This window comes from Silene latifolia, chromosome 1, assembly GCF_048544455.1.
Source record: "Silene latifolia isolate original U9 population chromosome 1, ASM4854445v1, whole genome shotgun sequence".
Classification (NCBI taxonomy): domain Eukaryota; kingdom Viridiplantae; phylum Streptophyta; class Magnoliopsida; order Caryophyllales; family Caryophyllaceae; genus Silene; species Silene latifolia.
In genome coordinates, this window is record NC_133526.1 from 184,368,693 (window position 1) to 184,440,781 (window position 72,089).

General features: G+C 37.4%; 5 protein-coding genes across 6 annotated transcripts; 4 read left to right on the forward strand and 1 right to left on the reverse strand.

The window, feature by feature from the left end:
* Positions 1-10,121: 10,121 nt before the first annotated feature.
* On the reverse strand, positions 10,122-13,657 carry LOC141614549 (uncharacterized). Its single transcript, XM_074433314.1, has 3 exons — positions 13,600-13,657; positions 10,931-11,308; positions 10,122-10,816 (listed from the first exon to the last, which is right to left on the reverse strand). Exons 2-3 carry the CDS (start codon positions 11,270-11,272, stop codon positions 10,250-10,252), a joined length of 909 nt encoding a protein of 302 aa, XP_074289415.1. The 5' UTR covers positions 11,273-11,308; positions 13,600-13,657; the 3' UTR covers positions 10,122-10,249.
* A 1,026-nt stretch (positions 13,658-14,683) lies between these two features.
* Positions 14,684-17,274, forward strand: LOC141613222 (GDP-mannose transporter GONST3). 2 transcript variants are annotated; one of them, XM_074431964.1, is made up of 2 exons: positions 14,684-14,871; positions 15,695-17,274. In XM_074431964.1, the coding sequence occupies exon 2, from the start codon at positions 15,695-15,697 to the stop codon at positions 16,826-16,828; it is 1,134 nt and encodes a 377-aa protein (XP_074288065.1). In that variant the 5' UTR covers positions 14,684-14,871; the 3' UTR covers positions 16,829-17,274. The 2 variants fall into 2 exon arrangements, with proteins under 2 accessions (XP_074288065.1, XP_074288068.1); XM_074431967.1 differs by lacking the exon at positions 14,684-14,871 and adding an exon at positions 14,923-15,154.
* Positions 17,275-21,819: 4,545 nt separating this feature from the next.
* LOC141613229 (calcium-transporting ATPase 9, plasma membrane-type) lies at positions 21,820-31,619 on the forward strand. Its single transcript, XM_074431972.1, has 33 exons — positions 21,820-22,511; positions 23,216-23,332; positions 23,431-23,470; positions 23,765-23,883; positions 23,968-24,099; positions 24,204-24,293; positions 24,621-24,690; positions 24,787-24,857; positions 24,959-25,042; positions 25,127-25,204; positions 25,508-25,579; positions 25,694-25,777; positions 25,864-25,946; positions 26,035-26,143; positions 26,215-26,270; positions 26,391-26,433; positions 26,742-26,825; positions 26,934-27,071; positions 27,252-27,317; positions 27,414-27,512; positions 27,631-27,741; positions 28,076-28,246; positions 28,332-28,391; positions 28,898-29,062; positions 29,181-29,297; positions 29,541-29,639; positions 29,778-29,915; positions 29,995-30,095; positions 30,312-30,357; positions 30,456-30,590; positions 30,722-30,829; positions 31,074-31,165; positions 31,261-31,619. Exons 1-33 carry the CDS (start codon positions 22,293-22,295, stop codon positions 31,367-31,369), a joined length of 3,306 nt encoding a protein of 1,101 aa, XP_074288073.1. The 5' UTR covers positions 21,820-22,292; the 3' UTR covers positions 31,370-31,619.
* Positions 31,620-32,255: 636 nt separating this feature from the next.
* Positions 32,256-38,359, forward strand: LOC141613235 (coatomer subunit beta-1-like). Its single transcript, XM_074431978.1, has 5 exons — positions 32,256-32,413; positions 33,451-35,523; positions 36,239-36,748; positions 37,650-37,735; positions 37,863-38,359. Exons 2-5 carry the CDS (start codon positions 33,475-33,477, stop codon positions 38,065-38,067), a joined length of 2,850 nt encoding a protein of 949 aa, XP_074288079.1. The 5' UTR covers positions 32,256-32,413; positions 33,451-33,474; the 3' UTR covers positions 38,068-38,359.
* Positions 38,360-39,469: 1,110 nt separating this feature from the next.
* On the forward strand, positions 39,470-41,977 carry LOC141614608 (exocyst complex component EXO70A1-like). Its single transcript, XM_074433371.1, has one exon. It carries the CDS (start codon positions 39,836-39,838, stop codon positions 41,807-41,809), a length of 1,974 nt encoding a protein of 657 aa, XP_074289472.1. The 5' UTR covers positions 39,470-39,835; the 3' UTR covers positions 41,810-41,977.
* Positions 41,978-72,089: the final 30,112 nt, after the last annotated feature.

Below are 72,089 nucleotides of genomic sequence, written 5' to 3' on the forward strand. Positions count from 1 at the left end.
AATGTCCGTGCGATGCACGGGCCTATGTGTAGGATTCTGTCGAGTATGTGCCTAGCTTATATAGCTCATAATTGTTCTAGCAAAGTTCTAGTAGTGTTGTGATTGCCTCAGTGTCAATTAATTTATCTTTGATTATTTCGAGGGTTTTTTTAAATCAAAAGGAAATAAATGATTGCATCAAAGGAAGTGAATGACATATTATGATAGCAGTCTGCTAACGTTATCGCAGTTATAAATTTACTTCCACCGGTTAGGACTGAGTACTGTAGTAATTTACCAACCTCTTCCAAATATATATTTAATATATTTTTAAAATACTCGTTAGTGTTTTCAGATTAGAAAACCATAATATTTTGGACAAATTCAATACCATGTTAAATTCAACAATGGGTCTAGGCCACACCCGAGCGGAGGAGAAATAGTCCACAACGCAGGTTCGAGAGAGTTTCGCTCTAAAACCAATTGACAATAGAGAAGGTAGCCCCTTACCTTATAAAGTGGTAATTCATCTCCTCTTTTATCAATGTGGGACAACCCTCACCGGTGAAATTTTTGGGTTTCTTCATTATGCGTAGTTTCACAAATTTATACGTATCTTGACGTTAGTATGGAACTTTGGATTAGCCAAAGATGGTAGCGAGTTAAAAAAAAAAAATCATTCAACCTTTGTGTATTATTGTAATTGTAATTTAGCTTAGCTTACTTTGTATTGTTTGTAATGATGTTATAATTAGCTTTACGTTTTTTTGGTCTTTTAGGTTTACGAATCTACGAAAAGGAAACAGTTGGATAGAATATTTGACTAAATCCACATATTGTGGACTATGCTAGCTTTATCTAAATTTGAAACATCAACGGTGTAGCTGTCATTAAAATCACCATCATTAGTAAACTTGAATCAACTCAAACAATACAATCCTGTCTCAAAACAACCAATGTTATAAGATAAATAACATACAAGTAACAATTATGCAAAGATATAGATTGCATACTGATATAAAATGAAACAAACTAAAACTACAATGAAATACTCGTATTTAATAACTATATCTACATACTACAAATCCGTTCTTGGTCAATTGTTCAAATGACCATAAAACAGTAAATAAAAATCCAGCAGCATTTATACATGTGCAACAAAAAATAAACTATGACGCCACAGTTTAAACAATCTTACACACTCGATACACCTCTTTACGGACATGATAACAACTAAGTACGAAAAATGATCATAAAACAATATAAATTTAGAAGCTAAGATGTTTACCTATGTAATTTTTCCTTATGTAATCATATATCATGTATGTAATATTGTCTTTACAAATTCTACCATCTCCAATAGCCTTGCACATCAATATGATCCTGGCACAATGTAAGAGAAATAGAAAATATAAGATATACAATTTCTGAAATTAGCAAGACTATAATAATCAACCTCAAAACAAATTATAAAAATAAAAAACATGAAAAGTGAGTCGTAGACAAACGTTGAGATGGTAATATACTGGCATATATAGGTAACTCCTAAAGGCTAAATCATACTGCGTCACTGCAATACACTCCACAATACTATATAGTAGTTTATGAGAGATGGACTCTCTATAATCGCTTGAAAAAATCCTTTAATAATATAGATAGATAGATATTGATTAACAAATTAAATAAGCTATTCTTTCTACCAAACGGAAAACGGCCTAAACCATTAAAATATCACTTACTTTCATCTTGACATTAATAATAAGGCAAGCTAAAGTCAAGAAGACACAACTAACAAATATCCATACACTAAATAAGACGAATAAGACGAAGATTCGAAATCGATGAAAATCTCTTGATCAAAATAAATATAGAAAGCACTATAATGGAAGAAAGTTCCAATGCGAATTAGAGTACATACAACTAATTCCTCTCGGAAGCAATTAATTATTGTCTTTGTAAAATAATCAATAATTAACGTCATTGTTATATAAACAATAAAACAAATCCATAATTTGACGAAGTAAATAAGTTAACTATGGAGTAAGAAACACGCATACTTAAACTTACACTATTAAATTACCCTTGGTTTAAACCATTCTTTACGGGAGTAATAGATGAGACTAAATTGTTTGATCGTATAAAAAAGTAACAAATTTAAAGCATAAGGTGTTTATCTTACCAGAATTTCTTTGTATCTTCAACTTTTAACAAGGTATTTTTCTTAGCCCAATTTATCATTAACCTGTATCATATATAAATTACCAATGTCAGTAAAAACAACTAAAATCATACGGTTGAAAAAATATAGAACAAAGCAAACACAGTAGAAGGAAAAGATTTGAATTAGGAGACGATGCAAGCTAATATAATGTAAAGCTTAAATAGTTAACAATATAATACGTAAAACGTTCTAGTTGTATTGTAGTTGGTATCTTCCACTTATAATTTCATAACCAAAATCACGTATAATAGTTGTATTGTAGTTGGTCTTATCTTCCACTTATAATCTCCTAATCACACACATCCCCACTAAACTAAAAGAATAAGGAAGCTCTAATATTTTCCCGCCTAAATGAATATTCCATATTTGAGCTTCATTATATTCTATTTACAATTCTATTTACAATTGGGCCAAACCGCTTAGTTCCATATAATTCTATTTCATTTACACATTTATATACCTACAACTGGGTCAATACTGATTAATTACATACAATAACTAACCTACTAATAAAAGCATTCATATATTCTTTTTACTTCTAAAACGAAAAAATTGTCAATAATATATATTTTTCTCACACTTTAATTTAATATCTATTTCTACCCTATACAACGTGAGCATTTAAATTTTGGTTAATTTTTTAATTTTTTTGATTTAATATATACATAAGTATATTTATTACAACACATATACACACAAAATAGTTTCAAAGAACTTTATATAGAAATAATGATGTTGAACCTTCTTTTTTTTCTATCTCTTAATACAAAACATTACTAATATTAAGTTTTATTCTATACTGAAATTTCAAATGGAGTTAAAATAAGTTTAATATAATTAAATAATTGTTAAAATCTCTAATGTCCCTATCTAAAAACCGCGTGTGCGCGGGATTTATACTAGTATAATAACTATAACTATATATATTAATCTTATTTTATTTAAGGGTAGTTTATAAAAGTTATTTAAGGGTAGTTTATAAAAGTTGGACTCTCTGTAATCGCTCGAAAAAAGCTTCCTTTATTAATATAGATAGATATTGATTATGATGTTCATTGTTAACACCACTCACGGCACTAAGAATGCCACGAATCAAAAAAGACTCGTGAATTTCACGGGCAATCGAACTAGTTTCAACTAATATGTAAGATATGAATATTAAACAATGTATACATCCATGTTTCGTATTAAATAGCTTTAAATTTTATGAATAATGTCAATTAAGTTATTAAAGTTTTATTGAATAAGTTTTTGACGTATTAAACGCAAATGACGATAATAAAATAATTCTACATGTTACCTGCAATTAATGTTAACTAACAATAATAATTAGCATGAAGAGTAATAATGTTACAAATAAGCATTTAGCAAAAGTATTGTGGCAATCTGTCTCATCCATAAAAGCAATGCAATGTAATCCATTTATATGTAGAAAAAATACATAATAGTCTTCTTAATCTTGGCCTATTTATAGGAGTTAAACATTGTGTATTTGTTGAGGCGAGCAAAATATCCAATTATCTGGACCAATTCGATAACTGATCTGAAAATAATTCCGAATCGAATATCCATAATTTTCGGATACGGATATTGGTTTTCGAAAAATCGAATATACATATCCGATCCAAAATATTGTTAATATAGTATACGTAGTTTTGAGTATTTCTAATCTTTGGGCCACTGTCAGCCCACACCATATAGACCAAGCAAGTCATATATAATAATATAATCCAATTTTTCATCAAAAACCTAAACTTACCCAGCTATGCTTACTTCTGCAGCCTTCCATCTTTCATCCCTGTTTTTTTTTATCTCTCTTGTCTCATAAGTCATATCAAAGGTCATAAATTCCTCTTCATATTTTTTTTTTATTTTCAATTCCACCATTTTAAAGTTCATCTTCTCCACTTTACAACTTTTAGCTTCACCGTTTTTCATAGTCTGATCTTACCTTTTAAATTTGAACGCGTGAAAATAGTTGTTATTACTATAATTAGTTTCAATTGAAAGAGAAAAAGAAAGAAGCAAATAATAAGATTAAATTTGTGCATGGTACATTAGAGAGAAAACTCTTATGTAACAAATTTAAATTTTGATTAATTTACGGTAGTTTTAAAATAAGTTTTATGACGTTATTTCATCTACAATTACTCTTTTATGATGTTATTTTTCTGTTTATATATTTTTTTATAAATGTTTCTTTCATATCTATGTGTTAGAATATGAGTATCAATTATCTATGTGCCTTGTTTTGGGAACCTTTTATTTGAGGTAAATATTTTTATTTTTGCCAAATTCAATGTATAACCTTTTTTTTTACATTTTTAAAATTTGTGGTCTTATTTTTTTCCTTTTTACGATTTTTTGTCAAGGAATATGATTTTTTTTATTATGTTATCTACTAATTTTATCAACGAAAAAACAAAAATGATTTTCGGACTTTCTTATTTTATTTTATGTTTTCTCAAATATAGATCTAGCAACCAAAAAATATTCGGAGTATAATTCATACGGAGTAGTTCATACTTCATATTGTTCATCTCACTGAGTTTATTGATAAAAAATGTTATTCTACATATTTAATTTATTATTTTGTAATTATTTAGTATTTTGTTTTGTATTCTTAATTCATGTTTTTTTTGGGGTAATTTTTCAACTTTTTAATGCTCACAATTATTTCTTTCGAGGTGATTTGTGTATGTATTGAATTGCAGATTGAGAGGACATAGAAAAGAAATTAAATCACCTAGAAACCCATGTTTGATAGGGGGCCCACCTTTTAAAATCTTTTTTTTTTCCTGAATTTTATGAACCAATAAGAAAGTTTGAAATAACCTAGCTTTTATACTAGGTAGATACTTGGTAGTTAGGACTTAGGAGCCTGGACCACACAAGAAACAGACTTATTTTATCTAGCAAGTCTTCTTGTTTAAAACGGAGTACCGTCTCAAATTTAAAACGTGTCGGATACTACCACATAGTGTTAATGAAGATAAAACTTTTGACATTTCATAAACAACTTGGCATGTTAAAATATATTTGACCCGTCTTCAGCTTAAGACGGATAATAGTTGTCTTAAAAATGAGAATTTGTATTATCCTAAAATCGAATACAACCATTCCCAAAATTTCTGAATAAATGTATAGACAAGCGTACAAGTCGAGTTGAATAATAAATAACGAAGTATTCAAATTGTATAGTTTGAAGTCGACATTGCCGACAACGCATTCCAACTTCCAAGCTTGAGTTACTTGACGGTCTTCTACAATGACGTAGCAGAATGAGAACAACCAAACGGTTCGACAATCTGGAAAAATACAAGTACTGTCATTGTATGGATTTTTATAGTGCGTGTTCGCGGAGGGTCACTCATTCGTTTGTTAACTCTTTCCTTTGTTGTAATGGAATTACCGTACTCAAATGATATATACGGTATTACGTAGTAGACTGTGAAATTAACTGTACTAGTAAGCCGTCTGCCATCAATGGTGAATGATGAGTCATAATTATATGGCTAAATCATCAATTACTCCCTTTTATAGTACACTTTTTCAAAATTACTCCCTTTTATAAAAAATTTTAAAAATTACACCCAAAAAATTGCTGAAATTTTTAAATTGCTCCCAAATCCCTATTTTTGTACATTTAGGACGAAAATGCCCTTGATTCGCAGAATTGGGTCATTTTGTTTGCTTCATATCTGGAGTTTTACATAGACAAAAATTACGTTCTTTATACGGATAGAATCTTGAAGAAGTCTACTTTCCAATGGCGTTGGAATCAATAAGTTTTACCGTGTGAATTTTGCCCAACAAGCCTTCAAAGACTGATACGATTTTAAGACAGATTTGCGTCTTTCCACGAGAATTGCGATTCCCGACAAACTACAAATCACCCAGAAGTCTACCTTACCAATTCGGAAACTAGACTCAAAGGGCTACAACCATGTGAAAGGGCGTTTACATTAAATCAAAATAACACCTTGGAAATGGCTCCTCAATATCGATACGAATAACGGAAAACAGGAATTTCGGTCTTAAAATCGTATCGTCTTTGAAGGCTTGTTGGGCAAAATTCACACGGTAAAACTTATTGATTCCAACGCCATTGGAAAGTAGACTTCTTCAAGATTCTATCCGTATAAAGAACGTAATTTTTGTCTATGTAAAACTCCAGATATGAAGCAAACAAAATGACCCAATTTTGCGAATCAAGGGCATTTTCGTCCTAAATGTACAAAAATAGGGATTTGGGAGCAATTTAAAAATTTCAGCAATTTTTTGGGTGTAATTTTTAATTTTTTTTGTAAAAGGGAGTAATTTTGAAAAAGTGTACTATAAAAGGGAGTAATTGATAATTTAGCCTAATTATATACATATTTATGCCTCCCCTTAATTGCTTTTGATACGGTTTTCGTGCTAAATTATATTAATTACATGCCTTTTATGTTAGAACGTTGATACTTCCGCTATTTGATGTTTAATGCAGGAATGACGCATTTGAGGAGCAAATGAAGGAAATGGGCATCGCAGAGTAGGCATGAAAGAATACACGAAGCACGGCACGGAAATCCATAAGAATGAAGGAAGAGAAGTTAAGAAGAAAACACGAAGAAAAGAGCTGAGGAAAGTGGTGCCTCGATCAACTTGACCCAGGCTCGATCGAGGAAGTGGTGACTCGATCGAGTAGCCCTAGGCTCGATCGAGGAACCAAGTGTTTCCATAATTTCCGCAAATTTCCTTAAGTCGGATATGTTTTATTATAAATATTTAAACTCGTGCCCTAGGTTATTTACGTCTTATTTTTCCGTAGGTTTAGTATAATTTCTCTAAAAACTCTCTTAGAATACTTTAGATTAGTTTACATTAATTTAGCATTCGGATCTATTGCCTTTAATTACGGTATTGTTCTAATCTATCAATAATTATTATTTCAATTACTTGTTCATCTTTTATGTTCTTAATCATGCTTTCTATTATTACTATTGTTGTTATTATAATTAGTATGAGTAGCTAAGTTTATTATCTAGGGAGAAAGGGGAATCTAGGTTGTTAGAAGGGGATTAAACCAATGAATTGATAGTTAAAATTGTTTATTTGTTGTTGTTCATGTTATTGTTCTTCATCTAGTAAATTAATTACTGGCCAGGGTTAATTGATTAGTATAGCAAATTGAGACTTTCACCGCCTGGGTTAGAATCAATATAGGCCACGATAATTGGATAGAGATAATTTAATGATAGCGATTGCATGTTAAATTAGATCTAAAGGAATATTGAATTGAGCGATCATATAACCTTAAACAACATAATTAGCTCTATCAATGAATTAAATCACACCCCGTATGACTACCTAGTGAACCCGAATCCCTAGACTCTTTAATATTATTGTTATTCATCCGTATTTTACATTGTTATTAGTTGCTAGAAAACAAACAATCAAAACCCCCATAATTTGTTACTTTAAGACGATCTAAATATAAACAAACTAGAATAATTACCTCGTCTCTCTCTGGATTCGACCCTTCTTACCGCTAGCTATTAGTTAGTAGTAATTTAGGTTTATTTTTTTTTTAATTTTTTTTTTTTTGAAATCCCTCCGTAGAGGTTAAGCCTTCACTAATAAATCATCAGAAGCATAAGCAATCATGTTTCCCGGGAAGCCATTCGACCATTCCCGCTTTCCTACAACCCAAGGTGCCAACCGAGCAATTTCATGAGCAACCTTGTTCGACTCCCTACCGACAAACGACCATTGTACTGAACTAAATGAATAACAAACATAAAAAATATCGTCTAAAATGAGATGGAAATCGCTTCGACCGTGTTCCCTTGTCCTCAACGCCTTGATCAAGACTTGGCAATCGCTCTCCATTATGACATCTCGAAGACCTCGTTTAGCAGCTTCCTTCACACCCATTAGCACCGCCTCCGCTTCCGCTTCCTTAGGCTCCCTGTCCCGTCTTCATTGGTCCACCATCAGCCATTTTACCTCCCCTCTATCATCCCTACACACGATCCCGAGCCCAACCCCCACACCCTCTTTGACAAAAGCATCGACATTGATCTTAGCCACACCTCTACGCGGTTTGTCCATCCCTCACCCCTCCCTTCTTTACCCCCCTGTGCTACCTGCCCTTTCCCCCCCACCATTCTCACCGTCCTCCATCTCCTTACACATATCCACCGTCCTCCTCACGACCTCACCAATACCCATATGCTCGTCCTCAAAGACCCATTTATTGCGCCTCTCCCACACCGCCCAACATCCCACCATGAACGTGACTCTCTCCCTCATGTCTAGCTCTTGCATAACCTTCCATACCCACTCCCTCACCCACTCAATCCCTCCGTCCTTCGCACTGCCAATCGCCAACCGTTCCCATAACCCTCCCAAACCCCCACAATCCCGTATCATATGAATATGAGTTTCAACCTCCACAAGGCATACCGGGCATCTGTCCCCCGAACTCGAAATCCGCCTAGCAATATTGCTCTTAGTCGCCAAAGCCTCGTTGCATAGCTGCCACATAAAAGATTTAATGCGCGGCAACACCGGGGTACTCCAGATCATGTTCCAAAACCTTCGCTCCTCATCGCTCGAGGACACTGATGACAGTTCCAATTCCTCTCTTGTAAGCAATCGGTATGCGGATTTAACGGAGTAACATCCATCCTTTTCCGGGTCCCAACACCAGCTATCCATCGGCCTATTCTCACTAATTCTAATCTCCATTATTCGCTCCTGCTCGAATGGGAGAAACAGCCTTCTTAGCCGATGCAAGTTCCATCCCCTACCACTAACCTCCATCAGTTCCGCCACCACCTGTAGATACCTCATTTCTGCACCTCCCGCAAATCACCCGGTGATGATTGGGCCACATGTTTGGTACGCGGAACGATTTGTGACAGTTCGTAAGTTTATCGTCAGGTGATCGCTCAAACACTTGTGTCTACCTCTTAATTGTCATCTACGTGCCGATACGGTCGTTTTGGCAGTAACTAGAATACAATTGGAGTCTGGGTCAAAAAACCGTCTTCATTTTCTAAAACCGAGTTAGAATGTTCTGGAATGTTCCGGATATTTCTATTCCATATTTTGCAATCTTTTAATCTTTGGTAAAGTATTTCCCGCAATATTCACACAAGATATTAAGGAAAACAAGATTAATCCGTCATTCCATAACCAAAACACGGAAATCTTTCTTCCGCAGGAGGAAACCACTTGGGAAAGGACGCAGCAAGTGTTGCGCCTCTTCCAAGAGACGCAGATGTTCGCCGCGCCTCTTCCCAAGTCCTTTTCTGCGTATTTTTCGTATCTTTTCATATCTTTTCGAGATTCACTTCCAAAGTTTCTCCGAAAACCCTATTTCCTCCGTGTGATTAATATAAATAGAGACCTTCGGTCTCACATATTTCTCACGCGAGTGTCCGTCCTTCTCTTCTCCCTTTGCATTCTAAGACCACGTTCTTACTTTTTGGCGTCTACGTGCTTGAACTTTCGACCACGTAAGCTCGGATCTTTCTGAGTACCAGCCTCGTTTTGCATGACCTACCAATTTGACCAACTCCACCATAATCAACTTTAATCAATCTTGTTCGTTTTCCTCTTACGAGGGCACTTTCGTCTACATTCGAGTCGAGTATCACTAAACGTTAACTTAGTTCATCTCGTTTCGTCAAACATGTAAGTCTGATGGCTTGCCTGGTATACCCATAATAATTGAGGGGGAGATTTGTATGGGGGAGATAATTACCCTTGGGATGATTACAGATGAAATTGTTCCTGGTCGTTGGGTTTGGTAATACTAGGTAACAATTACTGGCTTAATATGTCACCAAGTTTGGTATAGCAGTAAAAGTTCCAGCCATCATCAGTAATACAGGACATTGCACAAAACAAGTACACACTACTGTGAAGATTAACATAGAAACAATTCAACTCTCTCAAGTTTTCTAGCTTATTACATTGCAAAAAGTGGCTAACTTTAAAAACCAAAAATAAAATAAAAACTCATTGTTTGTCAGCCATAATTACCAATGAAACAAGCTAAGCCCTGTTCAAAACCATAGCTAAGAAATCATATTTCTCGTCCTCGTCGGTCAAGTCACGGAAAACGGCAACATCACTCTCAGTCATTATCGAGCACAAAGTTAGAATGTTGACCCTCGGAATACCTTGAACCTTGCCCAACTCTTCACGCAAACCAACCTTATAATTCTTTGGTGCTTCTAGCATGGCGGTCAATTGAGCAATTTGATCATTACTATTTTGAAGCATGGTACCCATTAGATTTTCGAAACTCTTTTGCATATTACCAATTTCTTTGTTCTTTTGCAACTTTTTCTTACTTGGTTGCTCCGAACTTCCATCTCCACTTCTTTTACTCGTTCCTGATCCTTGCGTTGACACTTCGCCAATTTGAACATCTTGTTGAATATCTTGTTGAACATCTTGTTGCGCATCTTCACTTGTCTCATTAATGACATCTTGATCATCTCTATCAAGAGCCGTATTACCTTTAATACCGGTTGCCCTATCTTTAGAATATATTTCCTCCATTGCATCAAATAATGGGAAGGATTTCCGATACATGCCTCTAGCATCTTTGTGGCTCTATCAAATGAAAAATCACAAAACAACATGTCAAGCATGTCAAAATAAAAAATAATCTCAAGTAATGCAAAATATCAATTACAAGAATGAAAGAAAATTTAAAAATAACCTTACCTTACACCATTCATCAAATATCTTACGGTCACCGGTTACCATCTTGAGACTATCATCCCATCCGAATCCACTTCCCTTTTGCTTTATCTCAAGCAATGCATTAAATCGTTTTCTGAGATAACCCAATCTTGACTCGATGTTAGTTGCTTTAAGTCCAGCATCTGGCATTTTTTCTAAGATTAACTTCTCCAAGTGCACTAAATAACCAGATTTGAACCCCCCTTCAGCCTTCCATTTTCCCTCCACATGCAAAGCTAACAACAAATCCACCAACAAAGTATCCTCCTCCACAGTCCACCTTCTCGGACCAACTTTTTCGCTATTAGCTTCCGTTTCGGCCATCGCGTGGACACTTGCAGAGACTCAAAGGGAGCTACTCTAACAAAAGGGATTATATAACAAATTTAATAACAAATTTAAGAGCAAACATTGACATTAAAAATTCATTTCATTGAAATTGTTTCGTCGCACAAATTTCATAGCCAAACAAACATAAGCCTAATACAAACCAAAGATAATCTACCATAAACAAGCAGAACATATTAATTAAGAAGAGTGTCAAACATATGTGACATGCCTAAAAGGCCTACGTAGACGCCAACTATCGTACATCTCCTTAGCTAGTTTATCTCTCCATTTTGTCCAAGAGTTAGATGTATCAATTACATTAATATAGTCTTCATTATCTTGCATAAACTGTCTACCATACTCCGTATCTAATAGAGACTCCATTGGATCGGAACTCATTTCTCGACGAATAAGGTTATGAATAAGACAGCAAGCACTTATAATGTCAGTATGAGTATCAGCATTATAAAAACTGTAGTTCCTGAGAATTGCCCAACGCATTTTCAACAGCCCAAAACTTCTCTCAATGACATTTCGTGCCGACGAATGTTTCATATTATAAAATTCCATGTGGTTAGCTGGTTGTCGACCATCTTTCCATTCATTGAGATGGTACCTTTGCCCTCTATATGGAGCAAGAAAGCCTTCGCCGTTTGTAAAACCAGCATCAACTAGGTAATAACTACCTATCAAGTTAAAATATAAACATGTTTAAATAATTTTATCTACTTCCAGCATTTGTTTTAACCAAAAAACAGTGCAGACATTCCTCACCATAGGGAACTTTAAGCGGGTGTCGTCTACTAATAGCGTCTTTGAGAACTCTACCATCGGCTGCTGAACCTTCCCAGCCGGGTAAAACATAGGTAAATTGCATATCCTTAGTACAAGCCGCTAAAACATTTGTAGCTATTTCTCCTTTTCTTGTACGATATTTAGGTTTCTCAGTGATCGGAACGTTTAACTTGATATGTGTCCCATCTAAAGCTCCAAGACAATTCTACATACCAATGAAAGACAAAAAATGAATGAAAAAACCTTGAACCTTCGAAAAGTGACTTAAGATGACTAACTTTTACCTTAAACCATTTCCACCTTGAGTCACCGCAATCCTCTTCAATAGGTTGTGGAGTCTTTATCAAGTATTTATATAAGCGTAAAACAGCCCTTAGAATCTGACGGAAGTTTCTACTCACAGTTTCTTTTGACCTTTTCAAACGTTGCACAAGCATTCGTTGTTTCTGATCATGAGCTAGTATATTCAAAAATATAGCTACCCTTTCTTCTAAAAACATATTTTTTGACTCTCTAAGAAGACCATGAGACCTAATTAAACCACATAACACTTCAAATGCATATCTATCCATACGAAGTTGATCTACGCAACTTAGATCAGAGCTAAGGAACTCAGAAATATTTTTTAATCCTTGACTCATGGTTCGTTTAGCAGTGTGAGAAGTTTTTTTACGAGATTTTTTCATAGACTCTAATATACATATCAAGTAATAACAAAAGCACATCAATATCATTGATCTCATTCTAATATACCAAATAAGACCAACTATGTTTTTTTGCTTCCGTGACAATATTCTACGCGCCATTGCTGCATAAAAGATTATATAAAAATTATGTAAGCAAATCAGTGCAACAAAGTTGACAAATAATGAGACCAACTATGATTTTGGTTTCTCTACCAGTGAACTATATCAATTCACTACATACAATATCCTAATGATTAAGCAACCTAGTATGATAATTTCAACAACAAAAATTATCAAGCAACTCCTAGATACAAGTATGTCTGCAAAATCAGACATGATTATTCAACCCATATCAAACTTTACGAAAAAATTAAATACCCAAAACCTAATATCAACAACAAAACTAACACAAATTCTCATTATAGACGGACACTATCCGTTTATACGTATAGACGGATACCATTTCCCCTCACAAAATACCCATTTGCCATAAAGTGGGAAGCACATAGGGGTGCCCCACCTTGTCCCCCCTACCCATTTTATTAGAGGTCTTTAGCCGTCTGTTCGCCCCACCCGTCTATAACAAGACCTATTGCAAAACTAATACCATGAAATCTCAACAAAAATTAAACTTATGAACAACAAAAACAAAGATTCTACAACTTAAATTGGAGACTTATCAATTAATGTCATGTCAATTGATTCTACATGGGTATTTGATGATAATAAAATTGTCGTAAACAATTATCACAATCAATTACTCGCATAAATCTCAAACAATAAATTAAATTTCAAAGAATAATTAGATTGAGATGAAGAGAGGTAAAGAAGAAAAGATACCTATTCTGATGAGAGAGAAGGAAGAACGCAGGAAACGTTTTACTCCAGTAATTGTTTCAGAAGAATAAGGTAAGTAATCTATTACCTCTTGTTGGGAGTAATAATTACTGGGCCTGAATCGTTAGTCTTATACCAAACTTCTGAAAATGAGACGTAATATTTGCACCTCACTTTTTCAGGCCCATTACGTCTATCCCAGGCAACCCCTTATTTGTTTCCTTAATTAAGGAAGTGCTTTTGGAGGGAATACATTTCATAATGCTTATTCTTTTAGTATAAGGGCGATTATAGTTGTGACTTGTGAGTTGTCACGAGAGAGATCGACCCAAAATGGTAAAATGTAAGCATCTCCTAATAAAATGTTACCATCAGTTTTTTTTTTTTTTTTTGTTAAAAAGTGACAACTTTATTTATAACATTTTATCATGAAATGGTTAACTTTCATTAAAAAATGTTGACATTTTCTGATTTTAAGATAAAATCGTCGGGAGACCTAATCAAACCCTAGGTAGCAACAAAAGTGACACGGACACGCGACACGACATCCCTTGAAATTTAGGACACGCTATTTAAATTTAATAAAATATATATGTTATTGTTATATTAACATAGCATTTTATTTTTATAAATGTATTTGATATTAAATTGAAATAACTGAAGGTAAAATTTGACTTTGAGTATAACTAATTCTCATTTCTTACTCAAATCCGTCTTCTAATCAATCTCTTTCCGTCTCTCGACATCTCATTCGTCGTTTATAGGTATCCGACACATTTAGACGTGTTTGCATATGTCCGACGAGTGTCGTGTCCGACATAGTGTCGAACACGAAATAACTGATTAGAAAGAGTGTACGTGCTACCTAGACCAAACCTTTGGGTTTTTAGGAACACAAATTCTCATTATAGACGAGAGATATCCGTCTATAGTTATATTCGGGCCAAATATCCACTCACTTAACAAGTTGCATGGTGGGACCCAAAAATATCATCACTTTAAGCATATTTGACCCATCTCTCACTTTAGATAAATATATCCGTCTATGGTGAGAATAATTGTTTTAGGAAAGCAAGATCACGTGGGCACTCGTGTTTCATCACTCACACACTCCAGTCTCCGACTCTCCTCACAGAAATCGCTGTAAAATTACCGACAAAACCCTAAAAAAATCGAAAATCGAACACAAATTAATCAAAGAATCACGTAATTCACGTCTATAGATCGCTAGACACAGTAATACTCCGACTTCATAATCACGCCAATTTCACCCAGGTACCTTCTTTTTTTTATACAACATCCATCCATGTTTTTCCCCTCTTTTTTACAAATCAACTCATAAAATTGCAATTTATATTATTTCCAACATCTTACATGTTTTCCCCTTTTAGATTTGTATGATTCGATTTGCATTTGGATTGATTTGATTGTCACCCATCCTCTAATTCTAAATTCCTGAAATCAACCTTAATTTCGAAATCACCCAGTAGTAGTAGTAGTTGTAGTATATCCCGTTGTACTTTCGCAGTTCCGCCGCATAAATCGTGTTTCTATCAAGGTAATGTCGTCTCGCTCATTTGTATTCTTCCTTTTATTTTTTATTTTTATACTTGTTTAATTTTCAATTAATGTTTTAAATGTAAATATTTATTTCAATGTTTCAATTAAAGTTCGGAGTAATTATTGTCAATGGTAGCCTGTTAATTAAAGCTCGATGCATCTGGGTATGATTTGTGCCGGTTGTAGTTGTTTAGGTTTACAGTTTCTCAAGTTCCGGTCCTAATTTATACTCCCTCCGTCCCGGTCAATTGTTGTCCTTTGGTTTTGGCACAAAGTCCAAGGAAAGAGGAATGTGTCAATTACTAAATGACAAGTGGAACAAATTGAGAGTGAATGATCAAATTGTTCATTAAGTTCATTCTTAAAATAGAAAGGACAACAACTCAATGAGACACCCAAATATGGAAAAGGACAACAAATGACCGGGACAGAGGGAGTATTAAGCATTTGGGATTGTAGATTTTGTTTTGGCATCAGATTGATGTGAGTGAAAATGTGTTTGACAAAGCTTGTATAATCCTTGTCTCTCTCTTTATAGATGACAGTCGACGTTGAGAATCCGGAGTCCAGCATAGAGAATACTAGTGCAGATGCAAACACATCCTCTTCTCCGGAAATTCAATCAACATGGTACACTGTCTTACGTCAACAGGCTTCCATCTATGGGGTAGCTGTAGGATATTGCCTATCAGCATCCTTACTATCTATCATCAATAAATGGGCCGTCATGAAATTCCCGTACCCTGGGGCCCTCACTGCGCTACAGTATTTAACCAGTGCGGCTGGTGTTGTAGTTTGTGGGCAGCTAAAATGGTTAGAACATGACCGCCTTGACCTCTTGACCATGTGGCGTTTTCTTCCCGCTGCATTTATTTTCTACCTTTCTCTTTTCACCAATAGCGAGCTCCTCCTCCATGCCAATGTAGACACATTCATTGTCTTCCGCTCAGTGGTCCCTATCTTTGTTGCAGTCGGAGAGACCCTATTTTTGCACCAACCATGGCCATCACTTAAGACTTGGGCTTCACTTGGAACTATTTTTGGTGGAAGTGTCATTTACGTTCTCACAGATTATCAGTTCACCGTGTTGGCTTACACCTGGGCTTTGGCCTACCTTGTTAGCATGTCCATTGATTTTGTTTACATAAAACACGTGGTTATGACTATCAAATTGAATACATGGGGGTTGGTTTTGTACAACAATCTTGAGGCTCTCTTACTCTTCCCTTTGGAATTGTTCATCATGGGGGAGCTAAAGAAGATAAAGCATGAAATCTCTGACGAATCTGATTGGTACTCCTTTGGCGTCATCCTGCCTGTCGGATTATCATGCTTATTTGGCCTTTCGATCTCGTTTTTTGGGTTTTCATGTCGGAAAGCAATCTCAGCCACAGGGTTTACAGTCCTTGGGATAGTAAACAAGTTGCTAACAGTGGTTATCAATATTGTTATTTGGGAGAAGCATTCAACAGCAGTCGGAACTGTGGGGCTGCTTATTTGTATGCTAGGTGGTGTTATGTATCAGCAATCGACAAGTAACAAACCCAAGGCAGCGATAGTTGCAGAGCCAGAGGAGAAAAATGAGGAAGCACAAAAACTTCTAGAGCTTCAAGAAAACAAAGAAAGCCACAATGATTTGAAACCTTCACTCTCAACGGAGGAGAATTTGTAACCCCTTGTTTGGATTTGGAAAGATACGGAGAGGAACAAATTCCCTTTTTTTGTCTGAAAGTCGGGTTGGAGGGAAGGACGGGCCCATTTTCCTCCCTTCAAGAGTCCAAGCCAATTCAGAATTTATCAAAAAAGAATTTTATCATCAGGAAGAATTTGGGAAAAATTGCATCGCTTCCCTCTTATCCCTTTTCCTTCCCTTCACTTTCTTCCTACTATTCTATCTAAACAAGGCCGACGTCTGTGGTTGAGGGTTTATGCTGTTGTTATGTGGTGAACAGTGAAATGTCTATGTAGAATGCAGAAAACTGGAATTCATAGGTAATTTGCTAAAGGCTTCTAATTTCATTAATTATTTGCCTATTTAGTACTTGCGATCTGTGTAATATGTAACTGGATAAGCGAAATACTTATATTCATTACTAAATTATCAATTCTTTTCATGAATACTCGGGTTCAATCTTTTGGTCCTTGTAAGAGGGTTCGAGTTCCCCCTAAGTCAAATTATCTTGCTGTGGAAATTGTCAATTATGTACTCGTTCAGACTTGACAGATTGTTTCTACTTTTATGATTTTACGAGTAATCAAATGTAAAACAAGTTGTTGATTCATACTTCTCTTTTGGTAAAGTCATAAGTGGTGGTGGTGGCACTCATGATCTGATTTTGAACCGCAACACAATTAAAATCACCCATGTAATTCTCTTGTTTTTTTTGGGAGACTGGACTTTTAATTGACTATTGAGATTGAGAGATGAGAGATGGGACTTGGGAGCACTGAAGTTTCAAGCTTCCTCATTGTCAAGACTCAAGACTTCTGTTTTATTAATTGTTGTTTGCTACTGATCACAATGTTCAATTTTTTCCAAAAGTATACTTGGCGACATTTTGATGACCTCAAAGATTGATATATACTTTTCGTAATAGAAGTATTGGAGTGATCATTGTTGTTATTATTGAGCAATCCTCTCGGCAGTGCTCTTTAAAGAAAGCAATTAGTTAAAGAAAGCAATAAGTTTGGCATTGTAATGGACATGAGCAAAGTCCATGACCTTATAACGAGAAATAGGAATATACATCGGATGTACTACTTCAAACTTTATTTGTTATTGAGCTTTTCTGTTTATGTGTATTTTTGTAGTAAAAATCATAAATTTTAGGGAGAATGCACATGGTGCCCTTGAGGTTTGCTATTTTGCACGATATACCCAAAATTTTGATCCGGAAAACTTTAAGAGGTCATAACTCGTGTTTAAGAAATCGGAATGTGACGTTTTTTTTATATCGATCGTCTTTTCGAGAACTGCGATTTGGAAAAAAAAAATAGTCGTATTTGGATCCCGTGGCTAGGAGTTTTAGTATGTCAAAGTTTTTTTGACCGAACTAACTTTGAGTAACCATATCTCTTGGTAACGAATTCCAAACTTGAATTTTTTTTTTCAAATCTTAGTTCTCGAAAAGACGATCGATTTGAAAAAAAACCTCGTCACATTTCGATTTCTTAAACACGAGTTATAATCTCTTAAAGTTTTCCGGATCAAAATTTTGGGTATATCGTGCAAAAGGGCAAACCTCAAGGGCACCACGTGCATTTTCCCTAAATTTTATTATAATGCTCAAAAACTACACAATCGGTTGAATAATGCTCAAAAACTATACAATCGGTGGTAGTACATCAAATGTATAATATACTTACTGCCTTATAACAACTCGATACTTCTTTCACCCAAAAGATAAAAATATAATTAGGATGAGCGAATAATATTACAAAAGTCGTAAATTAAACAAAGTACAATATAATCATCGCATGATGCGATGACAAAAAAAAATACCCTTACTATTTGACATAGTTAAACGACTTTCTTTTGATACATCCCCTTACTAGTTACTACCAAGAATAAAAATTCTCTTAGTTTTCCCTCCAAACAGCATCTAACTAAATAAGGTAATAACTAATAATTAAAACTTTCTTTCATTACATTATTATCTATTCAATGAATATTTTCTTATAATTAAACTCTAATCTTTTAATTAAATTCATAATTATGATTTTTTCGCTAAATAAAATAAAATTGGCATTAAATCATAAACTATAAGTTGCTAAATTTTTCAGCAATGGAATAATTATTACTGTAGAGAATAACTTGACACATACTCCCTCATATTCAATATAAACTTCCCTATTTTCTTTTCCGTCTATTCACAATAACTTCCCTATTTCTTTTTTTTTTTTTGGTAAATGTTTGTGTGGTCCAAATTTAATTGTACGGTGGGGTAGTGTATTTGTGTGGTCTAAATTTATCAATTCATGGATCATACAACCAGTTATATATGTTGTACGGGGTAGAATCTGAGCTTTGTGATAAAATATCCGAACTTTATGTTAAATAATATGAGTTTTATTAGAAAGTATTGGAATCAACCATTTACACATTAAAAACATGAACTTTGAATTAGCTCAGAAAAAATACATATAAGCTCGAATTCTTATACTTTGGTTGTACAATGTTTATGGTACAACTGGATGTATAATCCTATTGTGAAATTTATTTATATGGTGGGGTAGTGTGTTTCCTTAATTTTTGTGTCAAAATGAAATGAGAAGTTTATTGTGAATAAGAGGGAGTATTTACTAGCTTCATGATAAAAAAAAAAAAAACAAATTCATTTAAAAAAATCAGAACTTAACTTAATTCTCTTTGGTTAGTTTTCTATTTCATTTTTTTTTATTTCTTATCAAAATACAATGGAGTAAAATATTAAATACTCCCTCCATACCACACCAATGGTTACATGGACTCACTTTTTGTGAGGAGAAAAGTGGGTCCATGATTGGTGTGGTATGAAGAGAGTATTTAATAAGGTGCAAATTTTAAAAAAAAAGTGTAAATAATACACTAAAAAAAAAAAACTCTATATACCGCTCATGTATTGCGCGGAATCTATACTAGTAAATGATTAATTTTCCTCTATCACACAATATACAAATTCTCATTGAAGATGGACATTATCCGTCACACGCTGAAGACGGATAATGCTCCTCTCACAATATACAAGTGACAAATTAAGTGGGAATGAAATGGAGCACCTCACTTGCCCTCCCACTTGTGATACTGTGAGAGGGACACTATCATCTTCAGCTTGTAATGAATGATGTCCGTCTTCAATGAGACAAGCAGCACACAATAATACGGGGCGAGTTAACCTCACGTCACGGTTATGGAGATTGGAAATGCATTAATGTAACTAACAAACCGAACAAAAGGCGGGAGCTTCTTCGAAACTTCTTAAAGTCAACAAGTCCACTCGCAACTCTCACCCTCACACTCCACCCCATTAAAACACTTCCAAATGTAGACTACCTCTTATTCTTTCAACACTCAATTAAGCAATTAGACCGTTTCTTACTATGACACGATTCAATTATATAAAAAGACAATTCAAATAAAAGTACTTCATAATAAAATATAGTAAATAATTTCTTTAATTTTATAAAAATACCCATCTTTTCATACAAAATAATCTTATTGTATAACTTGTTTCTTTTATTGTATAACTTCTTTTCATGCAAAATGAGGCGGTCAGGTACAATATAGGGGAAAGAGAATCGAACTTGTAACTTATTATCACGATAATTCAGTTTTAATCACTATCCCAGAATCCCACTAAACTAGCTAATGATTTATTTTAGAGTAATTATAAATAACTACCTTTTAAGATTCTTTTTTTTTTTTTATATAATTACTTCCTTGTATAATTTTTTCTAAAATTACTTCCTTAAGGTACACTTTTATTAAAAATTGTTTTAAAATTCCAATTCAGGTGATTTATTCAGTATGTTTTTGAACTTATTCTACATTATTATAACTTTCAAAGTATAAATTGGCTAAGCTATAAATGGAATAAGTTCATAAACATACGGAATAAGTCATCTAATTTGTAGTTTTGAAATAATTTTTGATAAAAGCGTATCTTAAGGAAGTAATTTTAGAAAAAAATAATATAAGGGAGTTATTTTTAATTTACTCATTATTTTATTCTATCTTTATAATACGTGTTTTTATTGAAGATAAACAACTAAGGGGGTGTTTGGTTCGCGCGTGGGTATGAGTTTGGAATCAGGAATCATGCCTGGCTGGTATGGGTTTTGAACTTATTCCTCATACCATGTGTTTGTTTCAATTTCAGGTGGAATGGGATCGAACTTCATCAAAGTTAAAAAAAAAAATCTAAAATACAACATTGATAATAATTATTTTTGATACTAAAAAATCATGAAAATGAAGAGTTAATCAAATAAATGTAAAAAAAATTTCATTTAAAATGTTCCATTTAAGTTTTTTTCATGTTTTTTGGTTTTAATACTTGATACCCATGGGTATCAATCTCATACCCACCTCCCCTTGGGCTAGGTAGCACGGACACTTCTCTAAATCAGTCGTTCCGTGTCGGACACCTATAAAGCCGTGTCTAACTTTCTACTTTTATAAGGGCACGTGTCCGACGCGTGTCCATGGTATTTTGGCACGTGCCCAACGCGTGTTCTTGGTATTTGGACATCATTTGGGGTGAATGATGTTCTTTAGACAAGAAATGAGTCGCCGAAAGAGATTAATTAGAATACGGGTGTGGCTGGGAAATGCAGACGAGTTCAAATCAAGGCGAAGTTTTACTTTCACTTATTTAAATTTAATACTCCGTATCAAATATTTTTACAAAAATAAAATTGAACGTTTCAAACTAAATATATTTTATTAAATTTAAATAACGTGTCCCGTGTCCTAAATTTCATGGGATGCCGTGTCACGTGTCCGTGTCATGTCCATGTCCGTGTCCGTTTTGGTGCTACCTAGCCCTTGGGTATGAGAAACCAATACCTCATGGGTTTGAGGTATGAGTATGAAACCCCTATCTTTGCCAAACAAAAACTTGGTATGAGTTTGGCTCATTCCAAACGCATACCTCATACCTTTATGAGTTGAACCAAACACCCCTAATAGAGTTTTGAAGAAACAAGTTAACATTAAAATTTTGGTGCAACAATTTTCGTTCTACTTTCTATTTTCGGTAACAAATAAAGCACCAACTACATAAGTTAATTTCTCATAAATTTAAGTAGTTGGTATTTTCTCATTTTAATTTCTTCAAGAGTTATATCTCCTTTATTTTCTCTCAATCAACCATTTTTTTCACCCATTTTAATTTTTATCATATTCCAATAGTGATAAATCATACTTTTATCTAATTATTACTTACATTTTTTTTTTAAAAAAAAATTGTTTCTTTTTTATTTTATTTTTGTTTTTGTGGGGAATTTTGTTTGATAGCTCCTTAATAATTTTGTTTCCCCACAAAAACATATCCCATTAATCTTCTTAATTGTTTGTTTTAATGGACATTTATTATTTCATTTGAAAAAAACAATATTTAATTAGTTGATTAGAAATTTAATCAACAATTTAAGAAATGACGACGTCGGGTGGCCCGTTTAAGGATCAATTATCGTCGTCGTCGTCACCGCCACCGGAAAAAATGGACATGGAGGCAGGTACAAATGGGGTTAATGTTGATAATAATAATAATTATGAAAAGTATGATGATGATGATGATGAAGTGTATGAAGATGATCCTTTTGATATTGGTAACACTAAGAATGCACCGGTCGAATCTCTTAAACGTTGGAGGGTATGACGATTTTTATTATATTCTTATACTCCGTATTATATTCCCGTCACAATCATTTGTTTAACTTTTATATCAGTAGGGAAAAGTATATTATATATTTATATGTGTGTTCCACTTTTGGTGGTTTGTGTTTTTAATTTTCCAGTGTTTTTGTGAAATGTGAATGGATTGTGGTGTGCAAGGATATAAATTAATAGAATAAGTGGTGGCCGGTGGGTGTGGTAAATAAATTTGTTACTACTCCCGTCTCAATCATTTGTATTATAAGAACTCAGACGTAAGGGATTAAGCGGTTTTTTTTTTTATCAAAGTTAAACAAATGATTAAGACGAGGGAGCATAAAGATAAGTTTTGTGAAATTTTTTATAGAAATGATTTGTAAGCTTAGTGGAGGAAGTTTGAGAAAGATTGAAAACTTCCACACAAAAAATGTGTTGGGCATCAATGCATCATATGTGTCTCACTAGATTTGTTAGGATTTTAAAAATATGTGAGCGAAAATTTGAAAAGTGTGAATTCGTTTGAATAAGGGAGTAAGCAATTGATTCTAGCTTGGATTGTGAAACCATAGAATACTTGTGTTCATGTAAAATATTGTAGGAGGTGAAGGCATTGCAGCAAGCAGCTCTTTTAACAATTGTAGGAGTGTGAGGGTGTAAGAGGTGTTATAATTTCCAAGTGTCTGATATGTTCATCGATTGCAGCAAGCAGCGCTTGTGCTCAATGCTACCAGAAGATTTCGCTACACACTTGACTTAAAGAAGGATGAAGAGCGAGAAAGAAGGAGGAGGATGATAAGAGCTCATGCACAAGTTGTCAGAGTAAGTATTAGGATGAAGTGATGAACTAACTGCTTCATGATATTTTCACATTTGGGATCTGTATTGTCTGACTATTGTTTATTTTGGTGATTTGTTAGGCAGCAATGCTTTTCAAGTTGGCTGGGGAACGAGATATTGGTATTTTGTGTTTAATAGTACCTCCTTCATTCCTGATTGACTGTCCTCGATGATTCTGTGCAAAGATAATCTCACATGGCACTACGTAAATGAAGCATACAGTTGTCTAGAGGACAGTTAATGGAGTCACAAAGACAGTTTTGACGATGACAGGTTTAAACCTAGGTCATGAGTACCACCACTCAATGACTTTAACAGTCAAGCTAGTGGACATGTGCACAAGTATCACCGTCTTTTAGGGACAAGCATCAGACTTATGTTTGTTGACGATTTTTTATCATATTTTACTGACAGGAGTCCTGAGTCCTTCAATATCACTTCCAAGATCAACTGGTGACTTTGGAATTGGAGTTGAACAGCTTACGTCAATGACCAGGGATAATAATTCTACTGCTCTCGAGCAGTATGGGGGTGTAAGTAACTAAAACATCTCAGTTTCGGCATTTAGATATGGCCAATTGTTGTGTTTAGTAACATCAGAACATTGTGAATTTCAGGTTAAAGGACTGGAAGGCATGCTTAATACGAATTTAGAGACAGGAGTTCCTGGGGAGGAGAATGATACTGCAAAGCGAAGGGACACTTTTGGATCAAATACATACCCTACCAAGAAGGGAAAGCGCTTCCTGGTATTCAACTTGTTTATTTGTAGGAAGCGGATTCATATTCTCAGCTTCATGAGAAAGTCCAGTGATGATATATAATTCCTTTTTTTTTTCTCTCTGATTTGCAGGCTTTTCTTTGGGAATCTTGGCAAGATTTGACCCTGATCATCTTAATTATAGCTGCAGTTGTTTCTCTAGTATTAGGAATTAAAACTGAGGTGTGTTCAGTTTGTCTGGAATCTCTTGTCAAACATGTTTTTTGGTTACTGTTGCTTGATTGATGTCTAGCTGATAATCTCAGCTACATTGGTGGGATTTATGTCTTATTTATATAACCCTACACGTCATCTTACACTCGAACCAACCCGAAAGTTAGAATTGTACGTTGTAAATTGTAAGAGTAATGACAAAATTTACCACAAGTAAAGAGAAAATTGTTTAAGGAGAAGTTATGTTATTGACTAGAGTATACGTTAATATGGTACAATCAGACGAATCAGTGTGTTCAGCTAAGAAAATATATTCATTGTCATCGTCTTTTGCAGGGTTTAAAAGAAGGATGGTACGATGGAGGAAGCATTGTCTTTGCAGTACTGCTTGTCATAGTTGTTACAGGTCTGATTCCATCCAAACATAAGTACTTAGTTTCTTTGTTTTATATTCTTGTTAAGTCTGATTTTGATCCAAATTCATTTCTTTAACACTTAATAGCCACCAGTGATTATCGACAGTCCCTCCAGTTTCAGAATTTGAATGAAGAGAAAAGGAATATACAATTAGAGGTGCTTGATTTTTCATATAAAACATAATGTCTCAGATAAGTTTTTACGTGCTATTGGCTTTCATCTTTACACATTGGAATGTTACATGATTATTAATGCAGGTGATACGAGGTGGTAGAAGAGAAAAGATCTCTATTTACGACATTGTCGTTGGGGATGTTGTTCCTCTTAAAATTGGGGATCAGGTACACTTAGCTAATGTTTCTTGTTCATTTCCTATAAATCTTGATGCCATGTTTGTATAAAGCTCTTACTTTGTGTGCGGTTAGGTCCCTGCAGACGGCCTCTTTGTATCTGGTCATGCCCTCGCCATTGATGAATCCAGTATGACTGGAGAAAGCAAGATTGTAAGCCTGTTCCTTACACCTATCTTCTATTTTCATTCCCCGACGCTTTATATTATCTTGTGTATACCCGCGTCTTACACTCGACTCTCGAACATTGCTACAACACTTAGACACTTCAATTAAGCCAAAAAAATTGAATTTTTTTTCATAAAATAGGAGGATAAGACACTTGCGCGCGTGCGCGCGCGCACACACACACACACACACACCAGTATCTGATACTTACTTCTAGCCACGTGTGACTGTGTGAGTAACATAGACCTCCAAAGTAATAATTTATTTGTACCCTTTCTCTTTCTACAGGTTCACAAGGATAAGAAATCACCCTTTCTTTTGGCCGGTTGTAAAGTTGCAGATGGCTTTGGAAATATGCTGGTAAGAACTCATTGTTTCATGCTCTTGAAATATCATACAAATGTGACGATTTTGTTTTTCTATGACCAACTTTGGAGTCATTTCTGTGCAGTGAACTAATACTGTGATTTTTAGGTCACAAGTGTCGGAATTAATACCGAGTGGGGATTGCTTATGGCTAGTATCTCTGAGGATACAGGTGAAGAAACCCCCCTGCAGGTTTCCTTCTCACCTTTTTACTGTATTATGTTTCTTTCAAACGTTAGATGCTTAAGTAATACATGAATTACCGTTTCTTGAAATAGGTCCGGTTGAATGGGGTGGCTACTTTCATAGGCATAGTCGGGCTCTCTGTTGCTGTTGCCGTGCTTGCTGTTCTGTTGGTCCGGTAAGTGACATCAACAGGAGTCTCTTATTCAGGAACATGACTCTCTAATATGATATCTCATATTATGGATGATATTGATCCTTTGCAGATTTTTCACTGGCCACACAAAGAATGCGGAAGGTGTAGTTGAATTTGTCCGAGGACAAACAAGCATTAGTAAAGCAGTAGATGGAGTGATAGAAATTTTTACCATTGCTGTAAGTTTTAATCTGCCGATGACCTAATTTTTTTTGTTGCTCATTTTTTGACAAACTTCTGCAAATTTTAGGTCACTATTGTAGTTGTTGCAGTACCTGAAGGACTTCCATTGGCAGTCACATTAACGTAAGCCCTGCAGTACATGCACGCTTGTTTATTCCTTTTCCTTTTCCTTTCCCTTTTCATTTTCTTTTTATTTATTATCTCTGTTCCTCACAGTTTCAAGTTACGTTGATTTCTCATCAGGTTAGCTTACTCTATGCGCAAAATGATGGCAGATAAAGCCTTGGTATGTTAACACTCTTCTTTCTGCAGTTTCTGCAAGCTTTGAGAATGCTAACTGGTCTCAATTACTATAAACTGATTATATGGATGTTGAAAAGCAATCCTAAGTTTTGTGATACCATCAAAACTTATGATATAAACGCATTTCAAGGGAGTCGGTGTGTCTTATATGAGACGGTCTCACATGTGAGACGAACCCAAATCCCCTTATATATTCCTCATTTAATTATAAGGTTGAAGGGGAATAATTAATGGAGGCTAAACTAAAACAAAACTATCTTTTGTCTAAATGGCCTTATATTCTTACTGCAGGTACGCAGACTTTCAGCTTGTGAGACAATGGGATCGGCAACTACTATATGCAGCGACAAAACAGGAACACTAACGTTGAATCAGGTGAACATAATGTATTTTCTCACGAGTGCATCATTACACGATACCATCAATAAAAGTTGGCTATGGTTAAATAATTTTGAGCTGGCTTTAGCTATATTTGATGTGTAGATGACTGTGGTTGAGGCTTATGCTGGTAAAAAGAAGTTGAGTCCACCAAGTGAAGCTAGTCAGATGACAGGAGAGCAATCTACTCTTGTTATCGAAGGCATTGCAGTCAATACAACTGGTGGTGTTTTTGTCCCTAAGGTATATTCCTAACACTTTATGTTTAAGTCAATCACTCCATCCAAGCAATTTATTCCTTACTATGATCTCTAGTAGGCTGAGGCTTAAATTATTTATGTTAAGTTATTTTAAATGAGCTTCGAATGTCAATTACCATGTAGATTCTGGGTTTTGATCTCGTGCCTTGATTATCTTTCACAGAATGGTGGCAATGCAGAAATTTCAGGATCTCCAACCGAAAAGGCTATCTTGTCATGGGGAGTCGAGGTATATCTTCTCACTATGATTGCCAGATTTTCTGAATAATGTTCCTACATATATTTTCTCTCTTCTTTTCGTAAGTTAACCAAATTTGACCAGCAGCTAGGGATGAAGTTTGAGGCTGTGAGATCGGAAGCCATTACTCTTCACGTTTGCCCTTTCAATTCTGAGAAAAAGAGAGGTGGAGTTGCATTGCAACTGGTAATTTCCCTTAAATCTGTTACAATGACCTTCTAAATGGATTTTCTATGTTTTAACTTTGAAATGAACTACCTTTCTTATTACGAATGAAAATGTAAATATTACTGGACTACTGCAGGCCAACTCAGATGTTCATATTCACTGGAAGGGGGCAGCCGAAATGGTGCTTGCTTCATGTACACAATTTCTCGAGGTGGATGGTTCTGTGAAGTCCATTGATAGTGAGAAGGTAATCTTTTTTTATTTATCGGGTGTAAAGGGAGTCAAAATGGTAGTTTGATGGCGAAGGGTTTGAACCAAATCACGAGTACCACTCGGCACCCCCAATAGCTTTACCAGCTAAGCTATCAAACATCTAAAAGGTGATTACTGAGGAGGTCTAAGTGTCTAACAATCTCACTCATCTTAAGATTGTAACCTTTTGTAACCATCTTAGTCGAAATGCCCTTTACTTCAATGTAATGTAAAGGTTTATGGGTAATGGCCTACAGGGAATAAGGTATAGTATGCTGTGTAAATTACTAAATTATACTGGAATGCCAACATCATAAAGTTCTCTGCAGTCATATTTCAGAGGCGTTATTGATGACATGGCAGCTAAAAGCTTGAGATGTGTTGCATTCGCCTATAAACCGTATGACAGAAATGATGTTCCAAATACCAATGAGGAGGAGCTTGCACAGTGGATTCTACCAGAAGATAACCTGACTTTGCTTGCCATAGTAGGCATTAAGGTACTTACTATCTGGAATACTTAAGATGATGGCGTAAATGCGTAATGCTATTAAGGCATAAGCTAACGTAAATGGGCTTGCGTAGGATCCCTGCCGACCTGGTGTAGCTGAAGCTGTCAGACTTTGTGCCGCTGCTGGTGTCAAGGTATTATTCCTCAACATCCCTCTTCGCATCCGTGATTACTAAATTTAATCTAGTGATTATCCCTCTTTGCATAAATGTACTGTATTTGTGTCTTTAAATTTAAGCAATTAGTTTTAGATTTTGATTATACTGTACACAGTTTTACTTCAGAAGCAGTATCAATGCCTCTTAAGGCTTTCGTATATGGGAAGGCAACGGCGCCGGATTCACGCGACCTTATGCTTGAGTGGAAAACCTATGTTACTCAAACTCGGTTATTTTAATGACATATCCAAAGTTTTGGGGCTTAAAATGAAGTCTCCAGTCGTCATACTCACAGTCCAACTGCCAGACATGGGTATGCAACGTAAAATGTAGAGTCTGAGTAACATGTAAAGAAAACATAGAGGTATTTCATGGGCGAAGAATATGTTAATCACTACTACTACACGATAAAAGAAGAAGATAGTTTAGTGATTCCGTTTGCTTTACTCCACTACAAGATAACAATTAGGAGGCAATTACAGGTTCGCATGGTCACCGGAGATAATATTCAGACAGCAAAAGCAATAGCATTAGAATGTGGGATTCTTCCTCCAGGTGCTGATGCCACAGAACCCACTGTCATTGAAGGGAAAACTTTCCGTGGACTTTCTGAACAAGAAAGAGAGGAAGTTGCCAAGAAAATAACGGTAATTCGAAATAGTTAAATGTGAGAGGCATTGAGATTCAAGAGCCTCCATCAAGTAATCTTGTCACCGCTAATTTTATTTTACAAGCCTAAGTAACATCCGTGTTGGATTGCTACAGGTGATGGGAAGGTCATCTCCAAATGACAAACTCTTGCTTGTGCAAGCTTTACGCAAGGGCGGTGATGTTGTTGCTGTCACTGGTGATGGCACTAATGACGCTCCTGCACTACACGAGGTCTTTTCTTATTTCAATACTCGAATTAGACATACATCCACTTTTACTATAAAGGAGCCATAACTCCATAAGGACAACTTTGATGGTTGTGGCTTTAAACCTAAGTCATGAACACCACTCAGTAACATTACTAGCTACTTAGTTGACATATGCAATTAGACATACAAGTGTCTGGTAATTACTATCATATTTATGTTATTTAGTCCGTTTTTTGGTAATTTTTGTTATTACCTTGCACTTTAGGCAGACATTGGTCTTTCCATGGGAATTTCTGGAACTGAAGTTGCCAAAGAAAGCTCGGATATCATCATCTTGGATGATAATTTTGCTTCTGTTGTTAAGGTAGCTTATATGTTTCTTGCATATACTGAAATGTTCAAAACTTTTCTTTGTACTATATTTGCAGCATGGACTTACTGGTATCGTCAGAAATTATGCCTGTATGTTTCCACAATTTCCTGAATGCATGTCTCCTATCAGGTAGTGCGCTGGGGACGTTCTGTGTATGCAAATATTCAGAAATTTATACAGTTTCAGCTCACAGTTAATGTGGCGGCACTCGTTATTAATGTGGTTGCTGCAGTTTCATCTGGCAGTATTCCTCTTAATGCAGTGCAGGTTAATAATGATACTCTTCTGTTCATTCTTCCCCTGATGCTTTCTCGTTCCCTCCCTGATGGTATTTACTCTCTTTCAGCTTTTATGGGTAAATCTCATTATGGATACTCTTGGAGCTCTTGCTTTGGCTACGGAACCACCAACAAACCAGCTTATGCGCAGAGCTCCTGTTGGTCGAAGGTAGGTTTGAAAATTTGTCATAGGATGGCAATGGATCCTGGATCTGATACTGAAAGGAAAATAGGACTCATCCGAGATACTTAACTGCCTATTGCCATCTTTACTTAGCCTAGCATGGAATACTATAAGCCTTTGAGTTCCAGTTCTTTAGGAGTACTATATATATTTAAATGCTCAATAAATATGACTTTTGTTGGTGTCCGTTTCTATGTTCAGGGAACCTCTTGTCACTAATATCATGTGGAGAAATCTGTTAGTACAGGTTAGTTCCTCACTGTCATTTCTGAATACTTTTTGATGAAATATACAGATTTAAAACGTCGGAACAATGTTATATTGCTCTGCTGGTGTCCGTTGCAGGCTCTATATCAAGTTACCGTCCTCCTCGTCTTTAACTTTGCTGGCAGCAGTTTTGCTCTTTTGAGAGAAGGCAACTTGGAACACCAGAACAAGTTGAAGAATACCTTAATTTTCAATGCATTTGTTATTTGTCAAGTAAGTGTTCCATTTTGCTAAAAACTTCTTTACATAGAGAAAGAATAGTAGATTGAGACAGAGAATTCTATGTTGAAGTTTCTGTAAACATAAGCGAAAACTCTGAAACTCTTTTACCTTTTACACTGCAGATATTCAACGAGTTCAATGCTCGAAAACCAGAAGAAATGAATGTTTTCAAAGGTGTAACACAAAATAGCCTCTTCATGGGAATAATAGCAGTCACGGTTGTACTTCAGGTTGGTGGTCCTGCTGTTGTTCCCTGTTAAATCTAGACCGGCAAAACTGACTAGACCTGAAAAGACCAAAGTAGACGTCCGAATTGGACCTTAAAAGAACAGCCCAATCCTACTTGTAATCGGGTTGAACATTGTTGAACCTTATATTGACCTGGCCTGAAATTACTCAGACCTGTAATGACCAATTTGAAGTCACACCCGAGTTTCTTTCTGGTCCTAAGAAACAACCTTATTCCTTGAACAGATTGTCATTATTGAGTTCCTCGGGAAGTTCACATCAACGGTTAAACTGAACTGGCAGCTATGGCTTCTGTCGATTGGTGTCGGACTATTCAGGTTGGCTAAACTCAAATACAAGTATTAATTACAGTCATGCATCTGTGGATCCTGCAATTCTGAACTTCTAATGTTTTTATGCTTGCTCTCTACAGTTGGCCTCTCGCTCTCATAGGGAAGCTCATACCAGTTCCAAAAACACCCTTGTCCAAAATGCTCAAGAAGCCCTTCCTACGCTGTCGAAATTATCGTAATAATGCATAAAGTTTTGTAGACATCTTTGAAGACTGGAGAATCAAGTCATTCACTGCTCCATCAGTCAGAACTTTTCTAGCTAGCAACATTTGTATACATTTGTGTACTTGATTACTCATAATTAGTAACATCTCTTCAAGTGTAAATACAAATGTAGTCCTTGTGACTCTTTATTGTAAAACCTAACTAGTTAGATATCCTTTGTTTCAAGTTTTGACATGTTCGTCATTCTAGAGATGACGAAATGCTCTTTTTCCAATCTTTGTTTTCTCAAACCACTTCAATCTATTACTCGTATTATATTTTGCATAATTATAACCACTTTATTAAATATCGGTTTCAGTCTTGATCCAGGAATCACTGCTGATGCCACCTCATAATCTATAGCAACCTCGAGTCTAATACCAGGTCATAAACAAAGTTTCTTAAAAATCTCTTAGATTACGAGGATGAATATGAACTTAAGTAAGGACTTAAAACTAAATATTTTACGCACACATATAGAACAAGTCACAAATTGAATTACTTCTAGGCTCTAGTTAATAGTTATCGAACAAGTAAGAACATTAAGTATAACAAAATGGCCATTATTATTCTTTTGATAAGTTTTATTGATTAGGACTTTAGGAGAAAGCGGACATAAGTCCGAAGGATATAATATTAGCCATTGTCTTCACACACATATCAACCAAAACTCGAGTTGAATAATCCGGTGAACAATAGTGAGCCATACCATAAGCCGCCTCATTTCACTATGAACAAAAGACGATTATTATTAGTATTACAATACTATATGAACTTTTTCCAACTCTCATAATAATTTTGATTTTCTAAAACAAATTTTTGTAATTATTTTTGTAAAAACTTAAATAACACTTACAAACACGTGCAAAGCACATGCTTCCCCAAAACTCAATCACCTCACCGGCTCACACACATATATATTGGTCGCACAAACTTTAGATCTGTCATTTTTCCAGTAAAACTAAAATCCCTAAAATCGAAATTTACTTCAAAAATTCCCAATTTTCGATCATATCATATGCCCCATAGGTGCGTTTCTCTCTCCTTATTATCCTTCGTTTTGCTTCGTAGATCGTAATTTTCCGATTAATTTCGATTGTTATTATGCATTGAATTTTGATTGTGTACTTACGATTTAGTTGAGACTGTTAGATCTAGTAGAAATGTAGCTTCAATCGATCGTATTAGGGTTTCGTTTCGTGTTCTGTGATGATTTAGGTTGTTTTCGTTTGTGGAATTTGGATTTGATTGAGTGAAGTGATGATAATTTTTGGTGTGATTTGGTATAAATTGATTTTTAGATTAGTGAAAAAAAAGAGATTTTGATATAGTATAAATGTAGCTTCAATTGATCGGATTAGTATTTCTTTTTGTGTTTCTGGACGATTAGGTTATTTTGTTTGTTGAATTTGGATTTGATTGGATGAAGCGATGATAATTTTTGGTGTGAATTGACTGTTAGATTAGTGACTTTAGTGATAGTGATGATTATTTTCTAAATAGATTTGATCTATTAGAAATGTAGCTTCAATTGATGGTATTAGGATTTCGTTTCGCGTTTTTCCATGATTAGGTGTGGAACTTTGATTTGATCGAGGGAAGTGATGTTATTTTTGGTGTGATTCGGTATAAATTGATCATTAGGTTATTCACAAAACTGATCATGATTATGATTATTAAATAGATTTGATCTAGTAGAAATGTAGCTTCAATCGATCGTATTAGGATTTCATTTAGTGTTTTTAGATGATTAGGTAATTTTGTAAGTTTGATATGATTTGAGTGAAGTGATGATATTTTTGGTATCAATTGATTGTTAGATTAGTGAAATAAGTGATGGTGATTATTTTGAAATAAAAATGCAGTAACAAAATTGATCATAGTAGGGTTTCATTCCTGTTTTCCGATGATTAGGTTATTTTCTTATGTGGAATTGGATTTGATTAAGTTAAGTGATGATAACTAAGACACTGAGTGTGATTTGGTATGATTGGTTGTTAATTAGTGAAATGAGTGATAGTGATGATTATTATTGATTAGTGTACTTTATCGATTTATCGTAACAGATCTGACAGGAAATAATTAGAATCATGGAGAAAACATGTACATTGCTGGTGCATTTTGATAAGGGAACCCCGGCTTTAGCAAATGAGATCAAAGAGGCGTTGGAGGGGAATGATGTGCCGGCGAAAGTAGAGGCGTTGAGGAAGGCAATCATGCTTTTGTTGAATGGTGAGACAATACCTCAGCTGTTTATCACTATAATTCGTTACGTTTTGCCTTCCGAAGACCATACAATTCAAAAACTGTTGTTGTTTTACTTGGAAATAATTGACAAGACTGATTCTCGAGGGAAAATACTCCCTGAAATGATATTAATTTGTCAAAACCTAAGGAATAACTTGCAACATGCGAATGAGTATATCCGGGGTGTGACACTTAGGTTTTTGTGCCGATTGAATGAGGCAGAGATTGTTGAGCCATTGATCCCGTCTATCTTGAGTAATTTAGAGCATAGACACCCGTTTGTTAGGAGGAATGCGATACTTGCTGTCATGTCGATTTATAAGCTTCCCCAAGGTGAGCAGCTTTTGGGAGATGCACCTGAGACTATTGAGAAGGTGCTCTCCACGGAGCAAGATCCGTCAGCCAAGAGAAATGCTTTCCTCATGTTGTTTACATGTGCCCAAGACAGGGCTGTAAGTTACCTTTTCACTAACATCGATCGGATTTTGGATTGGGGTGAGCAGCTTCAGATGGTGGTTTTGGAGTTGATCAAAAAGGTTTGTAGGACCAATAAGCATGAGAAGGGAAAATATATTAAGATCATTATATCTTTGCTAACCGCTCCCTCGACAGCGGTCATTTATGAATGTGCCGGGACATTGGTTTCCTTGTCGTCTGCACCCACAGCTATTAGGGCAGCTGCCGATACTTATTGTAAGCTGTTGCAGTCGCAAAGTGACAACAACGTCAAGCTCATTGTACTTGATCGGCTCCAAGAGCTAAAAGCTTCACACAAAGAGATCATGGTCGACATGATTATGGATATCCTTCGCGCTCTTGCTAGTCCCAATCTTGATGTTAAAAGGAAGACCCTTGATATTGCTCTTGACTTGATTACTCCAAGGAATGTGGATGAAGTGGTTCTCATGTTTAAGAAGGAAGTTGTGAAGACTCAGAGTGCGGATCTAGAGAAGAATGGAGAATACAGGCAGATGCTTGTTCAGGCTATCCACACATGTGCAATGAAATTCCCCGAGGTAGCTAGCACAGTTGTGCATGTCCTAATGGATTTCCTTGGGGACACAAACGTTGCTTCTGCTATGGATGTTGTGGTCTTTGTTCGTGAAATCATTGAGACTAATCCCAAATTGCGGGTCTCTATCATAACAAGGCTCCTGGATACCTTTTATCAAATCCGTGCTGCGAGAGTTTGTTCTTGTGCTTTGTGGATTATCGGGGAGTACTGTCTTTCACTCTCTGAAGTCGAGAGTGGGATTGCAACTATCAAGCAATGCCTCGGAGATCTTCCATTTTTCACACCCAGTGAGGAAGGAGAAACCCAAGAGGCTCCCAAAGCTAACCAGCCAGCCAGTGCTGGGACCGTTTCTTCAAGGAGGCCTGTGGTCCTTGCTGATGGTACCTACGCCACCCAAAGTGCAGCCTTGGAAACTGCCATGTCGCCACCTACCCTTGTTCAGGGGTCATTGGCTTCTCAAGGAAATTTGCGATCTCTGCTGCTCTCGGGCGACTTCTTCCTCGGTGCTGTTGTTGCATGCTCTTTGTCAAAGCTTGTTCTAAGGTTGGAAGAAGTTCAACCATCCAAGGCTGAAGTGAACAAGGCAACAACGCATGCATTATTGTACATGGTATCCATGATTCAGTTGGGGCAGTCACCTATCCTTCCACAGCCTATTGACAATGACGCATATGATAGAATCATTCTTTGCATCAGACTTCTGTGCAACAGTGGGGATGCCACCAGAAAGATTTGGCTTCACTCGTGCAGAGAAAGCTTCGTTAACATGCTTGCAGACAAACAGTTCCGTGAAACTGAAGAGAGGAAAGCAAAGGCCCAGATCTCTCATGCTCAGCCTGATGATCTTATTGATTTCTATCACTTGAAGAGCAGGAAGGTTAGTGTTCATTTTAATGTAGTCAATTTGTTTCGTTTTGTGACTGCTTTATTGTGGCTGATGTGAAAATTTTCTTGCTGCTTAATATGAGTATGTAAATGGTTTACTATCAGCTTATGTGTGAGTTTGTGACTATATACGGCAATGTTTCGGTTTCCTTAAATTACTTCCATGTATTTTCCATTAATTATGTCCCTTTCTTGACATCCATGTATTTCCGTATTTCAGCAGGGTATTGATTATATATACAAGTTGGTATACATGGTCTCGGAGTGTTGGATACGGTTATTTTCCACGAACTTTTCAAAATTTTGGTCTAAAATGAATCGTCGAAGTCTCGTGTTGGGTCCCGACACTTCAAGTATCGGACATGCATACATGACCATAGTGAAGTGTCCGAGTAACGTAGTTGTCACGGCATGATTAATGATGCATTTTGGAGAAGGAAATCTGCTCTTTGAACTCTAGGGCAGTAGTTCGTTTCTTTTTTTTAGATGGAAGGCTGACACAGTTTATCACTTTAGTTTACCAAGAAATCAGAACAAAACCTTTTTCGACTGTGATTATTGCTTTGGTGCTTGTTCATTTTATTAGAGAATGGTTGTTCTTGCGTATGTTCTAGCCCTCTCTATAGTGTATGATAATAAATTATCGTATATTTTATTGTTCATTTAGTATGCTTTGCATTTTATTAAATTTGTCTCCTTTTTTTAAGGGCATGAGCCAACTGGAGTTGGAAGATGAGGTTCAAGATGATCTCAAACGTGCTACCGGAGAGTTTACCAAGGACAATGATGATGCAAATAGGCTCAATCGTATTCTTCAGCTCACAGGATTCAGTGATCCTGTTTATGCTGAAGCATATGTGACAGTCCATCATTATGACATTGTGCTTGATGTTACTGTCATCAATAGAACAAAGGAAACCCTGCAAAACTTGTGCTTGGAATTGGCAACCATGGGTGATCTAAAGCTTGTAGAGCGTCCCCAAAATTATACTTTGGCACCCGAGTCAAGCAAACAAATCAGAGCAAACATCAAGGTCTCATCTACTGAAACAGGTGTTATATTCGGAAACATCGTCTATGAGACTTCAAATGTGCTTGAACGCAATGTTGTTGTTCTCAATGATATTCACATTGACATAATGGACTACATTTCTCCCGCTACATGTGCTGATGTTGCATTCAGAACTATGTGGGCTGAGTTCGAATGGGAAAATAAGGTATGCATTGTTTTACTCTCTTGTACATAATTTCAGAGTTTTCTTCATTGTAAGTGGAGCCAAAGACTTAATTATACTTGGACTTCGGATTGTGATGGAATAAAGGCAAACTGGCTCACTTAAGTGGCTACTCTTCTTTCTATAGTGTAGTAGTAGTAGACTAGTAGTAATGTGTTGGAAATTTTGAAGCAGTTTCCATTATGGGTCGTCGGGATGCAACCTCTGTGAGTCTGTGTATTGTAGGTAAGGCTCACAAGGTTAGGTTGTGTACATTCGGCTTCCACATTGTGCCATTTGGGGGATGCCTTGAACCACTAGAGTTACGTTGTAACGTAGTTTTGGATTTTGTATGGATCGATATTCTATACAATGAGAAATAATCTACGGATGTCCATTAGTTACCTAACGACATCCCCTGTTACTTCAAGGAGTTTCTGTAACATTGCAAGTAAGGCTCACTAGGTAAGGTTGTGAACCTCACTACCGCGCCAATTGCCTGAGGCCTTGAGTCTCTAGAGTTATGCTGTAACATATGTTCTGAAAATTGCATTTTGGGTTGAGTCGAGTATGGGTTCACCAAAGCTCGCGTTGGCGCGGGTCTGGTCTACTTAATTAGATATTGGATCGATTTAGGTTGTGTAATATGGTTAGCTTTATTCGGTTGTTAAGTCAATATTTGCGTGGTTTAGGAATATGTGAATGTTAACTTTATAATCCAATGAGCTATTCCTACCATTGTCAACTTGATTTGGAATGAAATCTTCTTTGTACTTATGAAGTCAACTCTCGATCCTCGTTACTGTGAACCAAACCTCTTTTATGTACAATACTACAAATTCCACATACTTGAATCTTCGTATATCATGCATATTTTCCCCATATATAACTTTTTTTTTTCTAGGTTGCTGTCAATACCGTTATTCAAGACGAGAAGGAATTTCTGGACCACATCATTAAGTCAACAAACATGAAATGTCTCACTCCACCGTAAGTTCTTCTACGTGACATTTTTCTCTTTTTGGATCGACATGGCTGCTATCTCTTTACATAGCCACATAGGCCTAGGAATATATTCAACTGACAGCCGCCCATTTGATTCGTTGTTACTTGGTAGATCGGCACTGGAGGGCGAGTGTGGATTTCTCGCAGCAAACCTGTACGCTAAAAGTGTATTTGGTGAGGACGCGTTGGTGAATGTCAGCATTGAAAAGCAATCAGATGGCAAGCTCAGTGGGTATATCCGAATAAGGAGTAAAACACAAGGCATTGCCTTGAGTCTCGGAGACAAGATCACCCTTAAACAGAAAGGAGCTGCTTAACTTCTTGTTTTCTGTCCTTGCCAAATCCGAGTTTCCCTATTCATGCTTCAGAATTACTCGCTTTGTCATGTTGCAATCCCTGTATGCAGTGTTCGAAAGATTTTGAATCTCCTATAGTCAAATACGTATTCTTTGTTCAGCTTGATGAGAAGGTTAGTTTAAGTCGGATATTTTCATGTCTAAAATACTTGAGGTTTATGCCCTCTTTTTTTTCAGCTGTGATTGAGGATTGTACAAGTTGTATGACTAGCTTTCCATATTCTAATTTCAATATCGGCAAATTTAAATACCAGTTGTTTGACTCGCTAGGCTTCTCGTATACATACATTTGCTGCTGTCTTTCCGAGATCTCTTATGTCAAAATTTGAACTCAGTATCGCGTTTCTTGATTCTTGTTTAGTTTCCAGGTTCCCAGGTGCGGGAGTTTTTCGTGAATTATTAGCCAGTTTATTGTTTATGTTCTCGATAGTTTTAGCCCGTGGAATAAAACTGGTGAATTGATCAACACAAAAACTTTGGACAAACGGTCTTTCGAGAGACCTACTGTTTTACGGGATTTTTTTTTTCCAATCATTTGTTTGACAGCATAGACTAGGCTCCATTTTACATCAGCTTTCGGTCTTAATGAAGATAGGTCAGGAGCACATTGGAATGGCCTCATACTATGGGATCGTCCTACAGAAGAGTTGTTGGTCATTTAATGACTTCTCGACGGCTCACTAGGCAGTAGGCACAAGACTAACAAGCAAGCTCATGTAGTTTGCCAAGACTATGCAGTTAACTTTAACCTTTGTGTTTCTTTGTTAAATTCCAATTGCGGTTGTTCAAAGATTGGTAGACCACTTTTCTTCTGTGTTAGACACTTGGATAATAGAAGAAATCCCATAACTGCTGAACAGTATTTGAAACTTACCATATAAGTTAAGCTAACTTTCCTATTCCTTTGTCTATATTCCTAGATTAATTTTCACTTCCAAGATTTAATTTTTTATCCGAACCCGTGTCAGCATGCAATTGCGAGTGTTAACTAATAAACTATCAACACAATTTTTTTCCTGCTCTGACGAGAGTCATAAGAGCTAATTTGATGTTGACGAGATTTGAGCCCAGATCCTGAATCGCACTAGCTGACATGTAAGAGTAAGATGGTAATGTAGAAGAAGATATTAGGAAAATTAAGGAAACAATATTATTAAGCTAAATATTAAGCTTAGTTGTTTCCTATTTTCGGTCGACTATATACAACATTTACCATGTACCAAAATAAAATAAAATTATACATTTACCATAAAGTCAACTTTTAGTAGATTATTTGCACAAAACTAAGATTTTATGGAAGGACTTTAGTAAAAGTTGAATTTATGGAAATTTTATATTTTTATCTATTGTAATGGTATTAAATTTTATATGTAGGAGCAGTTTTCTGTTCAATGAAGAATGATTTCTTAATTCATAGATAGAATTGTTTATATAAAAGTTAGTTGAGGTTGATTTGAGAAACTTGTCCTGAAAGCAAGACCAGCAAGAATTGTTTAAATTGCTGGTAAATTCCCACTCTTTCTGACTGCTAATCTGGTGAAGTTTGGTGAATGCATTAGACACTGATTTCCCAACTCCCTTCTTCAAACACGTCGAAAACTATAGATTTCTAGGGCTCTCATTTGTTTTAACTGCACATACTTCTGACAGTTCTGAGTACTCTACTTACCAAAAAAACAAACATTTGGGTTTATGCATGATTTCTACATTGTGTTGATATCCTGTGGAGATGGCCGAGAGCGATGTTAGCAAGCTCTTAGCTGCTAGGCAGTGTCTAAGGAAAACCCTGGAGAAGTCGAAGTCTTTGGCTGTTGAAATAGATGAAACCGGGTCAAGATTGCAGAAGATAAATGAGAACATACCATTGGTTTCAGCTGAACTGAAATCAACTTACAGTAGGAAGGCTACTGCTTCAGCAGTTGCGCAGCATGCGGATCAGGCGTTTGGGCCTATGTCTGCAGTACTAAAAATCTACGATTCTGTACAGGGGATCGAGAGGTTACTTGGGTTGGGCCCTACGAAAGGTGACATTGTCGGGTACCTGTCTTTGATAAAGCAGCTTGAGGGGGGCCTGAAGTTTCTGAGTGACAACTGTGGGTTAGCGGTGCAGTGGATGGAAGATATAGTCAAGCTTCTAGATGAAGATGTCACGGCTAATAACAGGTATGTACTAAACCTGAAAAAATCATTAAGAATTCTCACGGAGCTAAAGTCTATGGAGGCTCGTGCTCTTGTTAGTGGCGGTGTTTTAAGTGATTCGTTCAACAAGCTAGAGATTGAGTTCAGGCGGATGGTCAAGGAACTTCCGGCGAACTCCCATGAACTTCAAATCATCGTCGAGAGATTAGAAACCAATAATAACCGGTTTGAAAACTGCAAAACCATTTATATTGATGTCAGGAGTTCGAGCTCAAGCTCGGCCTTAAACGCCCTTGATTTGAGCTACCTTGGGATTGAGATAAGTGAATCGGACTCTGTTCAAAAATTCGAAGAATATGTAGGTCAATGGGGTATTCATATGGAGTTTGCAATCAAACAAGTACTCCAAACCGAGTTTGAACTCTGCAAAAGCGTCTTTGAGAAGTTCGGGTCTAATGTGTCTCAAAGTTGCTTTGCTAATATTACGGAAAAATCAGGTTTTCTAGGACTTCTTAAGTTTGGATGCAGGATTACAGAGACGAAAAAAGACGCTATCAAGCTACTGAAGCTACTCGAAATATTTGAAATGCTTGACAAGCTAAGAGTCGACTTCAATGTACTCTTTGGCTCGAAGGAATGTTCCGAAATCCAAAATCTTACCAGAGATTTAATCAAGAAGGTAGTTTATAGTGCTTGTGAGATCTTCAAGGAGCTTTCACTTCAAGTAGAGCTTCAGAGGAGTACCATGGTCCCGTCTTCTTTCGATGCCAGCATCCCTCGGCTGGTCACTTTCGTCACTAGCTACTGCATCATGCTCCTCGATGACAATTACAGGCTTATCCTCTGTCAGATTCTCTCAATCCATCAAATTTGGACTCAGAACAAAACCCACAAAGGCGTTCTCCGAGAAGAGCTGCAAAAAATAGTCGAAACCATGGAGATAAACCTAGAGACATGGGCCAAGACCTTACAGGAAAGTTCATTTTCCTATTTTTTCTTGATGAACAATTACAGTTACCTGCATGAACTTTTTCAGCAATCAGTTATTGGCGATTTCATGGGCGAAAAGTGGCTAACCGTGTACGAGAAAAAAATGGAAATCTACACTGAAGAATACCTAAAACAAAGCTGGGGAAAACTAGCATCAATTCTAAGTGAGAAAGACTTAGTTTTATTCTCCCCTGGAAGAAGTGCCACCCAGGACTTAGTGAAGAAGAGGCTCCGGGAATTCAACGACAAATTCGAAGAAATGTACAAGGAGCATTTCGAGTGGATAGTTTCGGATCATGGATTGCGAGAAAGGGCATGTCAAGTTATAATTCAGGCAGTGGTTCCTACATACAGGTGGTATCTTCACAACTACAGATATTTGGCTGAAACCGGGTCGAGTCCAGGGAAATATGTCAAATATTCTGTAACAAGTTTGGAGGCAATGCTGAGCTCCTTGTTCCAACCTAAGATGACCAGGTTACGCCGTACTAACAGCTCTAGATCCAGCCAATTGATTGGTAAACTAAGGAACGCGGTTGCTAGTCAATTTCGGGTTGCTCCGATCACCACATAATGTACAAAGTTGTGTTGTTTTTCAGTACAATATGTTCAACTTGGTAAACATAGCTTTCCAAGTTACAATTGCCAAATTCTTGGCAGTGATCTATGTTATTAGTTTAATTGTTTACAAATGAAAGATTAGTGTTAAACATTGGTAGTAAATGGAATTTCATTTCAGCAATTTCCTCATGTCAAAAAATCCAGACTAATTTCAATCCAAAAATGTGGAGATAGCAACGGCTGTAGTTCAAAATAATAGACTCCTTTTTATTTTCAGCTATTTGTAATAATTTGACTAAAAATGAGTGTTTTGCAAAATTATATGCTTATAAAATATAAAGGATATAAATGAGTTTTCCAAAAAAAAAAAATTATTTATTCCACATAAGGTAAAATATTGAGTATAATCTAAAATTAGTTTTTGCGAGTAATTTTGAGTCCGTCTGAAAGGTCTTGGATCGGGTTTTAACAAAGTCAATTTAAGGTTTAACAACGTTTGCATCGTTTCTAACTTAGATCATGTCAAATGGAACGTTATTGTTGTACACCGTCTGTTGTTCCTAAATAACTTTATCTATAATAATAGATCCAAAAATTATCCGAAACAAAATGGCTCGTCTCGATCCGATATGACCCAAATTCGGTCAAACTAAAAATAACCTGGTAACTAACCTAACCCGTACCTAATCTGACCCGATTAATCCGTTTAGTGAGTCTAGCTTTTACCATCGACAAGAAAGGCAGGAAAAACACGAGGAGGGTTGATGTCTGTCGTTGTGTGCACCAAAAATAATATTTATAATACCTATTAAAACTAACAGAAGCTAGTGGTAACAGGGTCGAACCACAGAGAGGCGGGGGAGTTTCTATTGTTTAATATTCTAGTCTTAGGGTAACAATTTGAGGGGGTTTGGATTTTGTCTAAGTCTAAATGCAAATGAAATAAATAAGCAAATAAAAACAAGCAAATAATAAGATGATGTAAACAAATAATAGAAAGGAGCTAGGATGATCGGGTCACTATAGCTATGATGGCACATAAGTCTAGGTAAGCCTCGAAATACAGTCTTGGGTGATGGGTATGACAAGTCCTCTCGGTCCAAGTCAACTAATAGCCCCTCTCGGTCTATGCTATTAGTCCCTAGGTGTCACTAATACTAACTTTCGTTCTTGACTAGTGATCCTAATGCCTAAATTACATTATCTTTCGATCTAGCAATTTAGCCGTCTTAATTCGTTAATTTAAATCCTTCCCTATCTTTCGATCTACGGGTTGGTCAAAACTAAGCATCTAACAAGTCTCCGCTAGGTCTCATTGATAGATATTGCACTTAACGATTTAAACGAAGCAAATCAGACACGAAGGTGGTCGATCGACCAGCTACCCCAGTCGATCGACCAACCGACTCAGTCGACCGACCAGATAAGCCAGTCGGTCGACCAAGCCCTAATCCGAGGGTAACCTATTCTAATGCCATCTACGCTAATAGCTCGCCTACATCCTAGCAAGGATGATTTAGCTACACATACTAACAACGATAACAACAATGTAATTTGCGATTAAAGGAATAGAATTCATAATTAAACTAGAAGAACAATTAAATTGCATAAAACGTTAATGACGGTTTCGGGGTATCTACACTAGCAATTCTAAACTAAAAGGCAAATAAAGTGAACTGTAAATTAAAAGGGAATAATACCGAAATAGCAAAGCAGAAGAAGATCCGAAGCAAAGCTTTATTGAGAAATAAAGTATGAAGAACAATCTAACGTATTGAATAGTTAATTGTAAGCTAATGATAACCTAATAGGAACTGAATGATGAATACAGGATATGAGGTTACGTTATAAAGAGTTTCACGTAACCTATATCTAAAAACCTAATTACAATGGGCTTTTACTAAACTTTTAATTTCCGTCTAACAGCTATGGTGGTCGACCGACCACATGCTACGGTCGACCGACCAACTATCGGGCTCAGCAATGCTATTGTTCACGTTCTGAGAGTTCTGCTACAACACTGTTGGTCGACCGACCACTGGGCACGGTCGGTCGACTGATGTAGCTGATAGTACGCTTCCAAATTTGTCTTTCAAGCTCCGAAATGCGTGCCAACCTTGTTCCTCGAGCATTCTCCTTATGTCCAATCCTATGCTAAGCGCTCCGGGACAAATTTGGTCCATTTTTCACTGAATTCTTCACATTCCTACAAAATCACACGAAAAGGAAGAAATACACGAAACAAGGGAAATAGTAGCATAAACTACTCAATTGAGCTCTGAAATGCGTGTGAAATGAGGTGCAAAACATCATATATTAGACACGCATCAAACTTCCCCAAACCAAACCCTTGCTTGTCCCAAAGCAAGAACTAGACTCGATCTTAGAACCTAATGGAACGAGTTCAATCTCAGAGCGAAATGCAACATGTAAAACCTAAACCAATTTAATGCTACAAATCAACAATCAATTAGCAATATGAATCATGCAAACGAGTTATGTAGTCGTTAAAAACTTGCTGAACCGTCAACTATAGAGACTTATCATTATGGACCCTCACGGGTCGCTCATATCGCACATAAGCACAGGTGAATATATGTAAAGATAGAAAGAAGTAAATTTTGTAATGAAACTCACCTAACTACGACCTATGAAAACATGCCTGCAATCTAATATGAAAATGATCTCTACAACCGTACATATGCATTCCAACCAAACAAATGACCATGACACATGCCGAGGTAAATATGGATATGTGAGGTAATGGGTAAGAAGAGGCAAAACATTTATGGGAATGTGGAGGTATAGGTGATCAAGCGAGTACCTAAACAAAATCATATGACAACATCCAACTTCTTGCTCAAGATTTCAATCGAAACGGTGCTAATAGTAAGCACAAAACTCACAATCCAACAACAAGTAAACTCCCCAACAATTAGAAATAATACATGGGAGTACAAAATCACCAACTCATAGCAATTGCAACATGTGATTCTTCGAATTTTCTTTTTCTGCTGCAGTACTCAGTCGATCGACTACTTGGTTCAGTCGATCGACTGACCTCTTTTTTCGAACTCTTTTTTTCTTTTTCTCTCTTTTTTTTCTTTCTTTCAACTTTTTCAATTCTTTTTTCTCCTTCATTCTTTCATCCAACATCATCTCAATAAGAGCATATGCAACCAAAAACGAAGTAACAATCCCAAAAAACTAAAACTACTAGCTTGACAAGGACAGGCTAAATATAGGATGTAGTTAAAGGGACAAAAGACTATTTTTGGCTATGTGAAGCTTATGGGCAAAATGAATAAAGGAAACCTCTTCCACATGTGTCAACAAACCACGAACCGAATGCATACAGGTATTAAGCAGATCAAGTTCATATTTATGCAAATTTATGTAACATGTCTCATAAGGAGTACTACTCACATCCTAAATGAACTGGTCATGAATGACGCCAGTTATAAGCTCTAAACCTCAGAATATATAAGTAGTTTGCCAAAATTTAAGTCAAGTCTCAAGTCCAGCAAGTAAATTAACGAAAACCCGTAGACTATGCAAATGATTCTACTAATAACATGTCAATTTAGCAAGGCTTAGGCATAAACAGATGAAAATGCAATGACATCATTGAAATACTATCATTCCGACTCAACCTATATGCTAAAATAAACGTGCATTTTTTTGAATTTTTTTGAAATTTTTCAATTTTTCTGGTATTTTGGTATATATGGAGAAATTAAATAACAATGCAAACAGAATAATTAAACGTGAATGCAAAAACAAATGAATGCTATGCAATGCAAAACCCTTCCCCAAACCAAATCACACAATGTCCCCATTGTGCAAAATCATGTATAAGAAGCGAAAAAGGAAATGGGAATTTGCATTTAAAGAATTACAACGAAATAAGACATAAGAGAAAAAGATGTCGGGAACTCACAAGATTTAAGATCAAACGGAAACCTCTCCAAACCAGCGCGAGCTAAGAGGTTTCGGTAGCCAGCAGTGCTACCATAAGATACCTGAAAGACAGAAAAGCAAACATCGTTCGGAAATAAAAGAACTTGGGCGGGAAAAATGTGCATGGAATTTAAAGTAGAAGAAAACGAGAGTCAAGTATAGCAGCGTTGGTGGTCGACCGACTGATGGGGCTGGTCGACCGACCAAAAGACAGGTGAACAGTGCTTCTGGAAATCTGCAACCCGGTCGATCGACCAAGGGAACCGGTCGACCGACCACTGTACCTGACACAGAACCTGTTTTTCTTCGAAATAACTCAATAGATTGAGTTATCATGGTCTACAAACCTGCAAATGCACAATATTACGCGCCCAAAATTCGCGCAAACCAAATAAAAATAGTCTATAGTCTTAAAAATCCTAAAGTAAACCAAACAAAGCGAAGTCTCGCGCAAACCAAAAACAGTAAAAAGTCTTAAATGCGATAAATTGTCTTAAAAACTCAAGCAATAAAATGTTTATCCGCGAAAAATGCGGAAAATCTCCGACCATGGCTTCTGGCTACACGAAGTACCCTCCACGGTGGTTATCTTCTCAGCACTCCAATCCACAACATTGTCCGACGGATCTACATCTGACGCATCCTCCCACTTGTCATCTGTCTCCTCAAGCTCCAAGTCAGAAGCTGTAACTTTGGCCGGCTCATCCTCTTCAGGCTCCTCGTCAGTGCCATAACTCAAGCTTCCAAGGCCACCTCTCTGCACAATAGGCTCAACTGGAGTAACGGGCAGCTCATTCTTCCCCAAACCAGCTCCTGCAATAGATGAAACAGACAAATCGTCCTCCAATTTGCTCCCAATCTGGGGCGGAGGTGTCACAACAGCAGGAATAATGGGTACAGGCAATAAAGTAGGAACATCAGAAATGACCACATAAGACGGTTTAGCAGAAATAGCATTGCATGTAACAGCCCACATGGGATCCTTCTTTCTAGCGGTTTGAGCAAAAACAGTTGTTGAACCATATAGGATATATGTTTATGTTTTGATGATGTCAAGAGTGCTTTATATTTTATATACTCGTTGCGCGTAATTGTTTGTTTAGTCTTTTAGATTGGACTTACTAATCGCAAGCATTAAAGAATTGTGACGGAAGTATACAACAACATATCATGATCATGCCCTCAATCACGGATCAAGATATTACAAGATAGTGAAAGAATTATTCAAGCATCGTGAGAAGATGAAGCTCAATTAAAGATTGATCAAGCTTGGATAATGAAGTAGCCTACACTCGAAGATCTCCTAACGAAGATTAGAATAGCGTAGGTGATTATCTCGTAATGGTAACGTAAGAATGCGCTTCTTAAATTGGTAAAGTTATAGCTTCACAGCCATAACATTACTTGTTAAAGAGCTCAATGTTATAGCTCTTCTACTATAACATTGAGATGTGAAGTTTATAAAACACACGACAAAATAGTTTTTAAATTGTTTTTACAAAACCGTTTTAAATGTTTTAGTAAAAGTATTTATTTTACAAGGGAGCTTATTTTAATATTGAGTATGGTTCTACTATGAGCTTATAATTAGTAATTATGATTGAATCAACTTATGAGTTGAGACATCTTGCTAATTAGGGTTTCTAGTTTCTACATACTCTATAATACCCTAAACCTAATTTATCTTACCTAGGGTTTCGTGAAAGAGGAATGGGCTTATGAGTCGTTTCTTTCTCTTACACGATGACTCTTTGTACAAGTTAGGGTTTTGTGTAAATCTTTATAATATTTGATTAGAGATTTAATATCTCTTTTATATTATTTTGATTTATTCTTTCCTAACTTATAAGATATTATTTTTGTAAAGATAGAAGGAAAAGATTGAGTAAATCTTTAAAATATTATTTGGTAAGAGATTTATTATCTCTTTATTATTTGATTTATTCCTTTCTATCTTATAAAAATATTAGGGATGAATAGTCTTTGTGTGAATAGTGCCGCGTGAACAGTGCCGTGAATAGTGCTGTGAATAGTAAAACGTGAATAGTAGTTTCCTTCTTGCACAATAAGTCTTTGCTTGGATAAGGGTTAAGGTATTAGGATAATATTTGTTAGAGATTTCTTTATCTCCTTATATTATCTTTCCTAATCTCCAAGATATTGGTGAGTTGTTAAGATAGGAAAATATTATTTATTAAGGCAAGTCTAAAGACACCACACGGCATCTAGGGTTTAAGGAAAATATATTTGATTAGATTATCTTATATTTATCCTATATCTTTCTAAGAGATTGCTTAAATAAAATAAGGAAAGTTGTTATGATTTTTCCTTATTCATTCGGCATATCTAGGATATTAAGGAAAGAATATTAAGTGAATATTTGATAAGATAATCTATTAACAACTTATATCTTTTCCTAAGATTTTATGGATAAAAATAATAAGATATGATTCTATTTCCATATCTTATATTTCGGCCATCTAGGGTTTTTAGTAAACCGAAACCCTTGCTCCTCTTTTACTATAAATACTCTATACTTTACATCATTAAAGTTAAGACCTTTGAGCATAACTTTCATATATTTTCACAAAACAAAAACCGTGTTTTAAAGCAAGAAAAACCGTTTTGTTTATTTTCGAAAAAGGTCGTGTGAATTATAAACTTGTGCATTCGTTCTTATTGTTATCGTTATAAGATAATAGTGCTTAGTTGATTTCTTAACTTGTTCATTAACGTGAACCTTTGTTAGAATCATTAGTGCTTTCTTATTAGCGTAAGTTAGTCACTCGAGTATTTAACGGTACTCATTGAGTTACAGCTAGAGTTAGTTGTACGATTTGGGTTAGTAAATTTGTAATCCGTAGAAAGGTACTAAATTTATTAATCGAGAATAGTGGACGTAGGTTTCGACTTGTGAAACTGAACCACTTCAAAAATCCGTGTGTCTCTTCTTGTTTCGTTCTTTCGTTTACTTTGCTTACAATCATTAGTTGATTAGTTAAAGTTTAATCAATAAACTTTAAATAATCAATTACATTCACATAATCGAAAAAGCTTTCATAAAGTTTTAAATCCTCAATTCACCCCCCCTCTTGAGTATTTTGGATCAATAGACTCTTCAATTGGTATCAGAGCCTCGTGCTCTTGATTGCCTAACCGCAAAGAGGCTGATCTATCTTGTTTTTCATTTATCTTATTGTTTTATATTCATTTGCCTATCACGTGATAAATGGATTCCAAATATCTCAAGTGTCCCGTCTTTGATGGGAAGAATTATGGATTATGGAAAAACATGATGACTCACTATGTGAAAGGACACGATTGGGAGTGCTGGAGGATTATTCAAAACGGACCGCATAAAATTCTTGTGGCATCCGAGGAAGGCACTACTTATGAAAAGAAAGAAGAGGACTATGTCGAGGCCGACTACAAGAAAGCCGAAAAGAACTCCAAAGCAATAAGTCTTCTGCAAAACGGAATGACCTCTACTGAGTTTGATCGGTTCTCCTCGTGTTCCACGGCCAAGGAGATATGGGATGGGCTCGAATTAGCTTATGAAGGTACTTCCATTGTTAGGAAGCACCGAATTGATTTGCTTATGCAAAAATATGAGCTATTCATCATGGAGCCTAATGAGTCTCTAGATAGTATGTCCGCAAGGTTTTCAAGCATCATCAACGAACTGAAAAACCTAGGTAGGAAATTCAGTACTGAGGACATTGCTAGAAAGGTTCTTAGGAGCCTTACTAAAAAGTGGCGTGCTAAGGTCACTGCAATGGAGGAATCACGAGATCTTGAAACCTTATCCTATCAAGAGCTCATAGGTGCTCTAATGGCCCATGAAATTACTCTTAACAAAGATGACGCTGAACCAAGTCGAAATAAGAGTATGGCCTTAGCGAGTGAAGAAGTTGACTCTGAATTAGAGGATGAAACTGCATTTCCATTTTGCACGCCGTTTCAAAAACAAAATATTTGAAACAAACAAACAAAATCATCCTTTAACAACAACAACAAGTCATTCAACAAAAAGGTTAATGACTCAAAGTCGTCCTTCGCAAATAGAGGCTGCTTCAAGTGTGGAGAATCTGGTCACATGATCAAAGATTGTCCAACATGGGAGAAGATAAAGGACAAGACAAAACGTGAGAAAACAAAGAGAGAATTCAAGCAAGTTATGATGGCTTCGTGTTGGGGAGACCTTGACTCAGAAGATGACGAGGAATCTGAAGACGACGAAGTAGCAAACCTTTGTCTCAAAGTGTCGGTCTTGACCTAATCTCCGATGATGACGATGAAAGCACAAATTCTCATTCAAACTTGCTTTCTTGGAGAATCGAGACGAGGATGACGATGAAGAGGTAAGTTATCTTGAGCTTAAGAAACGTGTTAGGAAATTGTCTAAAAGTTCTTTAATTCAATTCTTTGAACAATCTCTTGATAAGTGTCACGAACAGGATTTGGAATTAAAGGATCTAAAGGAACAGATTCTCGAAATTGCAGAGGAGAATCATATTCTCAAGACTAAAGCTAAGAAGTTGAAGTCTAAAGTTATAGCAGAGAATGCTACAACATTAGATTCTACTATGGCTGAAAAGAAGGAATTAGAGTCCAAAGTTATAGCTAATGAAGCTATAACTTCCGACCTAAAGCTTAAAATTAAGCACCTTCAAGCCAAAGTTATAGCTAATGAAGCTATAACTTTAGAACTTAGAAAAGTCAGAGAACTTTTGGAAGCTAAGGTCACTTCTAATGAAGAAGTGATCTTGGATCAAAAGAAAGAGATAGATTCTCTTTCAAAGCAATTAAAAGAATCTAAGACCGATATGATCAATGTTAAGAAACACCACACCGATGTTGTGTTCATTCTTAACAAACGATTCCAAGACTTTCGTGATAACTTTAAAAAGGACAATGATGTAGATCACACGAAATGTCAAGACGAAGTCAAAACCCTAAAAGACCTTCTACACGCTAGAAAGGTTCATGAAAAATGGGAAGGTAGCACGAAAGTCCTGAACTTCCTAACCGAACAATCTGACAATAATATGAAGATGGGGTTAGGACATGAGTGCTATAGCCGTAGAGATCACTCTAAATGCAAAACACCTTCAGATTTTGACTTTAGAAAGAGGAAGTATGCTGATCTTCCTGAATACTTGATTTGCAATTACTGTGGTCATACGGGTCATATCCAAATCAATTGTGTCAAAAAGACACACGATTTACGAAAAAATGCCGAACATGCTAAAACTGTTGACACAGTTGTCGAGGATAAGGAAACCCCCATTAATGAACCTAACGAAGAAAGGAACAACAAATTTCGTTGGTTCTATGACATGGCCTTTGACTATTCTAAGAAACCTAGCACCTCACAAAGCCCTTGTAAATCTCAACCCAGTAAACCTATTCACAAGGCAAATAGTCAAGAGAGACCTAGAGAAGTTCCGAGACCTAGAGAAGTTCCGAGACCTAGAGAAAACCCTAACCCTAGAACTCCTCCCAAGCCAAACAAACCTAAAGTTAGAAAAACGGTCATTAGACGTGTTTGGGTTCGAAAGGATTTGGTATTTAGAGTAACTAATAATAAGGGACCCAACTTAGCTTGGGTACCTAAAAAGCGTATCTAATCCTTTATGCGGGAAGTAGTGAAAGAAAACAACCAATGGTATCTTGACAGTGGATGTTCAAGACACATGACCGGAGACAAGAATCTATTTCTTTCACTCAAGCCCTTCAATGGAGGAAAAGTGACGTTCGGGGATAACAAAAAGGGAAAGGTTGTTGGCGTTGGCAAAATTGGAATTTCTAAGGCTCACGCAATCAGTGATGTTTATCTCGTGGATGGTCTAAAGCATAACTTGCTAAGTATATCTCAACTATGCGACAAAGGTAACAAAGTAGTTTTTCATACTGATAGTTGTCGCATTATTATTGAAGGAACTAGCAACGTTATTCTTGAAGGCCACGAAAAAAGAACGTTTATATGGTGGATTTAAATCTTTGTACCTACTAACTCTTTTTCGTGCATGAAAGTTACATTAGATGATCCTTGTTTATGGCATAAGCGTTTTGGTCACATTAGCTCTCTAACCTTGAACAAGCTCAAGAAGTGGGACTTGGTGGAAGGGTTACCTAAGATCAAGTTTGACCAAGAAAAGATGTGTGACACGTGTGCAAGATGTAAACAAGTAAGATCATCGTTCAAGCCAAAAAGAGTAGTAAGCACAAATCAAGCCTTGGAACTGGTACATATGGATTTATGTGGACCTATGAAGGTAAGAAGTAGAGGGAGGATCCAGGTACGTCTTTGTTCTTGTAGATGACTACTCAAGGTATGTATGGCCTATCTTTCTTCATTCAAAAGACGAAACGTTTGATGAATTTGATTGTCTTATGAAACTTGTTCAAAACAAATATAAGACTAATCTAGTATCTATTCGTACGGATCATGGCACCGAATTTGATAACCAAACTTTTATAGAATATTGTCGAGTTAATGGTGTAGGGCATAACTTTTCTGCACCAAGAACTCCTCAACAAAACGGTGTCGTTGAACGTATGAATAGAACCTTAGAAGATATGGCACGTACAATGCTCCTGTGTAGTGGTTTACCTCGTAACTTTTGGGCTGAAGCCATTAGCACTTCTTGCTACATCCACAATCGTGCTATGATCCGACCTATCCTTAAGAAGACCCCCTATGAACTCCTTAGAGGTCGAAAACCTAATATCTCTCATCTACGTTGTTTTGGGAGTAAATGCTTTGTACATAATAACGGTAAAAACCGTTTAAGCAAATTCGACCCTAGAAGTGATGAGGCGATTTTTATAGGATACTCAGATCATAGCAAGGCTTATAAAGTCTTCAATAAGAGAACCCTCTGTATTGAAGAAAGTGTCCATGTTATCTTTGATGAAGATAACGTGTTCGATAAGCCTTTACAGGATGAGGAAGAAGACTTGGATGAACCCGACTTCCGTCTCACAAGAGATGACCCCCCGGATTTGGAATTAGAGGATAATGAGATTGAGGGAATAAACGATGAAATTGATCGTTCCTCAAAGGATAAAGGCAAAGTTATAGTTGATGATACTATAATATTGACTCAAGACAAGAACTCCCAAAACAATGTTATAGATGATATTTTGTAACATTGAATCCAAATCAAGGTGTAGAGTCCGAGGTTATAATCGGCTCAAATACAACACCTGGATTGGATTCGGGGGGAACTTCCTCTAATTCCGAGCCAAATGAAGTCGGGCAAAGCTCAAATAATGAGGAAGAACCAAGCACTTCAACGAAGTGGAAATACAAGAACTCACACCCCATGGACAATATTCTTGGGAATATTAAGAAGGGTGTTCAAACAAGACGTTCCCTAAACAACTTTTGTTCCTTCTACTCTTTCCTGTCCATGATTGAACCAAAGAACGTCAATGAAGCTCTTGCTGAATCAGATTGGATTGTAGCTATGCAAGAAGAGCTACAACAGTTCGAAAGAAACAAGGTTTGGCATTTAGTCCCTAGACCTAAAGATCGGACAGTTATTGGGACACGGTGGGTCTTCAGGAACAAATTAGACGATGCCGGAGTCATTGTCAGAAACAAAGCAAGATTGGTGGTCCAAGGATATAATCAACAAGAAGGAATAGATTATGACGAGACTTTCGCTTTTTTGTTGCACGTCTTGAAGCCATTCGTCTTCTGATAGCATTCGCCGCACACAAAGGAATGAAGCTCTTCCAGATGGATGTCAAGACGGCATTCTTGAACGGTTATCTACAAGAAGAAGTCTTCGTTGAACAACCTCCTGGTTTTAAGAATATCAAATTTGAGGATCACGTGTTCAAATTAGATAAAGCTCTATACGGATTGAAGCAAGCACCTAGAGCTTGGTACGACAGATTATCCAAGTTTCTACTTGACAGTGGATTCAGTAGAGGATCCGTCGACAAAACCCTATTTCTAAAAACCGAGGATTCTGACCTTTTGGTTGTTCAAATATACGTCGATGATATTATCTTTGGATCGACCAACCGAAGCCTATGCAAGTACTTTTCTGAATTGATGACTTCCGAGTTCGAGATGAGTATGATGGGAGAATTGAAATTCTTCCTAGGTCTGCAGATACAACAAACAGATGAAGGCATTAAGATCCATCAACAGAAATACATCAAAGAGTTGATTCGGAAATTCGGGATGGAAAACTCACACGCTATGCCTACTCCAATGGTCGAGAACAAGAAATTGACATTGGATGAAAACGGTAAATCAGTTGATGAAACTACTTACCGTGGGATGATTGGGTCACTGTTATATTTGACCGCAAGTAGACCGGATATCATGTTTAGTGTATGCGTTTGTGCGAGATATCAATCGTCTCCCAAAGAATCGCATATGACGGCCGTAAAACGGATTTTACGTTATTTAATTGGAACGGCCAACTTATACCTATGGTATCCTATGGAATGCAATTTTGACCTAGTCGGTTATTCTGATGCCGACTACGCGGGATGTTCTCTAGACAGAAAAAGCACGTCGGGTGTCGCCACTTTTATCGGACCGTGTATCATTACGTGGGGTTCGAAGAAACAAAATTCGGTTGCTCTCTCAACTGCTGAAGCCGAGTATATTGCTGCAGGACTGGTATGTACTCAACTTTTATGGCTTAAGCAACAATTACGTGATTATGGTGTTGACGTAGGATGTATTCCTATTTTATGTGATAATACTAGTGCGATAATAATCTCTAAAAATCCCGCACAACATTCACGTACCAAACATATTGAAATTAGACACCATTTTATACGAGACCATGTTGAGAAGGGGAATATAAAACTTGAATTTTGTAGTACTGAAAAACAATGGGCAGACATTTTGACAAAATCATTAGCTAGAGGACGTTTTGAGACTTTACGGTTGGAAATTGGTTTAATCGGTGGCACCTAAACTAACATAATTATTTCCTAACCGTATGACTGGCTAGTTAAGATGAAATTATATGACTGTGTTCGTATTTTCCGTTGCAAGTACACTCTTATATAGTATTTTATTATCTTATGAGAATATTCCATTTGCTAGTCTGTTATATTTTGTGTTGTATACAAACCATAACTCTTGTTCATCACATATACATTCTAAGGTTTAGGGATTCATAAACCAATGACATTCATGATTGGTTTCATTTAGGATGTGAGTAGTACTCCTTACATGGCATGTAACATCTAATTGCATAAGCATGAAATTTGTCTCTTATTACCTGTATACACTCGGGTTTGTGGTGGTTACACATGTGGAGAGGCGACCCTTCCTTTACGTTTTACCTATTAACCTCACATTAGCCAAATTTGTCCTGTTTTGACCTATTTATTAAACTACATTCCATATGGCCTACCCTTGTCAAGCTAGTCTTGTTGGTAAGTTTGGAAGTTTTGTTGTGGTCAATTTGGTTGGTGTTGTGATGAATATTGGAAGAAAAAAAAAAAAAAAAAGATGACCTGAAAAAAAAAATGAAATGAAAAAAAATATAAAAAAAAAGGGAGAAAAATGATACTATAAAAGATGGAAAAGCAAGAATCTCTTATTACTTCTATTCTTATCATTTTCATATTACTTGAGGAGAAGTACTTATTGGTGTGAGTGAGTGTGTGCCATACTTGGCATGGTGCATCATCTGTTATGTTGGGTTGGAAAGTGGAATATGGTTACTTTTGGTTGTGTTCGGTGCTAGCTTGGCTTTTACCTCCACATATCCAAATTATTTTGCCCCTTCTTACCCAATTACCTCACCTCACATTCATATGTAAGTCCTCGGCATGTGTTTTGGATCTCGATTGGTTGGAGTGTATGTGTACGGTTACTAGAGATATTTATCATGTTAGATTGCATGCATGCTTTTGTAGGTCGTAGTTAGGTGAGTGACTAATTTTCTTCTCTCCTACAAAATCTCTATTCATCTTGGTTTGTATTACACACTTTATAGAGCTTGCTTATGTTGAAATCGTTCTTATACTATAATATATGCTTTGGTTAATATTTACTTCTTGCCTCAGTTGATATCATTCTAGTCGTTTTATGTCTGTTCTCGTCTTTTCGATGATGTCAAGAGGGGGAAGAAATAACCATGATCTAGTATTTGCCTAAGCTTGCTCCTTGTCAAGACCGATTGTCTCTTAAAGTCCTTAAGCTTCGATTTTTGAAAAATTGTCTTGATCTTGCGTTGATCTTTATCTATAAAGATAACGGTATTATATTGAGGGGGAACTACATACTTAGTCACAATTTTAGGAGACTTGCCATCATCAAAAAGGGGGAATTTGTTGAACCATATAGGATATATGTTTATGTTTTGATGATGTCAAGAGTGCTTTATATTTTATATACTCGTTGCGCGTAATTGTTTGTTTAGTCTTTTAGATTGGACTTACTAATCGCAAGCATTAAAGAATTGTGACGGAAGTATACAACAACATATCATGATCATGCCCTCAATCACGGATCAAGATATTACAAGATAGTGAAAGAATTATTCAAGCATCGTGAGAAGATGAAGCTCAATTAAAGATTGATCAAGCTTGGATAATGAAGTAGCCTACACTCGAAGATCTCCTAACGAAGATTAGAATAGCGTAGGTGATTATCTCGTAATGGTAACGTAAGAATGCGCTTCTTAAATTGGTAAAGTTATAGCTTCACAGCCATAACATTACTTGTTAAAGAGCTCAATGTTATAGCTCTTCTACTATAACATTGAGATGTGAAGTTTATAAAACACACGACAAAATAGTTTTTAAATTGTTTTTACAAAACCGTTTTAAATGTTTTAGTAAAAGTATTTATTTTACAAGGGAGCTTATTTTAATATTGAGTATGGTTCTACTATGAGCTTATAATTAGTAATTATGATTGAATCAACTTATGAGTTGAGACATCTTGCTAATTAGGGTTTCTAGTTTCTACATACTCTATAATACCCTAAACCTAATTTATCTTACCTAGGGTTTCGTGAAAGAGGAATGGGCTTATGAGTCGTTTCTTTCTCTTACACGATGACTCTTTGTACAAGTTAGGGTTTTGTGTAAATCTTTATAATATTTGATTAGAGATTTAATATCTCTTTTATATTATTTTGATTTATTCTTTCCTAACTTATAAGATATTATTTTTGTAAAGATAGAAGGAAAAGATTGAGTAAATCTTTAAAATATTATTTGGTAAGAGATTTATTATCTCTTTATTATTTGATTTATTCCTTTCTATCTTATAAAAATATTAGGGATGAATAGTCTTTGTGTGAATAGTGCCGCGTGAACAGTGCCGTGAATAGTGCTGTGAATAGTAAAACGTGAATAGTAGTTTCCTTCTTGCACAATAAGTCTTTGCTTGGATAAGGGTTAAGGTATTAGGATAATATTTGTTAGAGATTTCTTTATCTCCTTATATTATCTTTCCTAATCTCCAAGATATTGGTGAGTTGTTAAGATAGGAAAATATTATTTATTAAGGCAAGTCTAAAGACACCACACGGCATCTAGGGTTTAAGGAAAATATATTTGATTAGATTATCTTATATTTATCCTATATCTTTCTAAGAGATTGCTTAAATAAAATAAGGAAAGTTGTTATGATTTTTCCTTATTCATTCGGCATATCTAGGATATTAAGGAAAGAATATTAAGTGAATATTTGATAAGATAATCTATTAACAACTTATATCTTTTCCTAAGATTTTATGGATAAAAATAATAAGATATGATTCTATTTCCATATCTTATATTTCGGCCATCTAGGGTTTTTAGTAAACCGAAACCCTTGCTCCTCTTTTACTATAAATACTCTATACTTTACATCATTAAAGTTAAGACCTTTGAGCATAACTTTCATATATTTTCACAAAACAAAAACCGTGTTTTAAAGCAAGAAAAACCGTTTTGTTTATTTTCGAAAAAGGTCGTGTGAATTATAAACTTGTGCATTCGTTCTTATTGTTATCGTTATAAGATAATAGTGCTTAGTTGATTTCTTAACTTGTTCATTAACGTGAACCTTTGTTAGAATCATTAGTGCTTTCTTATTAGCGTAAGTTAGTCACTCGAGTATTTAACGGTACTCATTGAGTTACAGCTAGAGTTAGTTGTACGAGTTGGGTTAGTAAATTTGTAATCCGTAGAAAGGTACTAAATTTATTAATCGAGAATAGTGGACGTAGGTTTCGACTTGTGAAACTGAACCACTTCAAAAATCCGTGTGTCTCTTCTTGTTTCGTTCTTTCGTTTACTTTGCTTACAATCATTAGTTGATTAGTTAAAGTTTAATCAATAAACTTTAAATAATCAATTACATTCACATAATCGAAAAAGATTTCATAAAGTTTTAAATCCTCAATTCACCCCCCCCCCCTCTTGAGTATTTTGGATCAATAGACTCTTCAACAGTGGACTATTTGCCCACTTTGAAGGTCAAAGTCCCTAAGCCAACATCAATAACTGCACCAGCAGTGTGCAGAAATGGTCTCCCTAAGATAATGGGGATATGGGCATTCTCGGGCATATCTAGGACAACGAAATCCACAGGGAAAAAGAACTTCCCTATTTGGACATGAATGTCCTCTAAGACTCCTATTGGCTGGACCGCAGAGCGATCAGCCATCTGAACAATCATGTTGGTCACGGCAAATTTGGTCAAGCCTAATTTCCTCGCTAGACTTAAGGGCATGACACTAATGCTAGCCCCCAAATCACATAAGGCTTTCTCTATGGGAAATGTGCCAATAGAACATGGCACAGAGAAACTACCCGGATCAGCTAATTTCCGGGGGGCAGTCTGGGTAAGATAGGAGCTAGACTCCTCAGTAAAAGCCACGGACTGGACAGGCTCAAGTGACCGCTTTTTAGTTAAAAGCTGCTTCATGAATTTCATGTAAGCGGGCACTTGATTGACCAACTCAAGGAAAGGTACTTGAACATTTAACCTACGAATCACATCTTTGAATTTATCGAAAGATACCTGTTCTTTGGTCGGAATTAGCCTCTCCGGATATGGGACGCGAAGAGTACCATCCGTAGCTGGAGCTCTTCTCAAAAATCCCGGAGTTGAATCGCCTTGGAATAAGAATTCACGCAAGTTATCAGGCATAGATGGGCGATAAGGCTCAGCATCAGCAGCACTGATGGTCGGTTGACCACTCTCCTCGGTCGGTCGACCAGGGACAATTTTACCCGAATTGTCAGAAGCATCAGGGAAGTCTTCTGGAACAACATCAGTGGTCGACCGACTGGGTGATGCGGTCGGTCGACTACTTCCACTGCTATACGTCTTCTGTTTCTTCCCCTTTTCAGCAGCCTTTTTATTTCCTTTAGCATTTTCAACTGTAGGACCCTCAAGTGTAGACCCGCTCCTGGTAGTAATAGTATTAAGGGTCTCCTTCTTTTAGTCCGGCTGCGATGGTAGTTGCCCAGGAGCTCGAGTTGCACTCTTGCTAGCTAGTTGAGCAATCTGAGACTCCAACATTTTCATCCCGGCCTCTCTAGCTTGAGACTCTTTCAGCAACAGATTTTTCAACTCGGCAAAATCGGAGCCATGGGACTGCTGCTACTGATGCGGGACATACGGAGGCTTTTGGTACGGTTGCTGCTGCTTATGTGGGGGCACGTAGTTCTGCTGCTGCGGAGGTGGAGTCGGATTTTGGACATTCTGGCTAGACCACCTCAGATTCGGATGAACATTCGGCTCAAAATACGTGTTTGTCTGCCTATAATGTTGAAAAGCAGCACACGTCTCCTTAGGAGTGGTACAAAAATCAGCTACATGACCATCTATTCCACATCTCTTGCAGACGAAAGGACCGTTTGACACAGCATTCACTTGATAGATCCCTCCTTTTGAAGCTCCTCCCAGCTCGTACTTATCAAATCTGGCCGTGAGAGCCTTTAAAGCAGCTTCAGAAGAAGATTCAGCAGCTCTCATTTGATTACCTCGGGAATTTCCATGCTCAGCTCTATGGGTGGCCATGTCTTCAATTATCTTCCACCCCTTAGTCTCTCCAACATTCTCCTGGAATCTGTCGTTAGCTGCAGCATCCAGGATAGCCCTCTGATCATCATAGAGTCCATTGTAGAATTGATTGCATAGGCTCCATTGCTCGAACCCATGGTGCGGAATAGATCGCACCAGTCTCTTGAAATGGACCCATGCGTCATGAAAATCCTCATCAGGACCTTGCTTGAAGCCTGTGATCTGAGCCCTGATCGCATTGGTCTTCGATGTAGAGAAATACTTCTTATAAAATGCCAGGGCCAGCGAATTCCAATCGGTAATCCCATTAGCAGCTCGGTCCAGGTCTCGGTACCACTCCCTAGCAGCATCACGGAGTGAGAATATAAACATTGTCTCCTTTACCTGGTCCTGGGTCACACCTGCTGGTGGGGGTATGGAACAGCAATAATCAATAAATATCTCCATATGCTTAGCTGCATCTTCATTTGCAGCTCCCCCGAATTGGTTTCTCTCAACCAAGTTGATGTAGGACGGCTTTGCTTCAAATTTTCTTTCCGTCCCACCAGGCAATGCGAATCCCTTATAGAGATTCTCAGCTTTCGGCTCGGAGTGACTGGTTATAATAGCTTCTTCGGCCATCTCTAGAAAATCTGGTGAGGTAACGGTATCGGTTGAAGAAACTGGAGATGGTGGTGGGTTCTCCTCAAATAATTCGTTCTCGTAAAAACTAGAATGAGAACCAGGCTCTTCCTCTGACTGTTGTTCTTGAAATAATCTCCTCTTCACGCGCAAAGTCCTCTCAAGCTCGAGATCAAGAGGAAATAATTCGCCTTGTTGAGACCTGCGCATAAGATAAAACTACACAAAAACAATGAGAAAAGTTTAAGGAACAAAAGCTCCTTAAACTAAGAAAAAGACTAAAATAATAAAACAATAAAAACTAGCGCTGCCTCCCCGGCAACGACGCCAAAATTTGATGCCTGTCGTTGTGTGCACCAAAAATAATATTTATAAGACCTATTAAAACTAACAGAAGCTAGTGGTAACAGGGTCGAACCACAGAGAGGCGGGGGAGTTTCTATTGTTTAATATTCTAGTCTTAGGGTAAAATTTGAGGGGGTTTGGATTTTGTCTAAGTCTAAATGCAAATAAAATAAATAAGCAAATAAAAACAAGCAAATAATAAGATGATCTAAACAAATAATAGAAAGGAGCTAGGATGATCGGGTCACTATAGCTACGATGGCACATAAGTCTAGGTAAGTCTCGAAATACAGTCGTGGGTGATAGGTATGACAAGTCCTCTCGGTCCAAGTCAACTAATAGCCCCTCTCGGTCTATGCTATTAGTCCTTAGGTGTCACTAATACTAACTTTCGTTCTTGAAAAGTGATCCTAATGCCTAAATTACATTATCTTTCGATCTAACAATTTAGCCGTCTTAATTCGTTAATTTAAGTCATTCCCTATCTTTCGATCTACGGGTTGGTCAAAACTAAGCATCTAACAAGTCTACGCTAGGTCTCATTGATAGATATTGCACTTAACGATTTAAACGAAGCAAATCAGACACGAAGGTGGTCGATCGACCAGCTACCCCAGTCGATCGACCAACCGACTCAGTCGACCGACCAGATAAGACAGTCGGTCGACCAAGCCCTAATCCGAGGGTAACCTATTCTAATGCCATCTACGCTAATAGCTCGCCTACATCCTAGCAAGGATGATTTAGCTACACATACTAACAACGATAACAACAATGTAATTTGCGATTAAAGGAATAGAATTCATAATTAAGCTAGAAGAACAATTAAATTGCATAAAACGTTAATGACGGTTTCGGGGTATCTACACTAGCAATTTTAAACTAAAAGGCAAATAAAGTGAATTGTAAATTAAAAGGTGTAGATACCTCATTTCTGCACCTCCCACCCGGTGATGATTGGCCGCATGTTTGGTACGCGGAACGATTTATGACAGTTCGTAAGTTTATCGTCAAGTGATTGCTCAAATATTAATGTCTACCTCTTAGTTGTCATCTACGTGCCGATACGGTCGTTTTGACAGTAATTAGAGTACATTTGGAGTCCGGGCCTAAGACCGTCTTCATTTTCTGATAACCGTTAAATCCCGAGTCAAAATGTTCTGGAATGTTCCGGATATTTCTATTCCATATTTTTATAAATATTTCACAATCTTTATCCTTTGGTAAACAATTTCCCGTAATATTCATACAAGATATTAAGGAAAACCAAGATATTCCGTCCTACCATAACTTAAACACGGAAATCTTTCTTCCGCAGGAGGAAACCTCTTGGGAACAGATGCAGCAGGTGCTGCGCCTTTTCCAAGAGACGCAGTGACTGCTGCGCCTCTTCCCATGTCCTTTTCTGCGTGTTTTTCGTATCTTTTTTGTGGGAAATAATCTGTATACTTCCCTTAATTTAGAAGGATTATAACGATTTAACAATGATGATTAAAGGTCATAAACAAAATACATAAACAAAGTATAGGGATTCAGAATTAACCTTCGGTCCTAGCAAATATGGCCTAAGAACAATATCAAAATTGATATTCACCTATTAGTTACACCCAAGACGATATGAGATATGCCCTTTGATTATGCTAGAATCGATCTAAAGTTTTCTGTAAAATTTAGTTGTTTTTGTGTTCTTGTGATGAGAGAGAGGAGGCAAGGTCAAGAAAAAGCATTCGGGTAGAAATAATTCTCTCCCTTTCTTTTTATACAGACCGAAACTTGGAGTCAATTAGGAAAGATAAATCTCTCCTAATTTTCGGCCAAGCTGACCGAAATAAGGAGTAAAATTCTCCTTATTTTTGGTCTTTCCAAAAATATATAATATGTGTTGAATTGTCATCTAGTGAGGATCGAACCCATGACCTCTTGGTATGTGTACCCTCACTATTACCACTATGACCCATTCATCTTGTTGATATTAAATACAACTGATTATATTTAATTACGAATTAACAGATTAATTCGTCCAAGCTAACATTATATACATTTAATTAAATATAACTTATTATATTTAATTTACGAATTGTGATTAATTCGTCTCAACTAATATTATTTAATTTTCATTAAATAATTATCTCATCAACACATTGACTAACTTTTTAGTCATATTGGGCATCAATGTAATTATATTTCTATAACCACATTTCTCAAACACATCCTATAGGTGTGACCTTTAGGGACCAGTTGATCACCGCCATCTGTATGATAATAACGTCAAACTTTCTAGCAAGCCAACCGTTATTAGGTAAACGTTAATCAACTGATTAAATATACGAAGTATACCCTTGTGAACCTGTAAGAGATTTACAAATGTTATCACACTAATTTGTGGAGGACACAAGCTCCAACAAACTCCCACTTGTCCTCACAAGTGTATGTGCGATAACCGATTCTCATATCCTATAAAATTTCTCCCACTCAATGTAAAACAATTTGCAAATCCGAATTCACAAAGGTCGTATTTTACAAGCGATCAATATCAAGAGTGGTTTTCCCGACTAGAGAGTAACTTAACTGATAAACGAATCAACATTCGAGCATGGCCATGCATTTCAGCTACAACTCCTCGAGTGGCCCTGAGAAATAACTATACCTGATAAGGGTTGGATATTTTCCTCAACTCGAATCCTGCAGATGTAAGCACAGTATGAAATGACCCAGAAAAAATCTACTTAGCCCCGATTCACGGTAGATCGTGAGAAAGAAACCAAAGTCACCCAAAAGCGCCTTAATCTCAAGAGACAGTTGATAGTCAAAAGAATCGACTCTAGGAACACAATGGATGTCCTATCCACGACCTGGCACCGAATGTTTTTAAACATTTAGGACTCCATTACGTTGTCACAAAAAGTTGTCCTACGAGGTATCGTCATAATCTCGTATCTGTGATCGATTAGTCAACCGTTTAACTTATGGCTCGTTGAACCCACCATCAATCGACTGCACAATATAATAGCCGGAGTTATCAGCTCACATTGGCGATTACGGACCAAAATAATTATAATGTAATTCAGTTCACTTTGTGGCGTTCAATGTTGTCAGTACAATCCACATGAAAAACAAAATATTATTTATAAAACGATGAAGTTATAAATAGTATATGAAAAAGATAATGTATCAAATCCATAATCAAGTACTACAACTCTGGAACATGTTTAATTCCCATGGAATTAACATGCCCTACATGCTTATCATAATTCAACGGTTTGGTGAGAGTGTAATACCCGCCCTTTTAGGGACCCTTTGACCATCGTTGACTGCCCTTGGGAGCAGGAGTAATCTAGAATGTTATGACAAATCCATCCTGGGTGCGTGTCAAGAGTAGTACTCGATAGAGTAGAGGCTACTCGATCGAGTATCTAGGGTACTCGATCGAGTAGGGGGTTACTCGATCGAGTATGTTGGGTACTCGATCGAGTGCCTGGTTTTTCATTGGGGTTTTATATCGCGTTTTGTTAAATCCGCAAATCACTTTCGCCACTTTCCTCCTATCCTTCAGCCGCCTCTTTCCCTTCCCTTCACCTCAAAACCTCCATGGATGCCTTTTGAAGATTCTTGAGCCTTAGGAGAGCGTCTCTTGAGTCGGGTAGCGGTCTTTTGCTTGAGTTTCCCCTAATAGGTATGTCATATTCATCATCCGTGCCTTTGCTTCTATAGTTAGGGTTTTGCTTGTAGTAATAGATATTTGCATGATGGTAATAGGCTTTGCTTGGTTCTTGGATGTGTTATCCGTCGGCATGGATTGGTTGCGGTCGCTTAAAGGTAGGTTCGCCTACTCGGTTTACGTAGACGGTCTAGTGTGTCGGTCGTTGTGGTAATATTGTGGTTGTTTGGTATAGCGTTTTGTATGTGTTGTGATTGTGGTTGCGGTTCTTTGTTGATGGTTCTCGAGATGCGTTCTCGGTGAGTGGGGTCACTTGCGGGAGTGACTTCACGCCCTAGTTTCGCCCTTCGTGGAACCCGCCACGGGAAGGGATGTGCACATTAATGGGGACGGGGTTGTCGCTCGTTTGATGAGCGGGGCTTAGGTGGGAACGGCTGCGGTCCCCCACTGGCAGGACTGGTCCAGTGGACAGTCAGTGACAGGTTTGGTTGGATTGTTGTGATGGTAGTTGGGTCTAGTGTCATTGTTTGTATTGTTGTTTGTAGTTGTCTTGTCTTGTCTCAGTACTGACCTTGTGTGGTTGTTTGTTTGTTATGTGTCTGCCGTGATCCCTTATGGTGAGCAGTCGGTCTTAGCGGTGTTGATGATGTTGATAGTGGTTTCGGGCGAGGATGAGTCCTCACGAGTTATGATGGTCATAGCGAGTAGTCCTTGAGTTGTACCTTTGTATTGTATTTTGGTTTAAATCACTTGTAACACAACTTAATAGTTCTTTTATTGACGTTTGATAATTACTTTCCTCGGGCAACCGAGATGGTAACACCCTTATATGCTAAGGAAGGCCTAGTTAAGGCTCCTCTGAATATGGGGGTGTTACAAAGTGGTATCAGAGCGACGATTTTGGAACCTGTAACAAATGAACATAATGAACGTAGAGAGTCTAATAAAATGAACCTGGTTTATGTGTAATGGGAGCCCCGGCTGATGCTAGATTTTGGGTGAGTAGGCGCCCTCATTTCAAAATCTTGGCCCCATGACGCTTAAGCCAGTCACATGGGATGAGAATGTGGAGTCCGTATGTCTATGTGTGCTATGTATGATAATTGTGCCGGAGCTACCTCCGGTTAAGTTTTTGTTAGAACTAATAGAGGTGTGATAGTAATGTTTGAGCCGATTATGGTAATTATTGATAAGATTGTTGAAGCTCGTTGGATGAGTAGTGAGCTTACATGATGGTTATGAAATATGTGACAAAAACTTATGTAGCTGCTATGATGATAAGTATAGTTTAGTGAGTTATAATTCGAGACATAGCATAGGGTAATGCGTTATTGCCTTATACGATGGTCGAAATCTTTCCGTTGCGTAATATTTGATTCGTGCAAGGTGAATTACTTATGATAGATTGTAAGACATGATCGAGTAAGTTGTTCAGAAGTATGCATTTATGCGAGAAGTGATAGATTCATTTGTTATGAAATTATACAATTACATGTCAACGAGAGGATGAACTAATGTTAACTTGAACGTTTCAACTTAGTGGTAACATATAAAGTAAGCTTAAATGTAATACGATGCCGTGATTATAATCATGGAAGATTCGGTAGCAGGTAAACGGAGTAGGGTAATGGGTGGAGTGTAAGTGGCATAAACCTCAATTGCTTAATAATATGGTAGGCTTTGCTAATAATAGTAATGTGTGAAGGAACTTGATAATGAGTGCCGAATTCCGAACTTAGTTGGAATCGACACGTGGTGTTGTTTTTGCAGGAATCTTCAAGCTATTTCGTACTTATGGCCGAGTACTTAACTACACTTGACCGAGTGCAAGTGCTTACCTGACCGAGTAGACCTCACTCGATCTAATTAGGAAGCTATGATGTCGGGATGTGGGAAAATTCCTGCAGTCACTCGACGATTTAGCTCCTACTCGATCGAGTAGGGTGGTACTCGATCGAGTACCCCAGGCACTCGATCGAGTAGGTTACTGTGCAGCATTCCTACGGGTTTTCTTAAAACCCTTCATCTTTCTAATTCTTCTTCTTATTCTTCTATATTTCGACACACCCATCCTAAATCACTCTCAAATTCCTTTTTCCTCTCAAATCCTCTCTTTCTCTTGGGTTGGTAGTGATTCTTGGGGTTGATTTTCTTGTTTAATTCGTTTCTTTACTTTACTAATCAATCAAGGTATGCTATTCTTCTTAATTTATGTGATTTGTTACTTTGAATGTGTTAAAATAGTGAAATAATCTGAAAATTTCGATTCACATGAGTAAGTAGTTGTTTTGATGGATGAAATATGATTCACATGCCTCCTATTCGTGCTTGTTGGTGACTAATTGCTGTAGATTAGATTAGAAACTTACATAGTTGGAATCGAAATTTCTAGGGTTACCAAAATTGAAGTTGATTTTTGATTGTTTTGCAATGGTTAGATGGTAGAATTGAGCCTTAAGCATTGTTTATATCATGTTGGAGGATAGATTTTGATGATTTTACCCTTAGAAATTCGCCTTAAAACTCCGTCTTAAAAGTGCCCCAAGTGGAAATTCGTGATTTATAATTGAAAATTTATGTTGCAATTCACATTATAAGTATAAGTTGAACCTCAGTAGGATAGTAGGAACGATTGTTGATGAAATTATGCCAAAATTGTCTCAGCTGTGAAGACCGTCTGAAAAATTTAGTTGGGTTATTGAACATAATATGGAAGTGATGATGATATGCTATAAAATTTCTTACTCTTTCTCTTGATTTAGTAACATGTGATTGGAAGTGCGTCGGGAATAACCTTAGAATCATGCTAGGATATTCAAATTTGTCGAACATATGTAACCGCCATGATAATTTCCTTCTCCACCGTGGCTTGTGAGTAGTAATAACTTGAACTTGTATGTTAAAATTTTAGAAACTGTTGATAAACATGTGTACTTATCTTAATATTCAAGGTTAATAGCATGAATTATGTGCTTCACATGTCAAAATTTGTTGGAAAGTTGTGTGCTTAGCTGGGTATGTGAGTTCAAATTACATGAAACAAGTGCTTGAATGTTTATACAAGTTGTTTGGACTTACGCCTAAAACAGATGCCGAGACTGAACCTTGGGCTTCGCCAAAGTAAGCGGGGGAGGGGTAACCCACTTGAGACAGGGGAGGGGAGCGGGCCCGTGGTACCCGCGGTCCCCGAACACCCTACAGTTGTGTTTGTTGACTTCAAGCAAAGGGAGCGTTTTGTAGCTTTACAAAAACGCAAGATGAGACCTACAAAGTGTGTTGACACCGCTGTGTTAGAGGAGTTGGAAATAGAGACGGATGTCCGTCACATATTCGAGACCTTGGGGTTTACGGGTTTGTACCGGCTGAGGAAGCACACTTATCCCTTCCTTACCCTAGAATTCATGAGTTCCTTTAACTATGACCCAGCGGGTCAGACTGTTGAGTTTAGATTGATGAATACCAGTTTTCTGTTGACCATGGATTTGTTTGCCTCTCACCTTGGGTTGGCCAAGCCTCCCAAGGACTCCATCACCGGCATTCCAGCTGAGTGCGGCGTCTGCCGCCTAATGCCTTGCTTGACTGGGAAGCAAGCTCCCACCTCGAGCAATATGCTGATTAATGACGTTCAGCACATCACCTTGAGAATCTTCCTCCGTTCTCTTTCAAACCTCCTCTATGATAGAAAGGATATCAGTAAGTTGAACAACCATGAGGTCTTACTTCTGATGTCGTACCTGAACCCGGAGCGGACCAAGAAAGTGGTCTTCAATGCTCCTTCCATAGTGTGTGCTGCCCTTGCCTTGATGGCTTCTTCTCCTTCTCGATACTTGAGCTGTGGTGCTATTGCCACTCGGTTAGCTGAAAAGCTAACCTCTTTTGAGGCCTCTTCGGCATACGTGCCTCTAGTTACCCCTGTGCCTACCATGGATCGTGAATACTATCTCGACCTGAAATGGTTGAGGACCTTGGCTGATGGTAGCCTAGCATGGAGGGTGTATGGGATGAGCTGGATGAAGATTCCGGCTCCGAGCACCTCCCGACCACGGAGCCCTTAGAGCCGACAACGGTGGTGATTTGTGGACTCGGATGACGAGGAGGAGGAGGATGATGACGGACCCCGCCAGCTGCAGACCTATCTCATTGATGGCACCATCCTCCAGGAGATGCCGGAGCCGACGAAGGGCGAGAATGCGGAAGTCCAGAGGGTGGAGAGACCCAGAGTGGTGAGGGGACCCCGTCGAGTTAGAGAGAGGGCCCCGGAGACTAGGTCACAGCCTGTAGCACCACAGCAGCAGCAGCCTTTTCCATGCTACCCTTACCTCGACACCCCGGAGACGCGATCCAGTTACCTGGCGGAGAGAGTGTCATCTACTTTGACACTCCGGAACATGCATGAGATGGCCTACGCGCAGGGGATAGGGACAGAGGGACCGCATCCGGTGTGGTGGAGCGGAGTCGGGGACTACTCAGGGGTTTTCCATTCCTACGGGGTGGATCAGTCGACATGGGGGGCACCTCAGTCATTCCCTTACGGTGGCTTGACCCCATGGTACGTGGGCCCGGGAGCAGGAGCAGGAGGTGATGCGGGAGTGGGTTCATCAGGTGCGGGCATGGCCGGAGGTGGTGGAGGTGATGATGAGGTGATGTTCGAGCAGCAGCAGCAGCAGGAGGAGTGATACTCCTCGTCCTTATCGTTGTGGATAGTAGTTGATGTTAGATGGTGATATTGTTGTTAGACTTTGGTAGTTCTTTCCTTTTATTGTTGAAACTTAGTCGGATTTGTATGATTGGCCATAAGGCCGGAATTGCTACACTAACCTTTTGCAGGATTATTGAGAGTCGGGGCATCATCCCGACTCAATTTATGTGACAGTCATGTGTTATATGTTGGTTTATGACGGGTTATGGAAAGGTACTTGACCTGCAGGTACTCGACATAGTACCCCACACTCTATCGAGTAGCTGCAGGAAGGGAAGTAAAGATACATTCTGATCTCGGGCTACTCGATCGAGTAGCCAAGACACTCGATCGAGTAGCATGGCACTCGATCGAGTACCGCTAGTTACTCGATCGAGTAGCACTGTTACAGGGGGTTTTTGGAAATTAAAAATGTTCAATTGTTTTATATTTGCGAGTTTAATGTTTAAAGTAGTTGTGAGTGCGTAGTAACACCTTTAAACCGTTAATTCATATGTTGCAAGTTGTAGTTGAACTTTTATAAGCATAGTGGTCACGATTAGTGAAGCGGTAATCATTTTCTTGTTGCTTTAATATGGCATACGCCTCATTACGATCTACTTATCGGAGTTGTAACTCCGCCTATAATTGTGCATATCATTTTAACGTGTGTTGTCAACGGTAACTAGTTATTCCGGTGACTCGTGTATGACTTCTAAATTAACGAGTATGTAGTTAGGGAGTAATGTCCACAACAAATAATATGGTCTCCTTTAATGTTAAGATACAATATGCGTTGACATTTAGGTGGTGAACTTCGGGGACGAAGTTCCTTTTAAGAGGGGAAGAGTAATATCGCGAAACAAAAAGGCTATTTTTGAATAATGCTTCGCTTGTTTACAATGTTGTTGGTATTATGTGTTGCTTTAGTTACAAAATTATGTGTTGCTTTAGTTACAAAAATTTCTGAGATATAACGAATTACTTTAAGATTTAAAGTGAAGGGTTGTATGTTTCAAGAGACGGTCATGAAAAATAGTTATAGTGTGATAAATCGTGCTCGAATCAAGTTGCCAAGCAACATGGTGGCGTTAGTTGTACCATATGATAATTAATGAGAGGCATGTTTTGATCGATGGTTTGATAGTCGATACTGTATATCGGTACCGTATGTCGGGTGATCGTAGATGGTGATTCGCATGACGAGCTTGATGTTTCATAGGTATATAGTGTTTGCATGATAGTAGTAAAAGTTATTAGATATAAATATGGACGACGATGATGATGACATGGGGGGGGGGGGAGGATATTTCAAAAGGTAGTGGTCTGAACGGGAGGTTGGGGAGACAGTGTTGTGTTATGTTCGGGAGCGGGAGAGGTGAGTTGAACATCGGGGACGAAGTTCTTTTTAAGGGGGGAAGACTGTAATACCCGCCCTTTTAGGGACCCTTTGACCATCGTTGACTGCCCTTGGGAGCAGGAGTAATCTAGAATGTTATGACAAATCCATCCTGGGTGCGTGTCAAGAGTAGTACTCGATAGAGTAGAGGCTACTCGATCGAGTATCTAGGGTACTCGATCGAGTAGGGGGTTACTCGATCGAGTATGTTGGGTACTCGATCGAGTGCCTGGTTTTCAGCGGGGGTTTTATATCGCGTTTTGTTAAATCCGCAAATCACTTTCGCCACTTTCCTCCTATCCTTCAGCCGCCTCTTTCCCTTCCCTTCACCTCAAAACCTCCATGGATGCCTTTTGAAGATTCTTGAGCCTTAGAAGAGCGTCTCTTGAGTCGGGTAGCGGTCTTTTGCTGAGTTTCCCCCTAATAGGTATGTCATATTCATCATCCGTGCCTTTGCTTCTATAGTTAGGGTTTTGCTTGTAGTAATAGATATTTGCATGATGGTAATAGGCTTTGCTTGGTTGCTGGATGTGTTATCTGTCGGCATGGATTGGTTGCGGTCGCTTAAAGGTAGGTTCGCCTACTCAGTTTCTGTAGACGGTCTAGTGTGTCGGTCGTTGTGGTAATATTGCGGTTGTTTGGTATAGCGTTTTGTATGTGTTGTGATTGTGGTTGCGGTTGCTGTTGATGGTTCTCGAGATGCGTTCTCGGCTGAGTGGGGTCACTTGCGGGAGTGACTTCACGCCCTAGTTTCGCCCTTCGTGGAACCCGCCACGGGAGGGGATGTGCACATTAATGGGACAGGGTTGTCGCTCGTTTGATGAGCGGGGCTTAGGTGGGAACGGCTGCGGTCCCCCACTGGCAGGACTGGTCCAGTGGACAGTCAGTGACAGGTTTGGTTGGATTGTTGTGATGGTAGTTGGGTCTAGTGTCATTGTTTGTATTGTTGTTTGTAGTTGTCTTGTCTTGTCTCAGTACTGACCTTGTGTGGTTGTTTGTTTGTTATGTGTCTGCCGTGATCCCTTATGGTGAGCAGTCGGTCTTAGCAGGTGTTGATGATGTTGATAGCTGGTTTCCGGGCAGGGATGAGTCCTCACGAGTTATGATGGTCATAGCGAGTAGTCCTTGAGTTGTACCTTTGTATTGTATTTTGGTTTAAATCACTTGTAACACAACTTAATAGTTCTTTTATTGACGTTTGATAATTACTTTCCTCGGGCAACCGAGATGGTAACACCCTTATATGCTAAGGAAGGCCTAGTTAAGGCTCCTCTGAATATGGGGGTGTTACAGAGAGGATCCGCGATGTTATCATCCGTCGCAATCTTGTCAATCACTATCTCTTCTTGCTCCACGTAATCACGGATCAGGTGAGCCTTCCGAAGTACATGTCTAGATTTGTTGCTAGACTTTGGCTCCTTAGCCTGGAAGATGGCACCTCTATTGTCACAATAGATGGTGATCGGGTCATTTGAACTAGGAACTACCGAAAGCCCTTGTAAGAATTGACGCATCCATATCGCTTCCTTTGCTGCCTCCGAAGCGGCATAGTACTCGGATTCAGTAGTAGAATCTGCTACAACACTCTGTTTGGAACTCTTCTAGCTGACCGCAG

Coding starts and splice junctions, on each gene's coding strand:
- LOC141613229 (XM_074431972.1), top strand. CDS start 22,293: ATGACGACGTCGGGTGGCCCGTTTAAGGATCAATTATCGTCGTCGTCG. Junction 26,434..26,741: donor TGATGGCAGATAAAGCCTTG/GTATGTTAACAC, acceptor TTCTTACTGCAG/GTACGCAGACTTTCAGCTTG. Junction 28,247..28,331: donor TTGCCATAGTAGGCATTAAG/GTACTTACTATC, acceptor GGGCTTGCGTAG/GATCCCTGCCGACCTGGTGT.
- LOC141613235 (XM_074431978.1), top strand. CDS start 33,475: ATGGAGAAAACATGTACATTGCTGGTGCATTTTGATAAGGGAACCCCG. Junction 35,524..36,238: donor ATCACTTGAAGAGCAGGAAG/GTTAGTGTTCAT, acceptor CCTTTTTTTAAG/GGCATGAGCCAACTGGAGTT. Junction 37,736..37,862: donor ATGAAATGTCTCACTCCACC/GTAAGTTCTTCT, acceptor GTTACTTGGTAG/ATCGGCACTGGAGGGCGAGT.
- LOC141613222 (XM_074431964.1), top strand. CDS start 15,695: ATGACAGTCGACGTTGAGAATCCGGAGTCCAGCATAGAGAATACTAGT.
- LOC141614549 (XM_074433314.1), bottom strand. CDS start 11,272: ATGGCCGAAACGGAAGCTAATAGCGAAAAAGTTGGTCCGAGAAGGTGG. Junction 10,817..10,930: donor TATTTGATGAATGGTGTAAG/GTAAGGTTATTT, acceptor TTCATTTGATAG/AGCCACAAAGATGCTAGAGG.
- LOC141614608 (XM_074433371.1), top strand. CDS start 39,836: ATGGCCGAGAGCGATGTTAGCAAGCTCTTAGCTGCTAGGCAGTGTCTA.